General features: G+C 36.6%; 1 long non-coding RNA gene across 1 annotated transcript; it reads right to left on the bottom strand.

Annotated features, from left to right (window-relative positions):
• Positions 1-37,851: 37,851 nt before the first annotated feature.
• On the bottom strand, positions 37,852-39,135 carry LOC125803973 (uncharacterized). Its single transcript, XR_007440435.1, has 2 exons — positions 38,894-39,135; positions 37,852-38,704 (listed from the first exon to the last, which is right to left on the bottom strand). It is a non-coding gene; the product is annotated as an uncharacterized LOC125803973 (long non-coding RNA).
• Positions 39,136-72,089: the final 32,954 nt, after the last annotated feature.

Genomic DNA, 72,089 nt, shown 5'->3' with positions numbered 1-72,089 from the left:
ACCTTCTGCATGGTTACCTTTCATGGAAAATCAGGGAGACAGGCGTGCTATTTGAGATAGGAGTGATATCTCTCATTTCCACCATTCAGGATTTTCTGCGGCCGTTTAAAACGCCGGAGCAGATGTGTATTCAGGAGGGCATATCTTTTAAAAAATTCCTATTGAAGAAGCTCATCTAAAATGTCTGAGTCTACAAGGTGAAACCAAATTAGAACTCGGAGCAAGGAGAAAAAGTTAACTTTCCCATTTTTTCTTTTCTTTCTTTGTAAAAAAATAAGAAAAAAAGAAAAAAATATAGCAGGTCTTACACCAAGCATGATTATTCATGAGCTAATTATGATTATGAACCGTAAGCATTCCCCAGTCCTCTCCTGTCTGCCTGCACATGTTAACACCTGGTTTATTTGTTGGCAAACATCAAAAACAAATCGTGCTTCATGAGCGGCGTTCCTTTCTTTGTCTCAGCACAGCGAGACAAGCCCTCAAAACAAGCGCGGTAAGAACAAAAGAATGTACAGATGAAAGCTAATTTCCCTCTAGTTTTAATTACATTTCTAGTTTTTGACCATTTTATCCTGCTCGCTTTTTCCCCCTCTCCTAATGAAACGAGCCATTACCTTGAATTACTGTAATAGATTAGCTGTGTGTGTTATCATCTGTATCCCATGAGCCCCTGCACAGCCTTGAAGTGTGAGGTTCACAGGTATAGTGTGTATAGGGGGTATTGGGAGGTATAGAGGGTATTTTAGGGAAAGTTCACAAGGTCTACTCTCTGCTGTAACTCTTCTATATCTGCTGTCTTTAAACTCTGAAAAAAAAAACACCTAAGCTAAATATAAGATTCTATGAACTTTGCTTCCCATGATCCACTTGTTTTATTTGTTTTGTCCATATTTACATTTTACATTCCTTTTTTTTTTAAATGTGATTATTATTATTAGAGTTTATTTTTCATTATTTCATACAAACACAAGTTTTATGACAGACTCTGAATGATCACATTATTACACATAGAGAGGAATGTTAAAATTTGTAGTTGAAAGTAGTTTTGTACAATTTCTTTAATGTTATGGTGTTTGTTTCATAAAAATATCAAGCTATTAAAATGTGACGAAGAATTCCCTGTTGTCTTGGGAATGACATATTATTATATTATTATACTCTTTTCTTTAATTATTATATATTTTTTATCTATTTTTTCTGTTGTATTTTCATATTATTTGAATTAGATGTGAAACACTTTGAGCTGCAGTGCTAAACATGCAGACGAAGAAGAAGAAGAAGAAGAAAAAGAAGAATCAGAAGAAGAATGAGGAAGAGAAGAACCAGAAGAATAATCAGAAGAAGAAACAAAGAAGAAGAAAAAGAATCAGAAGAATAATCAGAAGAAGAAGAAGAAAAAGAATCAGAACAATAATCAGAAGAAGAAGAAGAGAACGAATCAGAAGAATAATCAGAAGAAGAAAAATAATCAGAAGAATAATCAGAAGAAGAAGAAGAGAACGAATCAGAAGAATAATCAGAAGAAGAAGAAGAAGCAGACAAAAAGAAGAAGAATGAGGAAGAGAAATAATCAGAAGAGAGAATCAGAAGAAGAAGAAGAGGAGAAAGAATCAGAAGAAGAAAAAGAATGAGGAAGAGAAAGAATCAGAAGAGGAAGAAGAATGAGGAAGAGAAAGAATCAGAAGAGGAAGAAGAATGAGGAAGAGAAAGAATCAGAACAAGAGAAGAAAGAATCAGAAGAAGAATGAGGAAGAGAAAGAATCAGAAGAGAAAGAATCAGAAGAAGAAGAAGAGGAGAAAGAATCAGAAGAAGAAGAATGAGGAAGAGAAAGAATCAGAAGAGAAAGAATCAGAAGAAGAAGAGGAGAAAGAATCAGAAGAAGAAGAAGAAGAAGAGGAGAAAGAATCAGAAGAAGAATGAGGAAGAGAAAGAATCAGAAGAAGAATGAGGAAGAGAAAGAATCAGAAGAAGAAGAAGAGGAGAAAGAATCAGAAGAAGAAGAATGAGGAAGAGAAAGAATCAGAAGAGAAAGAATCAGAAGAAGAAGAGGAGAAAGAATCAGAAGAAGAAGAAGAAGAAGAGGAGAAAGAATCAGAAGAAGAATGAGGAAGAGAAAGAATCAGAAGAAGAATGAGGAAGAGAAAGAATCAGAAGAAGAAGAAGAGGAGAAAGAATCAGAAGAGGAAGAAGAATGAGGAAGAGAAAGAATCAGAAGAGAAAGAATCAGAAGAAGAAGAAGAGGAGAAAGAATCAGAAGAGGAAGAAGAATGAGGAAGAGAAAGAATCAGAAGAGAAAGAATCAGAAGAAGAAGAGAAAGAATTATCAGAAAAAAAGAAGAAGAATAAGAAAAAGAAGAAGAGAAAGAATCAGAATAATAATAAGAAGAAGATGAAGAAGAGAAAGAATTAGAAGTAGAAGAAGAAGAAGGTTTACATCAATTTCTTCATACCTGTAAAATGTGCTAATATATTTATATATATTTTACAATGACTGTTTATTAAACTGTTTATTGTTGCTGAAAAAGCCTAGGAGTTGCAGTGCTAGTAAACTATTTTGTGACTCAAGACTAAGTACTTTACATGCTCTCTTGAGGAACCTAATGTTTAAGTTCATGTGTCGTCTGGATAAGTCTCAAAACTGTATTACAAAGGTTCTCACAAGCCCTAGATGCAGCTCTGTCAGATATCAATCATATATGTGGAAGCATTGGTATGGCTGCCTTTTAAGACTGTCATGACTGATAGTACGGTTGTACATGCTTATGCATCATTTTTTTTCCTCTTCTTTTCTTATGTATATGTTGTATGTCTCCCTATTGGGCCTAGAGCCTGTAATAAAGTTTAATAATAAAGTAAATAATAATAAATAATTTTTCTATGAAATATTTGTAGCACAAGTTTAGGACTGTAGCTCAGATTTTATAGATACTATTTCTTCCTTTTAAAAGATAAAAAAGGATTATTTTTGTTCTTCCGCCGAACGTGAGCGAGATTTGACAGCAGTGTTGATATTCTCTGATGGAAATACAGTAGAGTATACAGAACAGAAGCATGATAGTGGGGTAATCATCCGGTGATTGGGCCAGTGATTGAGCTGACTGGAACAGATGGTAGATTTCACACATTGGAGGAAGGTTTGTGTTGGGACTTTCACTCTCAGACTGGTGCTGCTGTCACACAATCAAGAGCTGCTTTCCCCCCAGTGATTTCCACAGTTTTAAAAACACGGAGAGATTATTAAGTGTCACTTTCTGCAAAAAATACAGCTCTTTCTGCTCAGCTTCACATTGTCTGAGGAGCAAATCAGCACACTAGAAAAAAAACATTCATATTTTCCATTTTCTCTACTTTTTAATTTTTTGTCTTTTTGTTTTTACAGTATAGTTTTTGTTTAATAGGGAATGCTGTAAAAGTTCACATTAGAAATCAGCCAAACAACTGCTCAAGAACTTTGCTAATCCATATAGATGGAAATAAAATGACAGGAAATAAAAACTATGTATTTATAACTAAGTCTAAAATGTGTCTATATATGGGAGAATGAAACAAAGAAAACTAACTCAACTAACTAGCTAACCTGATTGATAAAATATGTAAATAAAATAATTAAATAGAAAAAAAAGCAATTTAGGTTTTGAAACTGAAAATATTAGATTTGCTATGTAATTAACCGTGCAATTAATCATATGAATATCACATAAAATATGGAACATAATGGACTAGAAAAAACTGCACATTCTTTAGGTCTGAGTGGTAAATCAGCACCATGGACAGGTCCTTTCTTCAGTTTTTTTTTAAACACACTCTATATTACAGTCCTTTTGGACTTTTGATTGCATTGTTTGTACAGTCCATGTTCTGCCCAATAGGGAATGCTGTAAAAGTTTATGTTATAAATCAGCCAAACAACTTCTCAAGAAAGGTGATAATATAATACTAATATATCTGTAATTCTAGCAAATAAGAACTGTGTTAAAAGAGAAAATGTGATATTTATCTATACACTGTATTGGTAAAGGAAAGGAAAAAAACATTAGGGGAACAGGGAAAAACTAATGGATTAAGACTAATGGAATTTTTAATATTATGTTTAGCACGTAATTAGATGATTAAAAAAAAAAATGGTCGAACAATATGAAGGATACGATGTCACAGATTTCAAGTTTAAAGGGACAGGTTGAGAATAAAGTGAACAGGGAATCCTGGAACGCATTTGTTTTATAAAAGTATCCAAATATAGACAGAAGTTGCAAAAGTTGATTCCAGGGAGGTTAACCCCCGTCCCCACCCCAAGCCTCTCAATCCGAAAAAAAAGAACAAAAAAAAAATTGCAAACACATATCAAAGGATAACGAAACTTTACTTTTATTTTAATTAATTTAACTTTTTTAATAATTAAATTTAGAGTATTCAGAGGTGAAATGAGTTTTATATTTTTTTCTTTTTTCTGCTTTCCTTGCCTCCGCCGTGATCTGCTTTCTCTCACTCCCGTCTGGGAGGGGGGAAAAACACTGCCCGCCCACACTAAAAACTGATTGGCTGTCTCACAGACTCTTTGCAGAGAACAGGCCAATCAGAACCCTCTCTGTTTTCTCTCTCTCCTTCCCACACGCGATTAGAGAAGAAAAGTCTGTCGCCTGTGTGTGTTTGTGTGCAGTGCACTCTTGGGGCGCTCGTTCTGAATTCCGGGAGATTATATGTGACTCGCGGGCATCAGGGAGCCACTACCGAAATGCGGGAGACTCCCGCAGCTTCAGGGAGACTTGATCTGTCTGTATAGATAATGTGGATCAATTTTTTTTATAAATGATATAAATAGATGTTTAGTTCAACTTAACCAGGCACCACTGCAGACATGGCAAACCCCCCCCCCCCCCCCCCCCTACATTAAGTACACTGTATAAAAAGTACAAAAAGTGCTTTACAGTTTACAGTGCTTTAAGAGTTCTGTTGTATTTCTTGTTGGTGCCGCCCTCAATCTTCCCAAACAGACATTTAGCAGTTTTGCATCGTCAGTTACAGAAGAAAAGAGTCTATGAGACCCTAACAGTATCTAGGCCGAAGATCCCAGCTTCAGAGTTCCACTGAACACCACAAACTGGACTATGAGTATGATGAGTATGTCCTCTCCCTTCGACCTTTTGACCCGTGAATGGAAATAATATCTTTTCTTATGTTTACTTCTACTTATCAACTACCCCTGCACCAAGCTAGAAAGTCCCGACTATAAGCTATCTCTATTTAACCATCTAGCTTAAGAGAGTCTAGAAAACATGTGACGTCAGCATTTAAACAGAAATGCTTAAAATAAGACAATATTACAATATTAATTAGAAATGTACAGCTTTGGTAAGGTGATCAAGGGTAAACTAAGGGACGTGTTTATAGATAGATAGACAGATTTGATGGCAGTCAGGGTCCCTCCCCACCACACGTCTGATATTGTGACACCTCACCGATCTCCTAAAGCATTGTAATCTCACCACTTCCTGGTCTGCCCATTTCCTTGATGCCTGAAAAATTAAACCGCTAAAAACTCTGACTCCTCTCTGTGCCAGGAGTAAATAATACACCCCGGGGACATGAGAGGCTCGAGGCAGAATGGAAACCTGAAGCACACTGATCATTCCAAATTCCTCAGGGCACCGTGGAAGGGGCAATTATGGCCCCATGCCTGGAGCTGCATCACTATGGGGCCCATTAGCAGGCTGATAATGTGTGTTACTGTACTTCAGAGCTGCACTAAATGGCTTATCAGCGGTAATGAGATGCCCTCGGTTCATCAGAGACAGCTCAGTTTGTGCTGAAAGATCTCTGTGGTGTTAGTTTAAGTGATATGCATTGTGAGCCATCATGCTGATGAGGCGTGCGAGGACGGGGACGGTGAATTCAAATCGTAATAATCACCCTAAGAGAAGTTTCCTACGGGGCAGAAGGGTGATATCCTCCTCCTTGTTTTCTTACATCAAAAGCTTTTGCCACATGCCATCAGATCAAAGGTACGACTGCATCTTCTAGAAGAATGAGACACAAAAGAAACTTCTGCTTATTTAAAAAGTCTTGTGAAGTTTGCTACATGATCCACTGACAAATAGAAAACTAAGAAGAAGAAGAAGAAGACACCATAACTCATCTGTCTGATTCAGAAAATAAATAAATGTTTGTTCTTATGATTTCAAAAAATAAAGATGACAAAGTTTGGATTGATGTCGAAGAAGAAGAATCCGAAGATTCTTTTAATTAATGTTTTTTTTTTTTTATTATTTCTTCTTAAAGAGACAGTATTTTTTGATCGAAGCATGTGTTGAAACTTTTTACTGCTGAAAATAAACTAGTTTCAGATGTTTATATGACTGACTTTGCTTAAGACAAAAAATAAATTAGCTTTTTTCAGTATGTAATGGGATGTATTGAGTTGGTGTTAGTCAGGAAAGTGTGCTGAAACAACACTTTATATTTTGTAAGTCACCAGAACTTAATAAAACAGCACATGGAGATAAAAAAAATGTTTTATATTTATATAAAAAATGTTTTTTAGATTATAAATAGCTTATTTTATGATTTTATGAGGGCATATCAGAATCTTTTAATTAATGCTTTTTTTTATATTTCTTTGTTTTTAAAGAGACAGTATTTTTTGAATGAGGCATGTGTTGAAACTTTTTACAGTTGAAAGTCAAAAAAACTTATCATAGGTGGAAACTTAAGTCAGGAACTGGGATTTAGATGATTATATGATTGACTTTCCTTAATCCAGAAAATAAATTAGCTTTTCTTCAGTATGTAATGGGATGTATTGAGTTGGTGTTAGTCTTATTTTGTCTTATTTTGTAAGTTGGTGTTAGACTTATTTTGTAAGTCACCAGAACTTAATAAAACAGCACATGGAAATAAAAAAAAACTTATTTACATAACTTTTTTTATGATTATAAATAGCTTATTTTATGATTTTATGAGGGCATATCAGAATCTTTTAATTAATGCTTTTTTTTATATTTCTTTGTTTTTAAAGAGACAGTATTTTTTGAATGAGGCATGTGTTGAAACTTTTTACAGTTGAAAGTCAAAAAAACTTATCATAGGTGGAAACTCAAGTCAGGAACTTGGATTTAGATGATTATATGATTGACTTTCCTTAATCCAGAAAATAAATTAGCTTTTCTTCAGTATGTAATGGGATGTATTGAGTTTGTGTTAGTCAGGAAAGTGTGCTGAAACAACACTTTATATTTTGTAAGTCACCAGAATGTAATAAAACAGCACATGAAAAAAAAAAAAAAAAAAACGTAATTTATATAACTTATTTAAAGATTATATATATCGCTTATTTTATGATTTTATGAGGGCATATCAGAATTACTTTTTAGAATCAGTTTTACTTTGGTTTTGATTTGTTTTTACACAAGGAAAAATGTAAGCACGCAAAAATGCGTCAGCATTCTCTTTGCCTATTGGTCAGACTTGCCTGAGGTGAAAGCTAAAAAAAGGAGTAAATACAGTGTGCAGTTTTCTGTGTAATTTAAGATGGACAAACAGCAGACATAGCATTAGTTCATATAGTCTAGATTGGAACAGGGGTCTGACCTATTTTTTTATTAACACTTGATGTGTCTTTTTAAGATTCTGACAGATACCTGGATGAAATAATGTCATATGGGGTTTATTTTTAACCCTGTACCACATCTATTCCAAATCTTATCTAGAAAAATGAAAAAATAAATTGAAATTGACATAGCATTTGAAGGTAACCTTAAAGGACCTGCACAGTCAAATTAAATCATTTTTCTACACAACTTTGGGACAAGAAATTCACTAGAATGGCTAGGGTAGTAAAGGGTGGTTATTATATTCACACCTGCCCAAATGATTGATTGATTGATTGATAGATAGATAGATAAAATTAGAAACAAACAACAGTAATAGGAGTAGTAAGTAAGACAATAGGGGTACAGAAAGAGAGCACAGTAAGAAATATAAGACTCTAAACTATAAGATTCTAAACTGTGATTTGAAGAATACATACATAAATACAAAAGCTATACAAAGTGTGGAAGTAATCAGCAGTAGATATGAGGTAGTGCAGTAGTACACAATAAATTAAATATAGGAGATAGCAGGTATCAGCAGATACGACAAATACAAAACATAAACCTGTGCAAGTATTGTATTTAAGTTTAAATTTTAATTTAAGTGAGCAGTGTAGTGTTCAGGAGTGTGAATATAGGGGCTGTACCATAAAGTGGCCATAGTGTTCAGGAGTGCAAATGAATAGGATATACAGTAAAATGTCAATAGAGTCCCAGGATGTAGATGTACATGTTACAGAGTGTGATTACAGTATAAATAAAAATAGGCTGTGATTAAAAAAGCATATGAGACTCGTTCCTTATCTGTCCTCTCTCTCTCGTCCTGCTTCGTATCAAGAGTGAATAAAAATCCACAGATTGTGATTTGCACTGCTACACTGTTGCAATTTGGGAAGTTGAGTAAATTTGCTGCAATTGTTTTGGCTGCTCGCTTGTTTGCTTTCTTTGTTCCTATTGGACAAATACTTCCTTTGATTGGGCAATCAAGTGGGCCATCTGCAACAAATGCCATATGTTTCACCAAAAAAAAAACTTAATGTGAAAGTGCCAAAGATGTTGATATTACCCAAAAGTGGTGTGAAAGTCTAGTCTGGAGGTAAAAATCAGGAAAGGTAAACAGCCAGCTGTACTCTAATGCTCTTCTCCAACAGCTCACAGCAGTACCAGCATCAATATGGCTCCATACAGGTTTGGCACATAGATAAGGTTATATTTTTTTTCCGCAAGAACTGTACGTCTAAGCCAAGAACCATTTATGAACCTGCATTTTTAATATGACCTGTGTATAATATGACCGCTTTGAACCTTATGCGCTCTCGCCTGTGCTCTCTACTCCTGCCAAGGTATTGATAACCTCCTCAACTCACCGACTTCTCCAGTTTGACTTTGGGATGGTGGCCAAACCATCTAGGCAGTGTCACCTTGCTTCAAGCTGTCAAGTTGAAAGGGGAGCAGGTAGTTCAGCTGCTGCCAGTTATAAGACCCTGGACTGTACCAACCCAACTTTAGAGAGCCTTAGGGAGAGTCCAGGTCATTCAAAAGATCCCCATTGTCCTCACTGTTCCCTAAGGAACATTGTTCCATAGGCCATAGATGGGTTTCTGGGTCGTACTCTCCACAATGCAGAAGGAGAACTGTTGGGTTGAAGCCCACAAATGGACCAAAGACACTGTGTTGGTCTGGACAAATAAAGCTCAAACACCCACTGCCTGGTCTGGGCTCTTCATCTTCACCAAGTTTCCCATCGTGGCACCTTGGCAGCGGTGTTCTCCTCCTACATGACATCCCACAGACCTCTGACATCTCCCACCACTTTGCGAGGAGCCGTAGCTGATGGTGGTGGAAGGGTTAGTCAGTTTAATTAACCTCGTGTCCTGAGTATGCGGAGTCACACTGGGCTGGCAAGGTGTCCAGCCTAGGCAGAGGACTCATAAACCTGACACTGTGATGTTTTGCACCTTCCTGCTAGGTTTCATCACAGATTAATGACGGGAGTTGGCACACAGGGATAATTGCGAAAAAAAAAAAAAAAAAATAGTGAAATGGTTAGATTTCGTTTAGAGCTTTCTCAAAACCTCATTAAACATAGTTTGATAGTGGGAGTCTGTAACCTCATTGTAATTTAACACCCTAAAAAAAAAATTTATTAATATTAATAGAATTAATATTGGCGTTTTTACACCTTTTAGTGGCAAAATCCAACTGGCCTTTACATTGGTGTCATTTAGAGATAATGGGCCCTATTTTAGTCAATTGTGCATCATGTAGCTTGATTAAGGGCATGTCGATGTGTCTTTTGGCATCATGAGGGCACAAAAATACAAAAAAAAAAAAACATTGCCCTGCTTGAAACTTCATGCAAAAGGCATGAACTACCGTAATTTTCTTAATTAGCCATGATTGTGTTTTGGTCGTAGCAGAAAATAAACCAATCCGTGTGCCAGTTATCATTCCCTTTAAGAGCCAGGTGCACTCTGACTTTGGCGCATTGATATCTTAACAGATATTGATGTCTCAGCAGAGGATACTGACCAAAACAGATGTTCACACTGCAATATATATATTTATATATTATCTTAGCCAAATCAGACGACCCCAGGACATTACTCAAAGGTGTCTGACTTCAGGTCTTTTTATGAGGTATTTTTTTTTTTTTTTTGAGAAAATTGATAAATGTCAATTTCAGAAGCTACATAAACTATTAAGTTTATGTGACAAGTTTAATGCGACACACTCCAGCTTAGCCCAGTGGGACTGAGTAGCTCAGCAGAGCATATTTTAAGGTTGATTAAGGAAGATTCGACGGGAGTAGGAGGGCTGAGGCGACTGGGACTGTCTCACTTACTAGTCAAAAAAGACATAAAAACCCTAGAATGTGTTGTTAAGTTTGTTTTGGGGGTGCACGTTGTAATGCCGCTCGACACTACACTAAAGAACCCTGAGGGTTCTGGTAAGGCAGGGTGATATTAGATAGTGGATCCCACGTAACCTGTTTTAACATGGTATATATGCAGGCTACCGATAATACTCACCTCTGAATGGCAAAGGAGATAGCGCTTAGCGGGTAAAGCTTATGCTGCTCCAGCAGTGCTAGCCAGGGTTAGCAGCAGGCAACAGTCCGATAATACTCACCTCTGAACGGCAAAGGATATAGTGCTTAGCGGGTAATGCTTATGCTGCTTCAGCAGTGCTAGCCAGGGTTAGCAGCAGGCTACAGGCCAATAATACTCACCCTTTGAACCGCCAAAGAGCTAGTGCTTATCATAGTTAGCAGCTAATGCTAATACTGCTCTAGCCTTGGTGCTGGAGAACTAAGTTAAAATGTCTGTATAATACCGTACTTCAGCAGAGTGGCTTTACTGCTCCTTACAACCTGACTGGTAAAGTATTTTGGCGGAAATTAAATTATTTTAACTGTGCTTTATAGTGCGAAAAATACGGTATATGTTTGTCTTTTTCTCTACCGCTTCCTGACTACCAGGCCTCAGTGACCACACCCTATCTCCCCAGTGATGAGCCATTTTTTTTTAAGAAAGATTGCTGAATGAGGCCCATGGTTATTTAAGGAACCAACCACTTTGAATGCACATTTAAAACATTTTTTGGGGGGATTTTGTCTTGTCATTTTAGTGGTGGTCAAAAATGTTAAGTATATTTTACATATGTATATTTTCAGTCTAACAGAATTCGGCAATCGTAACTGTGGCCCACATGTAGAGGACATTAAAAATTGAGAAAAGATACCTGAAGAAGTGCCTACAGTGTAACACCCGCTGCTATATATAGGTTTTCTGTTTTGCTGTACTAAAGCAACATTGAAACACAGAAAAGTAAAGGGTAAATGCACACACAAACACACACACCTCTGTAGCACAGCTCTCAGCATCGCTGTCACAAATCACTGTAGAGTGAAATTGAAAACATGAAACTAGGTGAGTAGCATTATGTGTATAATGTGTGTGGGAGTGGAAAGTAGTGTTGTAACTGTTTGCCCAGCAGGGTACATGTGTTTTGACGTTCTATAAGGTCCTGAGACGGAGATAAAGGGTGGAGATGTTGTGCCCTGGAGCTGACAAGCATCCTTGATGGAGATTTGCTTGATCAGCTCAAAGACTTCTAATATACATTACAATGTGTGAACAAACACTGTTGGGGGTTTAGAGTTATATAAGCAGATTCAATATACACAAGTGTGGATAGCCACAAATTTCTCACAGGGGTTTGTTGCTTTCTTATTAAATATTCTTTATTTTAGAGATATTTAGAGACTTCTTCATAGTGTTTCCAAATATAAAGGTGTTTCAGATGTTGAATATATTGTAGGGAATATCCTCTGGATTCTGGATTAACTTAACTATTCATCTAACTAATTTAATACAGCTTTGATGAATGAGAGTAAATAGAAAGCACACAGGATAAATAAACTACAAATAGATGAGTCCGGGTCATTTCTAATGTGGATTAAACCTTTGGGATCTACTTTAATGGAAAACGAGAATTGGAGGATGTTGGGACACAGAATGGCTCTAAGGCTTTTGTTTTTGTGTTAACATGAATAGAATATGATAGAGTGTAGGTCGTTATGATTGAATTAGAATTTTCTCATTTATTTCCTCATGTATTCATTTCCCAATTTACTTATTTCTGTTTTTCCTTGTCCTCATATGATAATGAAGGGGCCTCCTAGCAATGATGTCACGGTGTCTTAGCATTCCTATTGGTTGATCAATGTCAGATATCCTGGATCTATTGTACGTGTTTTGCTCCTTTGGCAGTAACTTTGGTAGCGTGGAAGATTATTTAATAAAGATCACTTAGATTGTAATACAGACTCTGATCCAGTTCTTTAATCCACCCCTTTATTATCATATAAGGACAAGGAAATACAGAAATTAATAAATTGTGAAATAAATGGATGCAGAAATAAATACATTGGGAAATAAATAAATACAAAATAAATAAATTGGGAAATAAATAAATGCAGAAATAAATAGTTATGTAAATAAATAAACAACTAAATCAAAAGAAAACATAAACAATGCTAATAAAGAAACCAATAAATAACAAATTATTAAGATATAAATTTGTATGTATATGTATTTATTAATCTTTGCCATTTTAATCGGCATATTACTTTTATTGAGTGACTTACATACGTTTTTATTCATTTATTTATTTTTATTTTTGGCAGTTTTAGTCCTCCATACAAAACCATTCTGTGTTTCAATCAAGAAATGTACTCTTCAAGTTTTATTATTAGTATTATTATTATTATTATTATTATTGTTATAATATTATTGTCGACGACTGTTTCCCTGCGGCCTTTTTAGGGCCGGAGTCTAAAGTATGAGCAGTAGCATTATGCTGCCTCTCGAAGGGGGACCGGGAGGATTGAGGGAGAGGGACGGAGGGGTGGTGAGGGAGCGAGGGATGAAGTTAAACGATGCTGAAGTGGGCCATGGCAGCATGCAGGTCTCCGGCTTAACGAGCTCCATGAGCGGCCTCGCTCAGAGGTTAATTTGCTCTTCAGCACCATACGCCTGCTGGACCTCTCCTGAGAGAGAGAGAGAGAGAGAGAGAGAGAGAGAGAGAGAGAGAGAGAGAGAGAGAGAGAGAGAGAGAGAGAGAGAGAGAGAGAGAGAGACAGAGTGTTCACATTCTGTTTTGGGATCAACACTGAAGGCTGCTGGATAAAGTGTCGGATATAATAGGGACCTCTGAGTCCATCCTGACCCTTGCTCAGACTCTCTTCCTCACACTCTCACTCTTTTCCAGCCCTTCTTCATTGTTAAAACTCTGTAATGGTGTCTGTGAGCTACTCAAGACCAGTTTTACCCATGTCATAATTTCCACTCCAAACTCTGTCTAGTGGCAATGCAAAGAAAATGGGCCAATACATAGATTTAAATAAAAATAAATAAATAAAAATATATATAATAATGCCTTTCATATTTGAATGGCATTCATAGTTGACGAGTGAAAGAAGATACGCAAATGCCTGACAATTATTTATAAGATTGCTTTGGCAGATGAAAAACTGGCAACGGTCCACTAATGACATCTTAATTATATAGCTTATCCAAAAAAACGCATCATAAGCAAGCAAAAAAAAAATTCACTTGTTTTTTTAATCATCAGTGACATCATTTGTATCATCCTATTATTACCATACCCAATTATCACTGAAGAGATAATATATGCAACGCTGCATTACGTGAAGATCTGAAGATCTGCAGTGTCGTTTAACCCTTTCAGTGATGAATTCATTATGAATTATTTTCCAGTGAAAAAAAAAATATATATAAGAATGATGTTTTCTGTCTGGAATTCACACAAAAAAAAAACACTCCAACAGTCTAAAGAGAAACAAAAATGAAATCTAATTTATTAAAATATTTATTGTCTTTTTTTAAGGCCCATTGCTTTGGATGCCTGTGTATGACATTTTTATTTCAGATTTGATATTGATCTTTTTACTTCACAAATCATCCAAACAGTAACATTAACATGATATATGTGTTTTAAATCACAATATATATATATATATACAGTTTTGCTCCAAATATTGCAATGCACACAACATTATGGGTGACATACCAGAGTTCAAAAGAGGACAAATTGTTGGTGCACGCTAGGGCTGTCCCTAACGATTATTTTTTAAACGATTATTCTAACGATTATTTTTTTCGATTAGTCGACTAATCTATTCATTGAGAAACATATTTAAATAATTATTTTACGTTTTAAAGCAAACGATAAATTACTATATTTATATATAATAACAACAACAACAACAACAACAACAACAACAACAACACAAGCCTACTAAACCAAACCCCACACTTATAATCACTTACATGTACAGCACGTTGTTTAGATCTATAACGCTAAAAATGGATAAGCTCCCATACACCACAACCGTGTGTTGCACTGTTTTCTGTGACCGCTAGATTTTGTGACCACTGGCAAGTAGTTCTCAGCAGACCGGTGCACTGGCCGATTCGAAACGTGTTCGTTTCTAATGTTTACCCCGACTGGCCAAAACGGTTCAGTTTAGGGCTGAGGGTAAGGTGTAGGTATAGAAAGCTTCCGTTTTGCCAATGAACGCTCATAACCGTGAGCACTGGTCACAAAATTCCGACGGTGACAGAAAACGGTGTGACACCGCAGCGCCGACGGCGCTAGCTAAAATAACTTAAGGCAGCTAGCTTAGCTAAACACCTGAACTTATGAATAATGCTACTGTTTCTGGAAACTGTGAAATGCCATGCACAAATATAAACCAAAAATGTATAATTTCTGCCTGTGGCAGGTTTAAAACCTTTGGTAGACAGCCTTAAGTCTTTTTAAGGACACCCGCGGAGACCCTGATGTAAACGGTAACTTACTGTGTGACCCTGTTGACATAGTGCTCCTGGATGTTTGCGCTTCAAGTGCTCCTTTTGCACGTATGGCAGAGGACCACATTGTTGCCCTTTTGCGTGAAATGCTCCCAAACTTTAGATGCCCGCTGGCGTTTTTTTGTAGCTGGAGATTGCTCTCCGGAGTCCAAGCTCTCCAGAGCTTAGATTCTCTGCCCGAACCCGACATGACCCGAGGCCCGCCCGTAAATCCGACCCGGGCTCCAGAAAATAGTCCGAGATGTAGGCGTCTGTTTTTTAATGATATTTTTATTTAAAAAAAAAATAACGAAAACTGAAAGTGAAACTAAACTAATTTATTTATAAGCGCTGTTTTCACTACCGCAGTTCTACAGCGGGGGTGTTGTGCCGATTCTGTCCGCGAAGCGGGAGTCAGATTCAGCAGAGAGTCGGATTCGGCACAAACGCGGCGGCACCTCGCGGTCCGCGGTGTCAGTTGTAAGCGCTCGCGCTAGCCGCAAAATACGGCAGAAAACACTGAGGGAGCTGCAGAATTATGAATGGGACTAGAATATGAGCACGAGGAGATCAAAGAGAACCTTCACCTGTGAGTAGCTCTCTCTCTCTCTCTGTGTCTCTCTCTCTCTCTCTCTCTCTCTCTGTGTCTCTCGCACGTGAACTCCTCCGCGTTTGACTTGCAGAACTGTGTTTAGCTGTTCTTAAAAATCATTTTAATTAAATAATAGTTCTATGCTTCTATGTTACCGTGTTAATTAACATAATTCTGATCATATTTCGCTCATTAAAACAGCCCGAAAACAGCCAGTTGGAATTTTTGGGCCCGATCTAACCTCTAATGCTCTCCACAGGCGCCGCCATGTTTACGACGCGCCGACGCACGTTATGCAAATCGATGTATTTTTGTAATCGATGACGTCGATTATGTCGACGCGTCGCCCCAGCCCTAGTGCACGCCTTGCTGGAGCATCTGTGACCAAAACAGCAAGTCTTTGCGATGTATCAAGAGCCACGTTATCCAGGGTAATGTCAACATACAACCAAGAAGGACCAACCACATCCAACAGGATTAACTGTGGACGCAAGAGGAAGCTGTCTGAAAGGAATGTTCGGGTGCTAACCCGGATGGTATCCAAAAAACATAAAACCACGGCTGATCAAATCACAGCAGAACTCAATGTGCACCTCAACTCTCCTGTTTCCACCAGAACTGTCCGTCGGGACAATAAATTATTGTGGTCGAAAACAAGGTGTTTCAGTTTTATTGTCCAACCCCTATATATATATATATATATATATATATATATATATATATATATATATATATATATATATATATATATATAGTAAAAAAAATGCTTTGTGTTGCTCTGATGCAAAGGGAGGTGCCTAAGCTACTCTAATTTTTTATTTGCTTGTTTAAGGTTCTATTCTAATAGACAATAGACTTTAATTAGTGTTATTTGCAACAAAACATAAAAAAGTAAAAAAAAAAACACATGCTGTCCATTGTAAAGGACACAGGGTCTGAAAGGGTCAAAGATTTGTGTGTGTGTGTCTATGTGTGTGTGTGTTCATGGTTAGCGGCCTATGTCACTGCAGTGGTCAGCATTACTATAGCTAAAGCATTTTGTAGGTCTTCTGGCCTTCAGTTTCATTATAAACTCATCAGCGCCACTGCAATCTCAGCTCAGCTTCTTAGAAATGACCATCGTTACCGTAGTGATGAGAACACACTTAATACACCCCGCTGCAGCCCTCCTTTTCAATACCATTTTAACATGCCCTTATCTCGCTTTTGTTCCAAATGTACGGGTCATTCTGCTTCTGTATTTACTCAAGTGAAGCTTTACTTATTATTCAGATTTGTGCTTGTATTACTAGAGCTCTAGGCAAACCAACAACTCTTAGCTTGATTTAGGGCATGTCAAAGTGTTTTTGCTATCATAACGTCAGGAAAAGTACACCTTGTACAAGCTCGAAACTTACTAAAGGCATCTACTATTTCAATGAATGATGGGTTTGTTTTGGGTGTAAAGTGAAATAAACCAATCAGCGAGTCACTTGCCTTTCCCTTTAAGTGCCAGGTGAGCTCTGAATTTGGCATATTGGTATTTTCACAGCGCATCACTTCTGCATGTCCTGACAGAGGTTATTTTATGTTGTATTTTATTGTTTTTGGATTTTATATTCTGTTTATTGTTGATTTAAAAGTTGGGTTGTGTCACAAGCTAGGGGTGTATGCACGTTAGCCACATGTGGCGTGCCTCCATTGCCAAGATAGCAATGAACTGTTAATGTCTGTCTAGGTTCATTTCAATCAGTGGCCCATGTGTGTTTTCTATTGTCTAGATAGCAATACATCAGAAATTTACCTAAACACAGACACACCTCACTTCCAGGCAACCATGCTCTTTGGCATAGATATATTCACAAGTTTCATTGCTTTTTAAACAATGCAGGCATAAGGTGTAAAAATAGACTGTTTGTGGGGTGTAAGATAGCAATGAACATCAGCATTCCCTATGCACAGGGTCTAATATAAAGCCCTTTGTTTGATACCTCATTAAACTCTGCATTTGTATGATGGATTCAAAAACTTTCTGGCTAACCACATAGGCCCCACTTGGTCATGTTATTTGGGTTGGTGAGTCAATGGATTGAAATACCATGAATGTAGATTAAGATTGAGCATCCTGGAAATCAAACCATGATCAAATTACACCATTTAGGATAAAAGCTTGGTGAAAGTTATACAGTGTTCACCTTTATTTGGCAGTACTTCTAGTTCCACCATTATCTCCAGCTCTATAAAAGCTTCTCCTGAGATTTCTTAGGTTTCTTATGGCTCTGCCAGCACTCTTTGAAGCATTAGGCAATGATTAATACAGCATTATCTAGGAAATAAAATCTAATGTTGCTGCTTTTTATGTTTGGGTTAAAGAAAAAAGCAGCCAAAAGACAAAAGAATGATAAAAGGAACGTAGAGCAAATTTCTTCTGGTGCAAAACAAGTTAGACATGTTGACTTGATGTCAAATCTTTTCAAACAAGCTGAAAGTGTGCTGCACCAAAGCTCCCGATTTTTTTTTGGTACATGTTGCTTCATCTTGAGAGGGTAACATTTCCCCACTTGGATAAAAAAATCCCTGCAGTCTAAAAGGTCAGTTTCATCACTTTTCTTTACAGAAGTATTTCTTCACCACATTTCTTTTTCTGCTTAATGAATAACAAATGTTGCTATTCAAAAAAAAAGGCAAGCGGTACATTAGGGTGGAATCTTCTAAATGAAAAATGGCATTAGCCATTAGTGGTGTCCCTCACTATCTTTAATAAACTCCTGAAGACAGAGCTCTTCAAAAACACTTACTCTTTTAACACCTCTAACACACTAACTACTTCTAACCTCATTTCCTTCTTCCCCTCCTTCACTCCTCTATCCCATTATTTCCCTTTGACCTCCTTTAGGCCCTATCTAAAGATGTTTTTACCTTTAACTTCTATTACTTTTGTACTTCACTATTGTAAGTCGCTTTGGACAAAAAGAAACAAAAATCAGGTTATAATTCATATAAAAACCCAACTCAAGAACAGCTTTCGCTTATAACTCGTAACATTGGTAACAGTTTGATTAGGTTGGTAATGCTGGAACACCAGCTACAATACAATTAAACTGTTGATACCGTCAACGTTACAACACAACATATTATTTTAAGTACTGTTTTTACATATGAGGCAACTAGAAGGGTAGAATTAGAACTCTTTTCTTCTCAGCTGAGCATACAGACTTTTTTAAAAATGTATTTTTAATTTTCTCCAATTTTTCACTCTAATTTTGCTATAGGCCAATTGTTTCACACATTCAATCCTATACATCAGCTCACAGACGCCTGGTGCTGACCAATATCAACCTAGGAGTGATGTGGGAAAAGTGCACCATCTACCCTCCCAAAGACAGCAAGGCCAAGTTTGCTCTCTCAGGGCTCCAGCAGCTAATAGCAAGCAGCATGACCAGGATTCAAATAAGCGATCTCTTGATCATAGTGGCAGAACTTAGCCTGCTGGACCACTCGGCACCCCGCACCCTTTTCTGACAGTTAAACGAATAAGCCAATATCCACAGACTCATCAAAGGAAAACAAGCTAAGCATACCATTTAAGGAAATTAACATAGCTTGCACATCACATCAGTATGCATTTTCATGACAAAATATGTTTCATGATTTGTAGACCCAATGTTGTGTGGAGTGAAGGATACAATGATGTGTTGACATGTCTTTGCTTTTTGTGAGTTATTTATTGCTGCACTATGTATGCAGCTCTGGAAAAAAAATAAGAGACCACTTGAAAATGATGAGTTTCTTTGATTTTACCAAATTGAAATCCTCTGGAACACAATCATGAGGAAGCTGGATGATCACAAGCCATCAAACCAAGCTGAAATGCTTGAATTTTTGCACCAGGAAAAAAGCAGTGTGTAAGACTGGTGGAGGAGAACATGCCAAGATCAATGAAAACGTTTATTAAAAATCAGGTTTATTCCACCATACTCCATACTGATTTCTGAAATCTTAAAACTTTATGAACATGAACTCAGTTTCTTCACATTATTCGAGGTCTGAAAGCTCTGCATCTTTTTTTTTTGTCATTTAAACCATTTCATTCTCATTTTCTCCAAATAAATGTTCTAAATGACAAATATGTTTATTTGGAATTTGGGAGAAATGCTGTCTGTAGTTTATAGAATAAAACAACAATGTTCATTTTACTTCAACATTTATCTATAAAAAGCAAAATCAGAGAAACTGAAGTGGTCTTTTAATTGTATTTTCCATAGCTGTATATGCCAGTTCTTGGTCTTACTTATTATACTTATTAACTCTGATTTCTGTCTCTGCTCAATCCTGGATTTTATTTATGCTAGGTTTCCCTTGTTTTTGCATTAAAGGCTGTTTGTAAAGTTTTGTGGACGCATTTTAGCTTACAGAATTTGCACATTTTGTAAAGTTTATTCTTGCAATTACAGACACTTCAGCTATTTTCAAGTAACAAATCACTAGAAGCGTGGAAGGAAACACTTTCAGTTATCAGCCAGAAAACTTTCATTGAGGAAAACAACAACTTTGTGAAGCAACACATTGTAACTGTAACCACATGGTAGTAGGCTTTAGGGTGTGCTATTGTCGATGAGCTGTGAATGTTGGCTTGTTAGCTAAACTGTCAGAAAAACGTGTGAGCTAAACTGAGAAGTTAGGAGTTCTAATTATGGTCTGCTGGTTTGATTGCCTCACGTGAAAATTAACTGTATTTGTAGAGATACGATGTGTTATAAACGTACCAAATGTGACTGCTGATGATCACATGATCACATGATTTTTAAGTGACGTACAGGCAATGTTTATTGAGCTACACATGCAGGAGTAGTGTGTAATGCCGTGTTGTGTCTGTATGTGTAGCTTAATAAATATTGCCATTATGTGTCTACATTTCTTATTATTTATTGTTTCTGGTAATCTGTATCTTCCTTTCTTTCTTTCTTTTTTATTTTTATTTTTTTATGTGTGTGTGTGTTGATTTAAAATAAGTACTTCTTTTATTTGTTTTTTTTTTACTATTTTATTTCTTATTTTTTTCTAATTTAATCAAATTATTAAATGTTTAAAATCCCTTTGATGTTGTAAATGCTCAGCAACATTGTTAATAAGGGTCATGCTCAATGTTTTTTCCAAGTGAAAATAATGGTTGGTTGATTGATTGATTTTCAAACATTAGTATAGAAATTAGTATGGTTTTTGTTTCTAAATAAATATGAAGTTGTTTTTTTTTTTCAGTATTTGAGGTCTGAATGTACTGCATTCTTTCCTTACTTTGACAATTTCTACTTTTGTGATTTTCAAATAAATGCTACAAATTATAATATTTGAATTTCAAATTGGAAGAAATGTTTTCAGTAGTTTATTATATAAAAAACTGTATCTTTGAGCTACATGTGCTGGAGTACTGTGTGTATGTGTAGATTAATAGATATTGCCATTATGTGTCTACATTTTAAATTTTGTATTGTTTCTGGTAACCTGTATAAAATGTAAAACATTACTATAGTTTTTGTTTCTAAATTAATATGAACTTGTTTTTTTCAGTATTTGAGGTCTGAAAGCACTGCGTTCTTTCCTTATTTTGACAATTTCTCATTTTTGATTTTTAAATTAATGCTATGAATGACAATATTTTTTATTTGAATTTGGGAGAAATGTTTTCAGTAGTTTATTGTATAGAAAACAATATTTTTTGAGCTACACGTGCAGGAATATGTCTGTAGCTTAATAAATAGCTTAATAAATATTGCCATTATGAGTCTACATTTTAATTATTTATTGTTTCTGGCAACCTGTATCTTCCTTACTTTCTTCAGAATTGCATTACAAACTGACATGACTCAATATTTTTTGATGATGATGATGATGATGGTAATGAGTGTATAAATGTCTTCTTATTTTAACTTGCCATACTTTTCATTTTGTCAAATGTTCTTTTTCCAATTTTGTACTTTCTATTATTTATTTCCAGGTTAGAGTTTTGGAGCACACTGTGTAATGACACCGGCTGGCTCGGGGAGAATTGAAAATCACTGAAATAAGCATGCTCAGAATTATAATCAGGCTCTAATGGCTCAGTTCAAATGAGGATGAGGCACTGAGTGACTGATTTGTAAAGTTATCATCACATTGGAACATCCAAAGACAACTCTCTATTAAAGTATATAGCTTTCCCTGAATATTAAGCAGATTCTCGAATAGTTTCAACTAATTAGAGGCTCACATAATAAAAAATCTCATGTGTTCCATATGCTGGACAAGTGTTTATAAGATGTCTCTCAGGCATAACCACAAAGCTGTTGAAATATACATTACATATACAGCTCTCAAAAAAAACAGACCACCTCAAAATAATCAGTTTCTCTGAGTTTACTATTTATAGGTATATGTTTGAGTAAAAAAAACAATGTTAGCATTTATTAGAAAGCATTTCTTCCAAATTCCAATTTGTGCCAGTGTCATAAGGTCATCCAAAAGCAGTGTGAAAGACTGGTGGAGAGCAAGAAAATATGCATGAAAGCTGTGATTTTACACTAAATATTGATCTCTGAACTCCTAAAACATTAGTGTTGTTTTGTTTCTAAATAAATATGAAGTTGTTTTGTTTGCAGTATTTGAGATCTTAATGCACTGCATTTTTTCCCTTATTTTGACCATTTTTCACTTCTCATTTTTAGATAAATGCTATAAATTACAACATTTTTAAAATGGAATTTGGAAGAAATGTTTTAATAGTGTATAGAATAAAACAACATTGTTCCTTTTTACTTAAACAAATAACTGTAAACAGCAAAATCAGAGAAACTGGTCTTTTTGAAGTGGTCTCTTAATTATTTCCAGAGCTGTATAGTACAATGTGTGTAATATAAAGCTCTGGAAAAAAAATAAAAATAAGAGACCACTTTAAAAAACAATTAGTATCTTTGATTTTACCAAATTGAAAACCTCTGGAATATAATCAAGAGGAAAATGGATGATCACAAGCCATCAAACCAAGCTGAACTGCTTGAATTTTTGCATCAGGAGTGGCATAAAGTTATCCAAAAGCAGTGTGTAAGACTGGTGAAGGAGAACATGCCAAGGGGCATGAAAACTGTGAACAAAAACCAGAGTTATTCCACCAAATATTGATTTCTGAACTCTTAAAACTTAATGAATATTGTTTTCTTTGTATTATTTGAGGTCTGAAAGCTCTGCATCTTTTTTGTTATTTCAGACATTTCTCATTTTCTGCAATGAAATGCTCTTAATGACAATATTTTTATTTGGAATTTGGGGGAAACATTGTTCGTAGTTTATAGAATAAAACAACCATGTTTATTTTACTCAAACATATACCTATAAAAAGCAAAATCAGAAAAACTGATTCAGAAACTGAAGTGGTCTCTTCATTTTTCCAGAGCTGTATGACACACACACACACACACACACACACACACACACACACACACACACACACACACACACACACACACACACACAAACACATGGATTAAGAGCAAGGCCTGCTTCAGTAGAGGGCCTGCGAGGGCTTTTGATTCGACCCGTCCCCCTCCCCTTCCCCTCCTCACTCATTACAGATGCCCAGCTGAAATTACCTGCTGTTCTGAAAGAACATTAAAGTTAATTTTAAAGTGTAATGGATCCCATCAGCCAGTGAACCTGAAGTGTTAAGGGTTTTTTACACCTCACTGCCCACCCCTTAATACAATAATTCACATAACTTTCATACCACCTGTCTCCAACAGCTCCCAAAGCCTTCATCTTTAAATACAGTCTGTGCTTGCTATGAGTGGCTCAGTCTTTACAGCCGCATAAAGGGAATAGGTTGCTTGGTTATGGTGATTCTGTATGTTTCATGTCGATCATCAGAATTTAACTATAGATGAAAATGGATTTGGCGAAGGCTGAATGTCATGTGTTTTTATGTGCAGTACCAGTCAAACCTTTGCAACTTAGATGCTCCGAGTGGTCTAGCAGTCCAAAGCACTGCCACTATGATCGGGAGACCGCTGGTGCGAATCCAGGTCATGTAGCTTGCCATCAGCTGTCGGAGCCCTGAGAGAGCACAATCTGCCTTGCTCTCTCTGGGTGGGTAGATGGCACTCTCTCCACACATCACTCCAAAGGGTGATGTCGATTAGCACAAGGCATCTATGAGCTGATGTATCAGAACCGAGTCGCTGCGTTTTCCTCCGAACTCGCTGTGATGCTACTTGGTAATATTACATCAGCAGCAGTTTGACAAGACGTGGTGGCAGACTTCACATGTGTCGGAGGAGGCATGTGCTAGTCTCCAGCCTTCATGTGTTGTGGCATCACTCGTGATAGGATACATACAGCTGAGTAACAGCTGAATGTGTCGGACAATTGAACAAGCTAAATTGGGAGAAAATGGGAAATATTTTGGGAAATTAAAATTATGGGCATTAAAAAAACTTTTAATTTTATGCATTGTAGATAAATTAATTCATTTTACTAATATAATGAACAAAAAGTGTTAAATAAACAGAATTTTTCAGTCAGCTTTATGAGGTAGTCCTCTGCAATTTCTTCCAAACAAGCCCTTGGAACCACATCAGTATGTGGATGAGCTCCATAAATATTGAGTCTACATTTTCAGTTAACAGCTGTGCTGAATTTCTTGGCTCTTAATAAGTTTGAGAGCATCAGTTGTAAAGCTGTGAAGAGGTAGAGTTGGTATACAGTGAATAGCTCTATTTGAGTAATGTTCTAATTTATATTATGGCAAGAAAAACTCAACTAAGTAAAGTCAAATTATTACTTAAAGAAAAAAAATACAGTAAGAAATGAAGGTCAGTCAATCCAAAAGATTGTAAAATCTTTAAAAGCATTCTCAAGTACAATTACAAAGACCTTCAGAAACTTTAAGATGAAACTGGCTCTCATCAGGACCACCTCAGAAGAGGAAGACCAAGAGTTACCTCTGTTTCACAGGATAAGTTTATCAGACTTATCAGCCTCAGAAACTGCAAGTTAACAGTTTATACAACTGAATCATTGATATGTGGTCAGAGACTTCATAATAATAGAAAGCTTCTGTAATAGGATTCTGGGTCCCACTTTATAATATATGTATTAATAACTAGGCAGTTACAATTTAAACATCTATTTAATAACAGTGTAGTTACACAGTAGTTACACAGCTCTTGTGTAGTATGTATGTAGGGCTATAGGAAGATGGATAAAATATTCTGCTATGACTAACTGACCTTTATACACATTTGTAATTACATAACCTGTACATCTGTAATTAATATGTAACAATGTGTTTACCAGTATTCATCTTTACCAGTAATTACACTGTTATTCTTATTCTATTTAATTTTTATTTGTTTGATTATTTGTTTGTGTTTGTTTACTGTAGTATATTTGTAGTGTTTTAGTATGTCTATTTTCCTTTTTAGCTATAATATTGCATGTATGTATACTTAGTGTATAAACCTTTTACAACAGTACAATCTATTGTCTTTACTTATGTGTCTCATTGCTTATATTATCCTTATAAAAAAATGTTGCTGTAGTAAATTAAATCTTCTTCAGATTAAGAGAAAGAAAAATGAAAACCAGTAAAACCAATCCCTCTTTGGTCTTCACTAAATAATAAATAACAGTCAAAGTATGAAATATTGACAACGCAAATGGATATGCAGTAAATTAATAAAAATCTGGCCAAAAAAGAAAAAAAAAAAAAACTTAGCAGCAACACTTGTGAGGGAAAATGGAACATTGGGCATGTGGGAACGCTTCTAGTTAGGTGCAAGAAAAGAGTGTTTATTGCATCCTAGTGATCCAATTAAACTATAAAATATGCAAGCGTATCCAGGCAATACAAAATAGAAATGCAAATATAAACAATCACATGGGGTTGTGAGGTGTTGGGGCGTGAAGCACTATGCCACATAGCTAATTTTGGGCTTTTTTCCCTTATTTGTGATGAGAACAAGGGGCATCTTTGTTTACTTTGTGGTACAATCTCCAGTGTGACAGCAGATCTGTTGATAGTGATTATATCAGCAATAATAAACTTAGAAAATGAGTAGTAAAATATTGTGGTGTTGCAGCTCAGGCCACCCTGGACCAATCTCATTGCAAAAGTGGCACTGAGGTGTTGAAAAACTCCAGCAGCACTGCTGTTTTTGATCTACTCAAAACACACAAAAAAACAAAATCTGACAAACTGCGCTTACCGGCACTAAGCTCTAGCTCTTTTGCCATTCAGAGGTGAGTATTATTGGTTTGTAGTCTTCTGATGAATGCTGCTCAGCACTGCTTAGCACTGCTGGAGCAGCATTAGCCGCTAATTGTGCTAGCTCTTCTGCTATTTAGAGGGAAGTATATTAGATTGTAGCCTGCATGTTTACCATGTTAAAACAAACTACATGGAATGAACCACTAGCTAATATCGCCTTGGCTTACCGAAGCGCACAAACTGTGGCTATCTCTAGGAGTTAGCGGCTAATGCTAATGCTGCTGCACCCAGCCTTAGTAGAAATCTGGATATGTAAGCTTACTGTAAATGAACAGAAGCACTTTACTCACCCAAATAAACCCAGAGTTTTCAGAAGAGAAATTTGTGTAGTTTAACATCCAGCACTCATTTGACTTTTAAAGAAAATGTTTTTTTTAAGAATTACAGTTTTATTTACTCAACTTAGCTTTACTTAACTTATTTAGCTTACCCGCCCTTAACACCACCCACTGGGGAGACCTGCTAGATTAGAAGGATAACATGGCAACACCCCTGTTCCTTACTAGTGTCGCATAATGCGCCTTATAATCCGGTGCGCCTTATAGTGCAATAAATACGGTAAGGTAATACTGCAGTTCGACATACAACCAGAGCTCAAAAAGAACCTAAAGCCCATCGGATTAATAACGTATATAATCCAGTAGACATGGGAAGGGAATTACAAAGTAATAACACTACTACAGTGATTAAAGAAACACAAAATAATGAGGCTGAAAACATTGATTATTGTTGCAGAAACAAGGAGGTGGTCATTATGTTACACTTGATCTGTTTATAATGCCTTATAGAGCATTATAGTGCTTTTAAATGGCTAGTTGCCTTATTCAGGAAGTTTCCTCTCCTATTCATCTATTCTAAAATCAAACTGTACGGCTTCCTGCATATCAGAATCGACTGCATCTCACATTATACTGCTGTCTCTACAGAACAACAAAGAGCATCTGAAAAGTCTGACAGTATACAATACTCTTTTCAATGCAGCCAATCAGCTGTCGCCTTCTCCAGTAATCCCTGTCTGATTCCGTTGATCTCCTGCTTGTTTGATCAATGAGAATTGGCAGTTGTAATTGATTTCTGTGGGAAAGACCAGCATCTTTTTCCTTCTAGAAGCCTTAAATATCTCTCTCTCTCTCTCTGCATACTTTCTTACTGTAGCTACAGCAAATCGGCTTGGCCAACATCTTGATCCAGTGACCTTTTGAGGTTCTTCAACATATACTATAGTGAAAAAGGCCTTGTTTCTTAACACATATTGATAGAAGGTTTTCAGAAGTTTCCTCAATAAATGTTTGTTTCTTAATGATTATTTTAAGACGATATATTACAAAAGAAAAGCCACAGAAAAAGAAAAATCTTAATTTAATGAAGAACTATGATTTTTACTTTGCACAAGAAGGCATAATAAACACAGATAAAGAAGAAAAAAAACAGAGAACAATACAAAATAAATGTGAATAGAAAGTATAAAAAAAGCCCATAAAGGGCTCGAACAAAGTATTTTCCCTCAAAGTAAAAAAAAAGAAGGTTTGTGTTATTGTGAAGCAGATTCCATCTGTTTGTGAAGTAATTAACATACAAAAACACAAACACAGTCACCATTCTTTGCATGAGAATTGGTTAGAATGCGAGTAGATAAGATTTGAGCTGTGTTTTGAAGCTAATGAGGACAGAACATTTTTTTTAAAATAAGATTGTAGATTGTTCCAAATTGAACTGTCTAGTTAACATCATAACATACACTGCCTGACCAAAAAACAATAAAAAAAATGTCAATCAAAAAAAAAAGGTCACACACTCTAATATTTCATTGGAGCGTCTTTAGCTTGAATTACAGCATGCATTTGCTGTGGCATTGTTTCGATAAGCTTCTGCAATGTCACAAGATTTATTTTAATCCAGTGTTAATTAATTAATTTTTCACCAAGATCTTGCAGCAGCTTTGATGATGGAAGAGTCTGACCACTGCACAAAGTTCTTCTAAAGGAAAACCCAAAGATTGTCAATGAGGTTAAGATCTGGACTCTGTGGTGAACAATAATTCATGTGTGAAAATGATGAGCTCATGTTTCCTGAAACACTCTTTCACAATTCCAGCCCCATGAATCCTGAGAGTGTCATCTTGGAACATACCCGTCTCGTCAGGAGAGAAAAAAAAAACATTGATGGAATAACCTGGTCTATATTCAGTATATTCAGGTAGAGTCAGCTGACCTCATTCTTTCAGCACATACTGTTGCTGAACCTAAACCTGACCAACTCATTTACATAGTCAAATTCAGGTGGAGATTTTTTTTTTTCCGGACATGCAGTGTATCATATATATATATATATATATATATATATATATATATATATATATATATATATATATAGTATCAGATAAAAGTTTGGACATAACTTCTTATTTAATGTTTCTCTTTATTGTTTTATTTAATGTGTTTTCTAGATTAATAATAATAAAAATAATTCAATTAAGAGACACATATGGAATTTTTATGTTGTAAACTAAAAGTGTGTATCTAACTGAGACGGTGATTTGAGGTGATTTGGGATGAGCAGCAACTGTTGTTCAGCACCTCCTGGAACTCCTTCAAGATGCTGAGAAATCTATTCCAGGTGACTCTCCCTCATGAAGACACTGAGATTAAATTATCAAGAGTGTTCAGATCTGTTCTCAAAGCTTAATGTGGCTACTTAGAATCTACTTACTTAAAATCTAAAACATATTCTGTTTAACACATTTTGTTTACAGAATAACAACACATGTGTTCCTGTATAGCTTTAATATAGTCTTCAATGTTAAATTTTACAATGTAAACAATCATAAAAAGAAAGAAAACACATTGCATAAGAAGAGATGTGTCCAAATTTTTGACTGGTACTCTATCCATAATAAACATGGTTTTTCAAGAAACCGAAGGGTCAATATTAATATTGAAGCAACTGTAACCCTCAGATTTTAGCTGACTCCACCCTCAGCTCAAATTTAAAAAAGGCCAAAAAATGTAAAGGGTAGTTTGGGAGGGGCACTGGATGATGTATGGGTTTAGAGGCAAGGCAGGAGTGAGAGCTGATTGGCTGAGCTGGACACAATATCATCCTTGCCTATAGCACAGTTGAACCTGAGAGGGCACCGCAAAGATGGAAATTATCATAATAAAAGCATTTTTAAAGGTAAGGAAATATTTATAAAATAATAAAGAAGTAGTGGTATGCCGTACAACTTCAAAGGAACACATTTCAGCTATTAATGGAAAAAAATATGGTTTAGGTTTTAGTGGCTCTTTAAGAAACATCATGATCAATCATGAAGAACAGCGAGAAGAATTAAAGCCCTGCAATTCGCTTTTGTAGTTTAATACTTTATATCATTTCAACATTCAGTGACAAAGTTGCTGTTTAATTTCCTTTGTTCTCTCCTCTGTTTAAAAAATGTAAATATTACAAATGGTTTCATCAAATTGAATGTGAGTAGCTGAAGGAATAAAGGGAATACAAAGTTCACCATTAGTCTGCTATATATATATATATATATATATATATATATATATATATATAATTTTATCACAGCTTTAGAAGCCTGCTTTAAGAACATTTAATTTGCTCTGGTAATTGCATTACGTTTCTGCAGGTTTTTAGCTTGGGTGGCATAAACTGTTTTAAAAAGAATTAATCCAGCCTTCCAGATTGTGGCATAATCATGAATTATTTTCTATTATTTCACAATTCTCCAGATACGTTCTCTCACCTTAAATGAAGGGATTTTTATTATTCATTGAACTATGGGAGCGTTACTATTAAGCTTTTTTCTTCCGCTGCTCCAATCACATTAAAATGAAATAAGTGAAGGATTTGTGTTATGTTATTTATAAAATTATTATCTGCTAAGCTTTTAATACGCATGCCTGTCACCTTTGACAGTGTCACATTAGCATGTGTTGGCTTGGCGTTAAGGCTCAGAAAATATTAGCTTGAAGGAAAAGGAGGAGGGGGGGATCTCTGTGTTTTGAGGGGAATTATAGGGAATTGGCTCTCAATTTATATTTCATGGCGTACCTAGCAGGTTTAATTACAACTGGAACAGAAATATTCAGACATAAACTGCCTTAGCGCAAACGACTCTCGACAGCAAATAATAAGAGTTCACAAACACCGAGGGCAGCAATTTCATTTATCAGAATTCAATTCCATTGTCCCTGTATTGTGTCCTGCTTCACAAATAAGAAACGGTAATTACTGTTTTGTGGAAAGACACTTCGTTACCGTCTCTCAGATCTAGTTCAGACAGATTAATATATAATAAGACGAATGCTTAGAGAGTCCAACATGTTTCAGCTTTCACAAATAGGTGAGGCTGATTTGTTTGAGATATGACAGAAAAAATATGGATTTTTTTGTAACATTCTATTTGTTGTGGTTATATTGTGGATTGCAGTAGCCCTTTTTTAGTGATCTAAAGCCCATGGTTTCGGGAGTAACAGAAATAAATCAATCAGTGTACCAGCAATCATTCCCTTTAAGAGCCAGGTGCGCTCTGACTTTGGCACGTTGATATCTTAACAGCGCAGTGCTTTTATGCTGACCTGTGCATTCACACTGTTAACATGTGCCAGCAGGTAATTCAAGGGAACAGCAATGTTATTTTGTTCTTTATCCGGAGACAGTATGACACACAAGAACAACCAGGCTATCCTAGTTTTGCTGGACGGCCACTTGTTGCATAGAATTATAATTAGAATCAAAGATATTTCAACAGTGGAAATGCTCTTATTTTGAAGAAGTTGTTGTGGCATTAATTGCAAACATAACTCAACCCCGGCTCTCACAGCCTTATGGTGCAAAATATACTATATATTCTAGAATCATAGTAATAATTTGAGCAAGGCCAGAAGCCATTTGCAACATGGCAACGATGCTAATGGCGCAGAAATGATGCTAATGATGGTGAAGTAGCCATTCTCACACAGTGTTAGCACTGCTAATGGTGTACTAGCGATGTAAATAGCAATGCTAACAGCATGGTAGTAACACTAGGTGAGGTACACAGTAAATCCAGTGTTAAGTTAAACATTTTACACTCTCATTGTTAATTTAACACTAACAGTGTTGGGGAATTTAATGTGTAGCTAATGACACAGTAGCAGTGCTGGGTATCTTATATATCTGCTATAATCGGCTGCAGAAAATTTCTTGTTCTTTAAAAAAAATATATATATATATTAATTTAGATTCAATTTTAGATTAGCTGGTTAGCAGCAGTTCTGATTTGGGACAGTCCAGCCCATTAAAAGTTTTACTCTTGCAATCTGAGCGAGCCTGACAGTGTAAAAGTAGTAAAATACATCACGGCACAAAGAAATGCATTTTAGAAGACCTCAGCAAAAAGTTGGACAATGAGCCTCTGAAAAGGCTGAAGCTTAGCAGCTTTGAATAGGTTTAAAACTCATTTCTAAGGATCTGGAGCTCCACCAAACCACGATCAGAGCTTTACTGCCCAAGCAGCTGTTAATCTTCCCAATAGTGGCCCTTCAGCCAAAATCTCTACCTGAGCCATAAGTCATAAAGTCATCTGGGAAGTTACAACGTATTCAAGAGCAGCTAAAGATCTCCAGGCATCTGTAGTTCCTTGACTCTATCAGAAAGACAAAATGGAATTTGGGGATGAACGAAAACCTCTCTTTTTATTGAAAGTTAACATTCAAGAATATAATTCTGAATATACTGTGTAAAAAAACTGTTTCAAATAATAATATTTATTTATGAACATATACAACAGGAATTAAAGTCACCATTCATTAAAATTATTTAGTAAAACTTTACAATAAGGGTACATTAATTAACAGTACTAATTATTGACACTAGTAATCAAGCAACAGTATAATACACGAGAGGAAGTGCTATAACATAATATTGGCACTGATGTGCTGCGGTCGTAGGCCCAAGGCCGCAGGCCAAGCACGAGCTTATCATGTATTATTGTGATTATATCACAGTTCCAATATTGCTGTTTTTAAAAATATATTGAGTTAAAATGTGATCTCTTTGGTTATGAACAGTGTTGGGCACGTTACTTTGAAATGGTAATTAGTTATAGTTACTCGTTACTTCTCCAAGAAAGTAACTGAGTTACTAACGGAGTTACTCCACTGTAAAAGTAATTAGTTACCAGTAAAAGTAACTATCGCGTTACTTTTTATTATTCGCCCGTCAAAAAAAAAAAAGACAATCAATTATGCATTTACTATTATTATTAGAAAAATAACAAACGGAAATAAACCCAAAACCCAAAATTACTAAAACTTGTAATACTGAAAAAAACGGAAAAAAATGAAAAACGCGTCTGGGGATGAAATTAAACAAACCAAGCCACACTCAAAGGAAATATGTATATATAAACAAAACAAAATAATGGACAAAAACAACAATCTAATGACCGTTAAAATGGTATTAATATAACAGTTTCACCAAAAGAGAATAGAGGTTAGATCGGGCCCAAAAAATCCGACCCGACCCAGCCGGGGCCCGTGCACGTTCTGCCCGAGCCCGAACCATGAACGGTCATTATGAGCCCGAGCCCGATCCGCCCCATAAACTGTCTGTTTTCGGGCTGATTGAATGATTGGAATATAATCAGAATTATGTTAATTAACACTGTAACATAAAAAGATAGAACTATTATTTAATTTAAATGATTTTTAAGAACAGCTACACACAATGCTGCAAGTCAAACGCGGAGGAGTTCACGTGCGCCCAGAGCTACGTGATCTCCTGTTTCTCTTTCATCTGCCTGGCGCTCATATTGTAATCCCATACATAGTTCTGCAGTTTCTCAGTGTTTTCTGTCGTATTTTGCGGCTAGCGCGAGCGCTTTACACAAGAACTAACAGACCACGAGGTGCCGCGCGCTCGGCACAACACCGCCCGCTGTACAAATTTCGCTGTACAAATTTTGCTGTACAACAGCACTTATAAATAAATTAAACACGAAAACGAGGGTATTCTATCAGTAATACTCCCAACACTGGTTATGAACACTGCTCGTGTTAAAATAGTTCCATTGCTGCTCTATTTGTAGCTGCACTGTTTGGTTTGTAAGCGCTGCATCATTGCTAGGTTGCTAGGTTACCTGTATGTGGTGGAGAAACACATGGAGAGTTTTGGTTACAGTGCATTACAGGCTGATAATGTCACTCATAAAATCCCTCTTAGTCAATCACATTGCAGGGTTGGAACTAACTGTGGTATAATAATGTATTAATGGTTACAAATGTGTAAACTTTTGTCTTCACACTATAATTAAAATTTAATAATGTTTAATAATGTCTTAACTAGGGGTTAGAAAAATATATAGATATAAAGTTTCGACCGCATTATACAGTATCAATATTTGCCATGAAATATAATTTTTTAAAACATATTTTATTAAAACAAAGGTGCTTTAAACTCCCTAAGACTCATCCCCAATTTGTCTTACTAAAGTTACTGCTTTATTACTTCACATTGTGGCGCTAATCAAATGAATAGGGTGCACCTGCAGTGACGGAACTGTCAAAATAAATCCGTAATTCCTGGTATTTAGGAGTATTTTATCCTTTTTTAGTAACACAGATGTCATGAAGTATTATAGAGAAATGTTGCAAAATCACGGTATCCTGATATCATCGTTATCATGGGCAATGCATCTTGATATTATTGTATCGTGTATGGGTTAGCCATTTAGCATGTTTATTGCATTATCTTTTGTACTGTAATTTGAGACCCTTTTTGTAGGTAAGTTTTACCAATTTGTTTGTACATGCAGTTGAGTTAACAGAGAGTTCATGTCCGTTTCTTATATCTACTTAAATGCTGCTTAAATGTAAAACATTTAAGACATGTTCTCCAGTTTTTGGGACATTCCAGGATTTTGGTACATTTCAGGGGTGGTCACGTCTGAAAATTTGATCTTGAATTTGATCATTTTTAGTCATATTTTTATTAAAAACAGGTAATAGACTATCAAAAAGTTTCAAAGCAGTTTTTTAAATTAGATTCTGCAATATATTTGGTAACTTACAGTAACAGGGTTGCGAGTAACAGGGTTGCAAATCTAGGCTAAGTTGTGGTTTACCCCAGGAACAGATGCTAGCTGTAAAATGTAGCTATGTTTACAAGATCAAGGACAAACATGGTTATATAAGTATATAAAGTAAATTTTGACTCTACTCATTATTGTTCTTATAATATGAGTAACAGGGTTTCGAGTGACACACACAACTTGGACAAACATATTTGGACGAAACACTTGAAAATTGTTAGAGCACTTACACTTGGGCTGCGTCCAGAAACCCCAAAAGTGTCTCCTTTTTCCTACCGATCCTCCTCCTCTCCTCCGTGACCCGGAAACTGATTTCGTGACGCCATCTTGCCGCCTGTCCGAATACCGTAGGAGACGAAAGAAGCCGCTTAAAATTCTCCTGTAGTAAGCTTCCATTGAAGGATACATCAGTGTATCCTACTCCGGAAGACTTTTAAGGATTTTCCAATGACATCACTGCATCCACGCCCACAGAGCACGCGAAAAGCAGTGCGATGAGCAGGCAACGCCCTAATATACGTCATAAACATATTAATTAACTAGGTTCCTTATCTAATTATACAGCCAGTAAAGCACTAATATATGTTTTTGTTTAGATAAGCTGTATGCTCAGTAAAACATTATTAATGTTCCCATATTTGTAACATGATATATATATATATATATATACATACACGTATATACGTGTATGTATATATATATATATATATATATATATATATATATATATATATATATATATATATATATATCTCACTGGCCAGAGATGCGGCCAAAATGCCTGGGAGTAAGCAGGATTTTATCGGAATATCTGAATATTTAGCTGTGTGACAGTAATGTTCCATTGATGCTGTTTCATCTAATATTTTTTCACTTCAACATGTATGCAAAATATAATATGTATTATTATATTTATTATTTATTAAGATTTGTTATTTGTTTTATTACATTCAATGAAATCATATTTTACTATTAAAATAATTTAATATTTACATATGCAACCTTCATCAATGGCTAATCAGGCTGCACTTTGAAGCTTGATCTCTAGAATTTGGAATTGTGTTTATTGATCTCTCGTTTTTATTTTTGTATGTGGAGCTTTATTCAGAAGCTGTGATTGGCTGGGCAGGATCCGGCATGTGCTAAAAGTGAGCGTTGTGATTGGCTCAGTTCATCGGTAGTCAACATCCTATCTAAAAGGGATCAGCTGTCCCATTTCCCCAATTACAGCTCCTTCCCTCCGTTCCTCCTCCTCCTCTCCTCTCCTCGATTCCTCCACCTTCTTCCGGGGTAGGAGAGGAGGAGTAGGAAAGGAGGAGTAGGAGAGGAGGAGTAGCAAAAGTTTCTGGACGCAGCCACTGTCTTGCCATGTGGGCAGAAAATGTCCTTGTGATGTCACTTCCTTTGTGCTAGTAGACAAATATTTTTAACTCTTTCTCTGACAGGTAAAATTCCTTATGATAACAGGGTTGAGCGCATGTTGTGGGACACAACTTAATAGCATAAAAACTGTAACATGCAAAACAATGTAGACCGAAGTATTTGTTTTCATAAGTAAAGGAGATGCATATCAACAATATACAAGAGGAAGTCATTTATTTAGAGCTTATTTTAATTGTTAAATTTGCCAAAAGATTTGGTCATGCAATGTGTGGGACAAGAGAAAACGGCCATTTTTTGAGGTGGTCCAAAGGTATTCGGTCTTTTGAATAATATCTAAGGAGCTTATTTTTCCACCAGATTGTACAGTTTGTCTTATAACAAGTACATTTTTCACAAAAAAATAGTCATTTAGATATGTTGGATACGTACATTTGAAATTTAAGTGGTGGGACAGGATATGTACCAAAATCCTGAAATGTAACTTTTATTATATATCTCCATGTATTAGGCTTTTTTGTGGTCAAAGTAGCGCACTTATTCACCCAGGTCAACCGGGGCACAAGGACACTCATCTTAATGACTCACCTAAGTAAGTGGTGATCATTTTCCTTTAATTATTGTTGATTGCTATCATTAGATCTTAGCTTCCTATCTCACGCACACTCTAGCTGGCTCAGATTAATGACATTGTCGTGGAGACTGTTTCTTAAAGCTAACCGGCTTCTAGTTTTGAGTGGCACTAAAAGAGGGAAGGGGAAAAAAGGCCTAATCAGGCAAAGTGTCCCAAATTCAAATCTATATTTTATTAGACATGAAGCTCTTAGCAGCAGAGACAAGGCAAACGCCTTCACTTAGAATCAGTCTCACTCGATCCATTTTAATCAAATGATCTAATTTTGGGGAATTCCAACAAGCTTGATATCATGGCTTGAGCTAACTGAATCTGCAGAAGAATTAATATGTGATCATACAGTGGGTTTTATATGAAACTGACAGTGAAATTTAAAGACCACTTTAGTTTCTGAATCAGTTTCTCTGATTTTGCTATTTATAGGTAGATGTTTGAGTAAAATGAACATTGTCGTTTTATTCTATAAACTACAACCAACATTTCTCCCAAATTCTAGTTAAAAATATTGTTATTTAAAGCACTTATTGAGAAAATGAAAAATTGCTAAAATAACAAAAAAGACGCAGAGCTTTCAGACCTCAAATAATGCAAAGAAAACAAGTTTATATTCATAAAAAAACTAAATTCAGTTAAAAAAAATCAATATTTGGTTGAATAACCCTGTTTTTTTCCCCATTTTCTCCCCAGTTTACAAGGTCAAATACCCAACCCACTTATTAAAGCTCCCACTATCACTAGTGATGCTCCAACACCAGGAGGGTAAAGACTAGCACATGCCTCCTCCGATACGTGTGAAGTCAGCCACCGCCTCTTTTCGAATGCCTTGTGCTGGTTGACATCACCTTTTAGGAGTGATGTGGGAAGAGAGCGCCATCTACCCACCCAGAGAGAGCAAGGCCAATTGTGCTCTCTCGGGGCTCTGGTAGCTGATGGCAAGCTACATGAGCAGGATTCGAACTGTCAAACTCCTGATCAAAGTGGCATGTGGTATGTTCTCCTCCACCAGTCTTACACACTGCTTTTGGATAACTTTATGCCACTCCTGATGTAGAAATTCAAGCGTTTCAGTTTGGTCTGATGGCTTGTGATCATCCATCTTTCTCTTGATTATATTCCAGAAGTTTCGAATTTGGTAAAACCAAAGAAACTCATCATTTTTAAGTGGTTTCTTATGTTTTCCAGAGCTAAATGAGAGATAAACAAGAGATAAATGAAGAGGCAGGATGACAGCTCTAATTTTCCTTCACATTAGTACAAAAGTGTGACTAACACTACACAGGGTACTTGTTAGCTACTACTTAGTGAAGAAATAACAATTATTTTAGCAATCTATAGGCGGGACGTCAATTACGCTTGATTTAGGGCATCTCGGTGTGTCTTTGGTTTCGTGAGGCCTCAAAAAATACTCAAAAAAATACTAATATGTGTTTTGGGTGTAGCAAGAAATAAACCAATAAGCATGTCACCTGCCATTCTCTTTAAGAACCAGGTGCACTCTGACTTTGGCACGTTGCTATCTTAACAGCGCACCACTTTGCACGTCTCAGCAGAGGAAACTGACCTGCACGTTCACACTGTAAAGGTGCACCAGCAGCTCATATAAAGAAACAACAATACTATTTTATTCTTTATTCTGTTTATTGTTGATGTAAAAACTGGATTTGCATGCTGCAGCACATCCGTGTGAGTCTGTAGATCAAGGAATGTAAAATGGATGTGCCCCCATTTATCTAGTACCCACTTCATCAGCGCTTGCTCAAACTCAAACCGTGACCATGCTGGCATGTCTTTATCACAAGATAACACCTCATAGCTTCTACAGATAAGGGCAGTCTCAAGCCTTCCCCTGAGGTAACACTTCATAATCTATAGACCTCCAGTATTCCATGATTGCTGGTGTTTCAGTGTATCACTAAGAATCACATGTATGTGTAACACCCTGCCTAACCACTTATGTATTAAAGGCAGGGCCCTGGGTCCCAATGATTATTGGTACAGACTAATGCATTTCAAATTTTGTATAAACAAAATAAGTAGACTTAGTATACTCTATTTTTTAGAAATCTCTCCGTTTCACACACTCAGCCTATTTTAATAGAGATTATTCAAAAAGGAAAATAAAGAAATATAAATAAATAAATAACCAGTACTTAATGAAATGAACACTCTATTAACCAAAAAAATGAGTTTTAATGCTTAGCTACCTTTCTTTTACTCAGATTATTGTATGAATTTTGGCAGATCAGGTATCACAGGTTTTAGACATATGTGTTGCAGCTTATCCAGTATACTAATTAACAATAATTTAACCCAAAATATTATCCAAAAAATGTAACAGCTCTGAACAAATAAACAAAGAAATACCTAACTTGTGGGCCCACACACGCACACTCACACACACTCAGAAAAGTAATAGAAAAATAAAAGAAACAAAAAGTTGCAGGCCTGAGTCGTGGCTTGGGTACGGTGAGGCTCAAAACTTTAATAGCCGCTTCACTTACTTAAAGTAAGCAAAATAAAATATTTGTTTGTGCACACTCAGTACTCACGACCTCTCTAGAGAATGTTCTGGGTGTCTGGTGAAAGCAGGACGACGTAGAATCAGCGAAGTTGTAGTTTAGGCAGTCTGGCAGTAGTTTAGGCAGTCTAGTAGAAGTTTAGGCTGAGAGCGATGCTCATGGAATGGTGGAACAGCCAAGAAGTCATGAAACAGCTCCCTCGTCAGCTCTCAAGCTCTATGTAGCTCACTGGGCTCGTCAGAAACACTGTCCGTGTCCTGTATTCACATAATCAAGCTTAGCTAGGCAGGGTTTAACCATATTTCAAGCACAAAAGCAGCTACAGATCATATTCAGTGTTACTGAGTTAGCAAACACACACCATTTTGACTAGCTTACAAACAATAGAGTGTAAAGAGTTACTAATTGGACAAATCTTATATAAATGTGAACAAATCCCAATTTACCTCATCAAAGATGTCACAAAAAGTCACACAAGTGGTTTAAACTGGCCGTTAGCCACATTTTGGACTTATATTGAGCACAAACAGCTCCTGTGCTGCATGGCTGACTCTGCTTAGTTCTCGCTCCTTCTCTCTCTCTCTCCTGCTGCCCCCCTGCTGCTCACAACGCAGCTGCTAGCTCCACCCACTTCTCAAGAGTTCTGACTGACAGGAAAAATAACCAATTATCTTGCTCCAAAAATATATATATATATTTTTTTTTTTAACAGAAGTTTTTTTTAACAAGAGTAAACACAATTATTTATTAACTACCGTGAGTGAGCACAAAAACTTTTATACAAATAAAAATGAACTTGTTTTTAGAATTATCTTAATTTACATAACTTGAAAATTAAACAGGGCTACATATGCATCAATCTGCTCTGTATATAAATTAAATGGATTTTATATTTACAACAGTAAAAAACCAAATAGAACATAAACTAGAGAGAAAACCTGCATCTTGAATAGTAAAATAGTAAAAACATCATGAGTAAAACACCTGTTTACTAAGCTAGAGAACACATTGTTTTAATTTAGTCTAAAAGCTAAAACTGTAGCACTGAATTTAAGGTTATTTTGGGTATATTACTATTTTACAAACAGCATTAGCTTTGCATTTTCTGAAGAATGTGTGGAAATAAGTCTGTGGATAGTATTTCCGACTGGACTAAATCTTTTCTTTATATGTATTTTTCTTAAGCTGCTATACTGTATATGCAGGGCTTGTGGCTTGAACCGACAGATTTCTGCAACTGAGGTAAACTCTTATATATTTTTTTTTCTATTTCGGTCTTAGCTCACCAGCTTACTCTAGCAGAATTTCCCCTCTGTCTCACTAATTCTGTTTTTTGCTTGGCTCTGCACGCAAAACAGCTCATGTCTTAAAGTTGCTTCACTTGTTCGTGTGTATTTCAGTGTGTGTGTAATGTTTTCTCTACAGCCAAAAAAGTATATATATATATATATATATATATATATATATATATATATATATATATATATATATATATATATACGTATATATATATATATACGTATATATATATATATACGTATATATATATATACGTATATATATATATATATATATATATATATATATATATATATATATTCATTGGAGGCTGATATAGGATATGCTTAAAAATACTTTTTCCTTTTAGTAATATATTACAGACTGCAGTCCTGTATCTGTTTCTCTGAATACTTTATTATAAGCCTTTTTTTTACTCTGTTCTTCAGTGGTCAGAACCCCACAGGATAGATCAACACACAGCAGCTATGGTTTGATGATTTGAGTGGTGTGGATCATTCTCAGCACTGCAGTGATACTGAGCTGGTGGTGGTTAGTGTGTTAGTAGTGTGCGTTGTGCTGTTTGTGTGTTGAGTGGATCAGGCACAGCAGTGCTGCTGGAGTTTTTAAACACCACAATGTCTTCTCATGTGGGATATGCAAAAAAAACAAGCTCCTGGGAATGCATACTTAAGTTGTCCACTCTGAATAAAATGTCCATGGGTGTATTTAGCGCTGCAACTAATCACTATTTTAATAGTTGACTAATCTAACTAACTCGTATTTTTTTTTTAGTTGATTAGTCATGCCCTCCATTTGTGTTTCCTATTGGTGAGGCTCTTCATTTAATGCATGTTTTACTGCATCCTGACAACTAAACCTTTTGGGGCTCTAGATAGATTTTGCAGGGCATTTTGATAGTTGACAAATCTATATAAAATTACATTGTTGTTTTCAGGAAATTTTACTTAACCCTTTCCAGCATGATTTTCATATTTGTTGAGAAAAAACAAATATATATATATATACTTACTTACAGAAAGCTTTGGGATCTCTGTTGATATTTCCTTTAAAACAAACAAAAAAAAAAAAAGAACCACTGCTTGCCATGATTGCCTGGTTATATACCTGCAAATAAAAAAAAACAGTTTTAGTAAGAACATTAAAAAAAGCCAAAATAACAATAATAAACACAATGTAAGGACAATGCAATAATCAAAAACATGCTGTATTGCATGAAAGCAACACAATGCCATCCATTCAATGTAAATATTGTATTGAAAAAATGTAAATGTTAACAGAATGTATTTATTACTTTATAAGTCAATTTTTTTTATTTATATATTATGTGTTTAAATATTAGTATTTACTTCTTTTAACATTTTTCTAACATACATGGGCTTATTTACTGCTTGCAGGTGAAAATTCAATGTTTTTTTTTTTTGCTACTTTAAGTATTAGTAATGACTGCCTAAAAGTTTTCATTGCAAAGCATTCAACATGAAAAATGTACTGTGTACTGATCATCTGTGGCAATCTTAGATATTAGGCTAGAGTAATCTTCTGACAGTGGGTTTTTAGACAGGCTTTGGGAAGGAATTTTTGGTGGTCCTGGCAACCCTGGCTGCAGCTCATGGTAACTCTTTATATCTTTCCAAAGACAACAAAAGCACTATATGTGAAACATCAATGGTGAGAATATGTTTGAATGTATAATGAGCTGATGTACAATGAGAGCTATACAATTCAGCGTTAAAAAAAATATTAAATTCAATGTTGTCAATAAACTTGATTAACTGTTGCAGTACTTTAAGTATTCAGTAGACAGATGATAAGCTATTAATAGTGGAAGGCAAAATCCGTCTGTGTCCAACGCAAATAGGGAATGGGGTTGGATTTGTATGTTTTTTTTTTTTTTTAAGAAGATGCATTTTCTAGATGTTTAGTCAAATGTAAGTAGATCACCTAAAGTGTACTAATTAAATAACATGTCTTTAACTGATAAGAGTGGTCAGCTTTCAGGGTGAAGCCCTACTTTTCTAAGTCATCATAAGTAACATCTCATTTATCTTCTTAAATTGTTGAATTCAGAAGTTATAAATAACTGGATTGTAAAAAAAAAAAAAAAACTACAACTTTGAATTGAGTAAATGATTGAAGCAGCTATGCAGCTGCTGGATCCCACAACATGTGGAACGTACAGCTGCACAACAGAGCAAAAGTGCACAGGCGTGACCCAACAACACAGCAGCTGTTTGTATACAGCGCTGTACTTATATCGCTCCGACGTCTCTTTAGCTGTGCCCTGCTGCCCTGAGCGGAGTTTCTTAAGATCGGCTTGGCTGTTAGAGAGCTTGTTCAAAGTGGGCCTCACTCCACCATGTTGTGGTGATCTTTGTGCTACAACACTTTTAGGATGCTGGTCCCCAGCCTCTCTTTTATGCCGTATGTGGAGATGTGTTTTCAAGTGCCTTTTAAAATAAATCTGTGATGCACAAAGCATCATTACACACACACACACTCTCTCTCTCTCTCTCTCTCTCTGTAGCTGAAGGCTCTCTCTTGGCCCATATTCAAGCAGGGCGAGTTCAGAACACTTCTCATCAGCGAGCTCAGCTGGGCCGTCCGCCTCCTCCACTTATGCCAACTATCTTTAGAGTCAGTGCAAACTCAGCACTCTTTCTGCGAGTACCTTTTAAAACATCAAATGCAAGCCTGCAGGGTCCCTTTCAACTCTGCGAAAACAAAAAGTGCGCAAGAAGGGAGGAGGAGGAAGAGGAGGAGGAGGAGGGGAAGGAGGAAGGAAGGCAAAGTCAGAAATGGCGAGAAAAAGAGCAGAGCTTGGTTTCTGGTTCAGTAAGGCATGCTGTAATCTGTACTCTAATTTCACTTTTATTCTCTAATTCTCTGTTAGATATTTTTTTTTTCTAGTCATGGGTCAGAAATTTGTTCTGAATCAGTTTGAATAAAATGAACATTGTTGTTTTATTCTATAAACTATAGACTACATTTCTCTCAAATTCCAAATAAAAATATTGTAATTTAGAGCATTTATTTGCAGAAAATGAGAAATGGCTGAAATGACAAAACGATGCAGAGCTCTTAGGAGTTCAGAAATCAATATGGTGGAATAACCCTGTTTTTATATCACAGTTTGCATGCATCTTGGCATGTTCTCCAATTTCAGTCAGTGGCGCACCAATTTTTACCGTTGCCAAGATACCAATACACAAGAGAGTTACCCAAGAACACATCTCACTTCCAGACTAGCATGCCCATTGGCCTTAATATATTCAGATATAAGCATCTATGCTATTTAACGAAGCAAGGTGTGAAAATAAACTGTTTGCAGGGTGTAAGGTAGTAATGAGCCTCACAACACACCTTGCAAAGGGTGTAATATAAAGCCCAAAGTGTGTGTGTGAAGAAATCCGTAATCATTCTACAGCCCTATCTAATTACAGTGCGTGGCAGTGGACAAATAGCTATTTTATTAAACGTGAGGTGACGAAATTCAGAGATGTCAAACTGGATGGGACTAAAATTACCTTACGACCACAAAGTTCAGCGGAAAAAAGTAAGTAAATAAAATAATAAAATGACAGAGGACCGCCCATAAAAGAGGAAATTACCCCATGACCCATTGAGAAACTAATCCTGTCCAGAAAGGGCTTTTGAAATTGTATGGAATTTTGTCTAGAAAGCCTGGTGTCATGGTTTGGTTACACTTTTTAGCCCATAGTTACAGTAATAGGGTCCTGTAATCAGAGGAGGTTCCTACATTTTAAGAACTTTTAAGCCATCTCAAGAGTTTGCCTCAAAACCAAATGCTATGCCATGATAACCAGCCATTAAACATGCAAGCCTGCAGGGTCTCTTTCAACTCAGCGAAAACAAAAAGCGCATAAAGAAGGAGGAAGATGATGGACAATAATAAAGAAGGCAAAGTGGAAAAATGGTGAGAAAATGAGCAGAGCTTGGTTTTCGGTTCTGTATTCGGGTATTTTCCTAATGATGCATCAGAAATGTGATTGATATCTTGATTATGCCTGTTTACGAGCCTCTATTGGTTCAAAGCCTTTACTATTGGCCACACCAGTCAAGCCTGTCAACCAATAAGGTTTTGCTGGTTGAAAAGATTGGGCTTACTGGTCATGCTGGTCAACCAGCTTGGTCAGGTTGATCATATATGTTGGCCAGCTACACCATCAATCTCAAAGGAAAACATACTGTAAATCTAAGGTGATCAACCAGCATAACCAGCATAAAGGTAAGCGTTCTCTGGCACTTTTCTTCAACGCATGTCGCTGTGCTGGATCTCTCGGCTCGCCGCGTGTGGGTGTGTCCGTGACGTTTTTGAATTCAAATGAAGCAACCGATGTAGTTAATCATAAGTTTAATATTTTATATTTTTAGTAAACCTCACTGTGATCTATAGTGCTATAAATCCATATCCACCATTTTTTGCCTCTCTTCTGTGTTTGAAAGTCACCTGTTCTGTGTGTGTTTGAGGCCCGTCTGTGTGTGGCGTGGCAGCCTGCTGTTCTCTGATTGGCTGGACACAGCGCGGCGGTCGGATTCATTTAAATAAAGTTGAGATCTGCTCAACTTTCTTGCCGGAGGGCGGGGCTGCGCTCAGCGCAATGCAACCCAGCATGCAGCGCGGCATGCGGCGTCTCTCTCCTTATTGAAATGAATGGGACGCGTCAGGGCCCGCACCGTTACAACTAATGATGCAATGCTATGAGGCTATGCTATGTAACATGTCTGCTATTAGCCAGTTAGGTGATGTGAATAAGCTAATCAAATAATTAATGCGCCAAAAGAAGGTAGATAACAGGGTTGTATTGTAACACTACAGTCGTGTAAAACTATCTATTCCAACTATCTATTCTAACGATCTACTCCAAACAAAGTTGCCCTCAACATTTATACACCAACACAACTAACAACACACAATCCTCAGCAACATTATTACACGGTTTGACCTTTTTTTTTTTGACGGTTTGGCTGAGAGGCGTTCTGTGAGTGCCGTTATCAGCCAGTAATGCACTGTAACTGAAGCTCTCCATGTATTACTCCACCACATACAGGTAACCTAGCAACAATGCAACGGTGCAGCGCTTACAAGCCAAACAGCGCAGCTACAAACAGAGCAGCGATGGAATTATTTTAACTCGCAGAGTTTTTATAACCAAGCAGATCGTCTTTTCTCGTCGCTTTAACTCAAAATCTTTCACTAAACAGCGATACTACCGCAGCACAGCAGTGCCAATATTACACGTTATAGCACTCTCTCTTGTGTATGTAACCTCTCTCTATGCTATGTAACATGGCTGCTATTAGCTAGTTAGGTGATGAGAATAAGCTGATCAAATAATTAATGCGCCAAAAGAGGTAGATAACAGGGTTGTAATGTAAAACTACAGTCGTGTAAAACTATATCTACTCCAAACAAAGTTGCCCTCAACATTTATACACCAACATACTAACAACACACAATCCTCAGCAACATTACTACACGGTTTGACCTTTAGCTCGCTCTTTGGATGTTTTTACAAATTACAAAGTGTAGAGTTCTCTTATTTTAGTTACACATCATTATGTGTTGATAATTTAAAGAGAAACAGTGGAATATTTCTCTTTTTTTTGGTTTAGGTAGCATGTACGTTTATTGATAGTGCCCAATGATCTGGCTAATGAGTCAGTGTCTTGAGGAAACTAATGAGGCTCAGTTTATTAAGCTGAAAGTTTTTTTTTTTATTCCTCCCTGCTGAGCACTACTTTCTTTTATCAGTGTGATCCTCTGTAATAAGGAGCTTTGACGCTGCAACACAAGATGCCATGCGTGGGAGTGCTGCGACGGTTTGAGACAGATGAAGAATGCTTTTGAATCTTTTATTATTTTGTGTGCTTTTAAGGTAATGCAGGTAAAATAGGATTAATGTGGGTATCTTACTCTGGAAATCACTAGAGGCCACAAAACAATGATAAAATAACATCAAAATGTCGTTAAAGGACCTGTAAGGGCACGTTGACAGATCAATGTTATTATGTTAATAAGGTCCTGCCACTATTGGTCCTTCTTTTTAAGAACGCCCACATTCTGATGCCCATTTCCAACAGGAAAATGCTTATCCACATGTTGTTGGATGTGGTATCAGCATGCATATGCTGTATTATACCACAGTTAGTTCAAACTCTGCAATGTGATTGGCTGAAAGGCGTTCTGTGAGTGCCGTTATCAGCCAGTAATGCACTGTAACCGAAGCTCTCCATGTATTACTCCACCTCATACAGGTAACCTAGCAACAATGCAACGGTGCAGCGCTTACAAGCCAAACAGTGCAGCTACAAACAGAGCAGCAATGGAATTATTTTAACTCAAAGAGTTTTTATAACCAAGCAGATCGTCTTTTCTCGTCGCTTAAACTCAAAATCTTTCACTAAACAGTGATACTACCGCAGCACAGCAGTGCCAATATTACACGTTATAGCACTCTCTCTCTCTTGTGTATTATTGCTTAATTATCACAGGATACCGTTAGGAACCTCTACAGTTTCTAGTCTGGGATGTTGTGTTACACATTACTTTTGTATGTGTTCCTAAATACATACATTTTAAATTATTTATTGTTCCTATTGTTAATATTCTTAATATTCTATTCACAAATAGCATTGCATTCTGATTCTACCTTCTAGGTCAAACTATTTTTTAAAGAAAAGTTAGAAACATACAAAGCAACATTTCCATATTTAGCAGGCATGCTATTATTTAATATGCATATTGCACAGTTTTTTTTTACATATTGGTAGACAAATGCAATGCTGGGAGTGCAGTGAAAAATAAATAACTTAATCTTACTTTCATTACGCAAATATACATATAAACATATAGTATATACAGTTCTGTGAAAAAGTATTTACCCTCCCCAACAAATTTCTTTCATTTTTGTTTTTTTTTGCATACTTATTTTTCAGATTAACAAACACATTAATTAATATCAGACAAATATAACCTGAGTAAATATAAAAAGCATTTTTTAAGAGATTATTTCATTTATTAAGGGAAAAAAAAATCTATCCAAGCCAACCTGGCCCGGTGTGAAAAAAAGTGTTGGCAATAACTGGCAAAAGACTGGAGTCTTTCACATGTTTTTCAAGGAATTTTGGCCCACTCTTTTTTATATAGTTGTTTTATTTCAGCCACATTAAGAAGAGTTTTTGAGCACAAACAGCCTGTTTAAGCTCATGCCACAGCATCTCAATCAGACTTTTTTCTAAGCCACTCAATTTTATTTATTTTTTTTGCCATTTAGAGGTGGATCTGCTGGTGTACTTCGGGTCATTGTCCTGCTGCAGAACCCAAATACACCTGAGCTTGAGGTCACAAACAGATAGCCAGACATTCTTTATTAAGATTTTCTGGTAGAGAGCAGAATTCATAGTTTCATTAAAGGTCACCTTCCGTCGTTTTTTCTTTCATTTTAAAATGTCTGGTTGTGGTCTCTAGTATGAATGAATGACATGTGAGCCGTTTTTGTAAAAAAAAAGTGCTCAGGTGTCTCTGTATAGCTCTTTTTTAATGGACTGTTTTAGGGGTGTGTCCAAAATGACCGGATTCCAGCTTTGCTCATGAATATTCATACATGCAAACAGCATGCAAATATCTCTCCTCTGATTGGCTAGGAGCACTGCGACGCCCCTCCACCGCTCTGCCGCTCACTGCCTCCCACCTCCTAACTGATGAGCGGTGATGTTGCGTCGCTTCAGCTCCGCCTCTGGGAGTTTCTCGAGCCAAGGTGGGCTGGTCTGTGAGTTTCTGCCTACGTAGGCAGAAAGATAATTCAAAATTCACCCGTTTTTCGGAGGGGGGGAGGGGGGATTTCTTTGCTTAGCTCCTGCAGACAATGGGGGCTGCAAAACAGTTTAATGTGCAGGTGTACACATTCAACTCGGAGAGACCTACTGTATTCCACAAAAAACAAGAAAAATCGGATTTTCGCGGAAGGTGACCTTTAATTACAGCAAGTTATCCAGGTCTTTAAGCAGCAAAGCAGATCATTAAACTACCACCACCATGTTTCACTTTTTTACTTTATAATGTTAGTTTTAATATGATGTTCTTTTTTTTCTAATTATGTGACACACATTTCACAAAAAAGTTTAAATTTTGTCTCATTATTCCACAGAATATTTTTTCCTAAGTTCTGGGGGTTATCAAGATGTTTGTTGGCAAATGTAAAACAGACCTTTATGTTTTTTTTTTGGTCAGCTGTGTTTTTTGCTTTGGAACTCTCCAATGGATATCACTTTCATCCATTCTCTTTTTTATTATTGAATCATTAACACTGACATTTACTGAGGCAAGTGAAACCTGCAGTTTTTTAGATATTGTTCTTAATTCGTTTGTGACCTCCTGAGTGAGATGTCCATGCCCTTTTGGAGTAATTTCAGTAGTCCTTTCACTCCTGGGAAGATTCACTAGTGTTCCATGTTATCTCCATTTGTGAATATTAGCACTCATAGTGGTTTGCTGGAGTCACAAAGCCTTAGAAAAGCATTTGTAACCATTTGTTCTGAATGATGTCACTGAATTTGTTGTCTCATCTGTTCTTGGATTTCTAGTGCATTTCCAGGAAATGGGGCATTTTCCCTTAATAAATGGAATAATCATTTAAAAAGTGCGCTACCACTTTAAAATAAGACCGCTTTATAAAGGGTTTATAAATAGTTTTAAGATTAGTTTATTATTGGTTATTAATTAGGTTATAAACTGTGGTGGAAAAATAATGACAGGAAGAAAGAAATATTCAGAGTCTCTGAGTCTTGATCAGAATGAGTAACAAGATTTATTGAGAAGCCACACGTAATGAATACAGAGTGAACTCCTGCCTTGCAAGAGGTGCCAAGCTCTCTTTATACCTTTTAGATCCTCCCATCCCTTACTTCCCAATTATGGGCACAGTGCCACCATTGTGACACGTTAACTTCTTCTGACATGTGATATGACATAATCCCTTAGTGAGCATATCAGGCTGGTTCTCAAAACATTGCAAGCAGAAAGGAAGATGACCCTGGCGCCAGAATTTGTAGAACAACTGTGACGTGCATTCCTTAACACATACACATAGCCAGATAGAGAAAACTCTTACTCAGCATTTCAAAAAAGCTCACTGAGGGTAGAATGGTCACAGTACACATTATCATCGCATAGAACAAAAAGTAATATCATTAATAGTCGTCATTGTTTATGAATCATCACACGTCATTGATTATGAATCATTTCAATAAACACCTTCCATCACACTCCCCCCTTTGATTCTGAATCAATAATGAAATTTTCTTTTTACAGCTAATTTTCTTTACCTTCATTAAACAAACGGTCTAGCCCAAATGCAGTATCTAACTCTATTGTATCTACTGTAACTTGCAGGAAACTGGCCTTTCTTCTGCATATGGCGGAACAAAAATTAATAGATATATATATTAGAAAAGAGTAAAAGTACATCAACAAATAAAATCTCGATAGGTCAACACATTCGCGCGCGAGAGAGAGAGAGAGAGAGAGAGAGAGAGAGAGAGAGAAAGAAAGAAAGAAATAAACTAAAGCCAGTCGAGGGCCAGAGAGAATTCCTCATACTTCATCCAAGCAGTTATACATTTTGCAAATGACACGTGATTGTACAGAACTTATCAATATGATTACGTCAGCAGAGTCCAGTTAACAGCATGTTGTCCAGTTTTAATGACGTGATTAGCTCCAGCCTGTCTCAGCAACAGATTCTTATCATGATGTTGTTCAGCACTGTGTCCTTCATGAACACAGCAGACAGTCCTTAAGTGTCCTAAAGTCTGTGAGAAGATGAGACAGAGGAAAAGAGTGGATGTAAAGATCTTCTGGCTATCTGAGGAGAGGTTTCCAGCACTTCACTCAGATAACTTGTTGTCTCCTAGTTCATATGCACTGGTCCCAGAACAGCAGAACAGCAGTGAAGCTTCTCTGCCACTCAGGGTCACATTCTCCTCACAGCTCTCACTGTTGATGAAAACACTCTGACCTTCCTGATTCCTGAAAAAAGTAAAAAAAAAAAACAACCTCCAAAGCCTTGTCATAGTGACAGTTAAAAAGAGAGCAGAGATCATAAGGTTATTAAGTGAATTATAATGTGAACAGTAAAAATAATAACTGTATATATAAATGTATAAAACATTTAAGAATAAGAGTGTGAAGGTGTGGTTATCTCCAATCACACCCTTCACTCCCCCCTTCTAGACCAAATGGAATCATCCAAGATTCCATGATGGTCTACATAACGCCTAAGAAGCCCCGGGAGTAATGACAAGTGTCCGCATACAGAGTATGAGAACAAGTGTTTCTTCATCTCAGCTGTGGACATGCTGGGGCCTATTGCACACCAGTCCCCACGCCGGACTCTCCCTGCCTCGTCATGCCCACCATGGATCTGAGAAGATTCATAAACAAATTTTACTACATTAACTTTCTCTTTTTTTTTTTTTTCCAGAATTACAACATGAAGTTTAAAAGTGTTAAAATCAAGTCAATGTTTTTCAACATTGTCACTGTTTTCGCTCTAGACTATAGAATACATAGTCTCAACATTTATTTATCAAATGCCTTCATATTTTCTTTTAACCTTTCACATTGTCTAATTTAATCTTCAACCACAATAATGTATATATTTTTTATACATTAATTAGACATTTTCTTACACTAGATGCTGAGAAGCTGATCTACACCTTTGTTTTGATTAGAGTATTGTAATGCATTATTCTCTGGATTACAATTATTATTCTCTACAATTTACAAATTACATTGTGGTCAAAATGCTGCAGCTACAGTTCTAACTCACACACATAAAAAAGAGAGAAGATTATTTAGATTGGATTTTAATATTCATTTAGTGTAAAAAGTGTAAAAATCTCTTAACTGCTTAGCAGCTAAGTATATATCAGGACTCCTGACAGATCGACAATTCCAGCTCATTTGTTGAGAACATTTAGCGTTGCATTCTGTATTTATGCACCAAAGATTTGTAACTCTCTATCAGTTTATATCCATCAGGGATCACCTAGTTCTTCCTTTGAAGCACATCTAAAACTTATTTGTGCACTTCAGATTAATCTTAGTTTTATTTATTTTAAAATAGTTTGTTATGTGCCAAAATTCTTAATGCCAATCTGTAGACAAACAATCCTCAACTTTACACATACTCAGAAATCCTTAAAGCATTGTTCAGAATATTTAGTCTGATTAGTGCTGTTATTTGAGGGCGAACACACAAAGAGCATAAAACACCCCCTTTTTATTTTAGTTATTAAGTAGAGAGTTCAGTTCTTCCAAAACACTGATGAGTATGATGCAGTCAGTGCATTTCCTCTATATCCTTCGTAAACTTATTTTCCATCTGTTAACTTGAGTCTAAAAACATTTGGCTGATGTTAGAATTTAAATGTGTGTGGAGTTGTGTCCACAAGCTGTTGTAGGCATGGTCCACCTAAGTTTAGACTAACTAGTTCCTATGACAGTGATTTTGAAGCTATGAGCTGCAGTGGTCCTGTTTGAAGTTATTGGCCTAATATTTATTTTCCTTGTTCAGTTCCAATATATATTTTGCGAACTGTGCTACCTGTAAATTAATTGCAAAAAATAAAAACATATTTAAGTTTCACTTGTTTGGCATAGTTGCAAGACTGTTAGCTGGTGGTTTAGCAAGCTATTTATTATTATATATATTGAATTAATTTAGCATTAATATTAATGCACATATAAGAGAAAGATTTCTATCTTACCCTATATATATATTTTTAAAAAACCTTTGGAGCAAGCAAAGCTCTTTTTGTAGTTGATAGTCTACATTGATGTATTAATAAGATTTTAAATGGTTGATTTTTATTTAAGCCAGCATGCTTGGTTACTTTAGCTAGTTACAACTACATCTGAGTTTATATGTATTAATTTTGTCAAAAGCCAGTAAACAACTTCCCTTACATAAGCCTTAATGGAGATGATTGTTATTAAAAATGTTTTATACAAATCATAGTCATTAGGCAACATAAATTACATAATGTAAACCTAAAAAAAAAAAAAACTTTCCAGTGAAAATTGAGGGCCAATGTGTGATAGGCCTTAAATGTATTAATCTGCCCAGCAACCATGTTTGGCTACTGTTTACAATGAAATTAAAGATTTTTCCCTGAACTAGATATTATTTTTAATTCATCAAAGTTTTTGATGAGAAACACTATTTAAAAGAGAAACCAAAAAAGCTAAAACCTCCCTTTTTTTTTTTCTTAAAAAGAAAGGTAAAACAGTCATAATTTGAGTCACCACCAGATTTAAAGTTTAACCAAACATTTTCTACATGAGGCATAAACATCAAAAATTAAATAAAATCACTCCTTTTAATGGAAAAAAGTAAACAGGCATAAAAATAAAAAAATCTGGTCTCACGTCTCTGTTGCTGGCTCAGGCTGAGGGGTGAATCCACTGGGCTGATTGGCTGCTGGGGGTGGGTGGTGTTGATGGTTGAGCAGGTGCTGTCTGAAGCGGTCTCTGATCGCTCAGTTCTTCCAGATCTGAAACCAGTTTCCTGGACCAGTGCTGTAACATTTCAATCACAGCAGGTCCGGTGAAGACGCAGTCCAGCCATCGACCGACAGCTGGACCAAACACAGTCTCTCATCTGAGACTCTCCTAATGAAGTGCTCTGGTTCAGATGATGTTCACAGTACTGTTGCAGAGGACCCTGTCTCTGAGGGTCAAAACTCCTGTGATGAGCACCACCCCCGCCTTCTCAAACACCCAGAAAACAGCACTGAGCAACAATCAGTCAAAAGAGAAAAAATCCCTCCAAAAAAAAAAACTTTAAAAGAAAAAAATAATAATAAAAAAAAAGAAATCCTGAAAGGAATTCTAACATGGTTAAAAATTGTTTAGCCTCATGAAATAACTAAAACAAAAATTATTTCCAGCCAAACGATGCTTGATATTTCTAAACTGTATAAACATTAACATTATATTGTTGTGCTCTGATGGGGACTCAAAATATAGCCAAGAATATGCAAGCAAGTTCTTCATTGCGAGAAATAGAAAACATATGGAAAGCAAAACAAAAAGCTCCATTTTTTTTTTTTTTTTTTTTTTTTTTTTTTTTTTAAACATCTGATGTCTCCTTGTTTAAAAGTCAGAAAGAGAGACCCAATTCACTGCAGCTCGTAATAGATACAATATTAAGTTTGTCAAATTAAAGCTTTCCAAAGAAAGTAAGATCTTTCCTTACTGGTTTCTAAAATCTACCATCCTCATTAAGAGAATCAAAAGATCAGCATAGACTGAGATACATGAGAACCACTAGAGAAATTAGATATGTGTATTCTTTAAATCTCATTCAGCTGAGACTGAGCTGAAATCAGTCTCAATAAAAAAAGAATAATAATAGAAAAGGCCTCAACCACATGAAGACAGAAGCTGTGTTCAGAATGGCTCACTCATTAACTCTTTCACTATGTAGCATTTTCTATTTACTAAACGAATTATGGAACAACCAAACAATAAAGCATGTTTGTCCTGCTCTGAGGACGTCTAATACAACAGCACTGCATTGCATTATAGTATATTTTGGAATTTCTAAATTTTGTGATGCATTAGGTTTTTCATAGTGAACTATATAGGGAACAGAATGTACTGCTGCGGTTTTAAACAGTACTGCAAAAATGGTTTTACACTATATAGTGCACTATTTCTGGAATAGGGAGCGATTCTGACACAGCCACACACACATTATATTCATCATTAGATTCGCTTACAGAATATCAGAGTTAGACAAATGTTAGAAACATACACACTTACACACACGCACAGACACACACACACACACACACACACACACCAAATGTGATAGAAGATAGCAGAGAAGAGATGTTTTGTCTATCTCTCTCACTGCTTTATTCAACACACGCAGAAACACACACACACACATTGTATCAAAAGCCTGGAATCCTCATCTCTTTTCTGTTTCAATCAGGGATGACTTTCACAATGTGGACATTTGTACATAACTCATCACTACTATTTAAACATGAAGCAGTCTCACATATTCACTAAACTGCCATCCTCAGATTTCTACAGCATTTTCCATAAAGATAATGAAACATGTTACATTGAACAGTTCCAGCATGGCTCAATATTCTGCCCTACTTTAATATATGTATATTGGGTTAATATGCTAATGATTCCAAACCTTTGAACAACACTACATAAACACACACACACACAGACATACACATATAGTCTTGGCTCATTTGATTGAAAAGAGCTGCGTCATGAATTTTTGGATTAAATTTCAATTCTTTAGTTACTTGGGATCCCATTTTGTTCTCTCATTCGATTTTAATGACTCAGAGTAATTTAGCCCCAATAATCACGTCTCACCTTCCTTCTTCTATCCCTGCTTAATACACAATCAGTACCCTGTACTATTAGTATTATTTTATGCACTCCTCCCCACGGTCCCGGGACCTATACTCTAATGACACGTCTATCAATAGAGGCCTCACGACCAGGCTAGTCTTCTCTTTACTTTAAAGATATATTTACATACATCAATAAAGGCCTCACGACCAGGCTAGTCTTGTACACCGTCATGTAACTATTCACTGTCCAGGGCGGAGTGCTGAAGGAAGGATGGAGGGGAGTAAATTAATTTAAGAACAATTGTTTACATTTAAAATTTCCTTAATGAGTAAATTAGTTAACCTGTCACTCACCACCAATGTTTGTCGATGAGGCCTGGATTTGCGAATGGGGGGGGAGAGGCCGCACTTACCCCCGCGGTACTTGTCCTTTATTCTGTGGAATTTTCCCTTGCTTCTGGGGCCCAGCTGTTTTGCTGGAGAGCGTCCTCGGCAGGTGCTAGTCTCTCCCCCTCCGCCGCAAGACCATGCTCATCCTGTTCCGTGACGCCAAATTGTGGTGGAAAAATAATGACAGGAAGAAAGAAATATTCAGAGTCTCTGAGTCTTGATCAGAATGAGTAACAAGATTTATTGAGAAGCCACACGTAATGAATACAGAGTGAACTCCTGCCTTGCAAGAGGTGCCAAGCTCTCTTTATACCTTTTAGATCCTCCCATCCCTTACTTCCCAATTATGGGCACAGTGCCACCATTGTGACACGTTAACTTCTTCTGACATGTGATATGACATAATCCCTTAGTGAGCATATCAGGCTGGTTCTCAAAACATTGCAAGCAGAAAGGAAGATGACCCTGGCGCCAGAATTTGTAGAACAACTGTGACGTGCATTCCTTAACACATACACATAGCCAGATAGAGAAAACTCTTACTCAGCATTTCAAAAAAGCTCACTGAGGGTAGAATGGTCACAGTACACATTATCATCGCATAGAACAAAAAGTAATATCATTAATAGTCGTCATTGTTTATGAATCATCACACGTCATTGATTATGAATCATTTCAATAAACACCTTCCATCACAAAACATTAATATAAGCAGTTACAACACATAAATAGACGCTAAACCATAGATTTTTTTTAGATGCTTATCTTACTTATCTGTCTTTTTCATCAGTGATCATTAACAATTCATTTAACTATAATAAAATATTAAACTACTAAAAACTGACTTATTTTATTAAATGTGTTAAACAAAGATAAAGTCATTGTCTTGTTCTTTTTATTTATGTGATGTAAGTGCTTATTAATATTTATTAATGCAATGTTAGTATTTACAACTTCATTTATAACAATTAATTAACTCCTTTATAAACTATTTGTAAAGCCTTAATAAAAGAGTCTTATTTTAAAGTGGTACCAAAAGTGCTTTTATTTACTTAGGTTATCTTCGTCTGATGTTAAAGTTTGTTTGATAAATATATGAAAATGTATGAAAAAAAAACTGAAAAATGTATGAAAAAAAAAACTGAAAAATGTATGTATGTCAAAAAAAGTTAAAACAAAAAAAGATCTTTAAATCAGAAAATACATTTTAACACCACTGTATTTATACAGTTAAACTGATGTTAGTGCTTCTTTGTACTGTTTGTATTTGTGTATTTGTGTTTTGTTTATAACATTATTTTTTACACCCAGTTAACCATAGAACACTAAGGTTAAAATTAGTAACACCACACCATGACACGACACGCACTCCCGATCACATGACGCATCACATGACACCACCAGGAAGTCCCGAGTACTGATTCCCTCAGTATATAAGGACCATGCTCACGCTCACACCTCGCAGAGTGTCTGTTTGGTTATCCTACTATACAAAGCGTTTATCTTGCCCTTGTCTTATTCCGTGTATGATCTTGTTTTTGTTTTCTACCGACTTCGATTTTTGCCTCTTCCCTTGTGTTGGATTTCCGTGTATGACCTGGACTGTTTCTACCACTTTGGATTGTTGCCTGCCCTGTGATACTGCCTGCTTGTGTATGAACTCTGGACTGTCTTCCGTTTATGGTATGGTTTCTCTACGTTGTGTACTACTGGTATTGACCCTGGTTTCGTTGACTACCCCTGTCTGCTCTATAACTTTTAATAAAGTTATTTTACTGTATCTGCACCAGTCTCTTTCCTGTCTGGCCCTGACATTATGACAAGTTTTGGAACCCATCTTTAAGTTCTTACAACATACAACATCACATAAAATAAAAAAAGGTACCATGGATCACACAACACAATGGAAATCACATGAAAAATTGTGTGGGTGAAAATCATCCGGCGTTAGAATTCTAGGGTTAAGCACAATACATTTCACTCATCCCTAAAATTTGCTACTATGTTGATTGCTTAATGCAGGGGAGCATTTATGGGAGAACTGCAGTGAAATCTTGAATTAGTTGAATTTTAATTGGACATTATAAATGTACTGTATATATATATATATATATATATATATATATATATATATATATATATATATATATATATATATATATATATATGTGCATGTCGTTATGGCCAGTGCAGTGCAATGTAAATCGGCAGTTCACACAAGTCAAGGGTCCTGGATATTAAGGTACACGACAGCCCTTGATGGAAATCCGCTGAACTAAATTCAGTCGCCTGCGCGGATTAATAATTAATTTGTCACTTTCCTGACCCAGCATAGCAAATTACCCTGCACTGTATTATTGACCCTTGGACAGAAACTCCAGATTCTTCACCATCTGGTACTGGGCAAATATAATAAGCAGGCTGCTCACCGTCGTCCCCCTGGGGTCTGGCACCTATGACAGTGTCAGGAGCAGGCTCAAATTGCACATCATAATCATCATTAGTCACCTGCTCCTCCTTCTGAGGAACTCTAATATGTGGAATTTGCAGGACTGTGAACCCCCGTGCACTGTCTAAATGTCAATGCACCTGACTGTAGTCAATTAGGGCGTGTGAGGAGTTGCTAATAATTGAGTAGGTACCAACAGGTTAGGTGTGAGATTGGGGGATAATTACAGGGGCGGACTCACAGTGGAGAGGAAGTGTAATGAGATGCAGTGTGGTCTCAGAGATAAGATTGTAACGGGGTGCGGGGCGCTAGTAGGTCATCCTCCGAGATGATGAGCCCAACCATTTCATGAGTGGATCTTTTGATGCTAAGCTAAGATCGGATTGGCCGTTATCTTCAGAATATACTGGTTATCTTGAAAAAATATATATATATTGAAAACATTTGAATCAGAGCTTTACCGGTGCTTCTCAGAAGGACTTTTTAGAGCTTCATAGCTCGGACACTTAAATATTAATGGTGGCTTTTATTTTTGTGGCTAGAAGTACTTTATCAGTTGTAAATCGGTATTAGTTTTGTTGCTCAATCCTTGATCCTAATTTTTTAACAGTAATTAGTTACTTACTATTACACACTCACATAGAATAATACATGTTTCTTATATTAAAAAACATAATATAAATGAAATCTGTGAGTGTGAAAATACATTAAATAAGTAAAGAAGCTTTACTCTACAGCTCTAAAAAAAAATAGGAGAGCACTTAAAAATGATGAGTTTCTTTAATTTTACCAAATTGAAAACCTCTTTGATATAATCAAGAGGAAGATGGATGATCATAAGCCATCAAGCCAAACTGAACTGCTTGATTTTTTGCACCAGGAGTCTCATTAAGTTATCCAAAAGCAGTGTGTAAGACTGGTGGAGGAGAACATGCCAAGATTTCTAAAAACTGTAATTAAAAACCAAATATTGATTTCTGATCTCTTAAAACTATATAATATGAATTTGTTTCCTTGCATTATTAGAGGTCTGAAAGCTCTGCATCTTTTTTTTGTTATTTCAGCCGTTTCTCATTTTCTGTAAATAAATGCTCTAAATTACAATATTTTTATTTGGAATTTGGGAGAAATGTTGTCTGTAGTTTATAGAATAAAACAACAATGTTAATGTCACTCAAACATATACCTATAAATAGCAAAAAAGTCGACATTAGATTCATGGTGTGTTTTTTAAACTACATGTCACATTTCACAATTTATCTTGGTCTCTGTTGAGTCCGCCAACTACATTTCCCATAATCCATCTTACCATCAAGTCACAGTCACACAACATTCGCATGCCCAAGACCAACTAATTAAAAAAATGTTTCCTTGTCCCTGCTCACCAGAGTACTCATCACAATCACCTGTTTTGCCCGTACTGAGTTTTTTTTACAATGGTTTGTCCATGCACTGGTTCGTTCACCAAACATTAGACTTCAGAACTGTGTTACAGCTTTCCTGTTATATTTTTTAAGAACAGTTGGTGAATGTGGCCAAAGATTCTTTATGGAACCAAAAGTGCTTTGTGAAAATTGTATTTGAACAGATGCTTTTTTAGTCTGGATGCTTTGGCCACTGAACATGTTAAAAACGATGACCTCATCAAAGAAAAGCACCAAAGGTTAGTACCTGACACTGGCCTTAGATCAGTTGCAAATAAGTTATCTCAACAGATCTGATTTAAGAAACAATAAAAAAATGTAATACATTAAAACTTTTTTTAAAGTCTCATATTAATAATTAGTATTAAAGATATTTTTATAGTATCAATACAATGAAAAAAAAATCAATTAAATGGTGGTGATGTACAGAGGCAACATTAGATTGTTTAATACTTATAGACATGACTTTGTTCAAAATACTACATGTAGAAAAATGATATTTAAAAAACAAAATAAATAAAACAGCCTCTTCTGTTTTTTTTTTTTTTTTTTTTTTTACTGTGATTTAAAATCAGTGCAAGCCATTATGTACAGTAGTTATTCTGTTGTCATCTCATTGGTCTGTTGCAGCCCCATGTCTCTGTGTCTGGACTTCACTGTCGTCTGCCCCCGTGCTTGACTTTTCCTCCCTAAGGGACAATTTGTATTGCATTAAGAGCCATCAGTTACTTGCTGGGAAAATTGGCAGTTTCACTGGCCATTTAGATCCTGGCTTAATCTTCGCTCCTAAACCAGACTCCATGAGTTGCATTAACTCTACACCCACAGCTTAAGTAACTGTCCGCATGGGAGATGAGATGAGAATGATGCAAGGAGGAGGGTTCAGAAAACAAGGAAAAGGACATTAACTTGTTTTTTTTCTCTCTCTCTTTGTCCTTAAGGCTGCTGCGGTGTGATGAGCTTCGAATGCTATTATTTTATGTCCTGCTGTGTCTTTTAAAGGGCTGAGAGAAGTAGGATCACTCTTGTCCGTGATCAACATCCTTCTGATTCAATTTACCCATCAGAGCCGGACGTCATGGCGGCTTGAAGAGAAAGAACAGCCCACCTGGTCGGGAGCAGGAAGTGTGTGTCTGCGTGCATTTACTCCATTACTGCTGCTGTAGCACTGGAGCACAGTCCTGTTCTATGTAATGTCTTGTTCACGTGGCTTCTAGGAAAATATATAATAGACAAATAGCTTCTATCTATCTGTAATATTCAATTTGATAGGTTAATACTTCTTGTTTTGCCCTGATTTTAATTCACAACATTTCATGATGTGTTTTTGCTTTCTTGTGCAGTTCGCCAGTAGATAGAGTCACCTTTATAGGCTTTCAGTTAACAGCTGTGCTGCTGAACCTGTCAAGAGTTAAATACTTGAATTTCTTGCCTCTTAATGTGTTTGAGAGCATCAGCTAAGTATAGAAAAAAATACTTTAAAGTTAGTCAATCTGAGAAATTTCCAGAATTTTAAAAGTATCATCAAGTACAGTCGCAAAGACCATCAAAAACTTTATGATGAAACTGAAACTGGCACTAATCAGGACCGCATCAGGAAAGGAAGAGCAAGAGCTACCTCTGTTGCACAGGATAAGCTCATCAGCTTCAAGTTACCAGCAGCACCCCAGATAAGAACACCTAAATGCTTCACAGAGTAATTTGGTTTATTTTACTTTTACTTTTAAGTTACTACATGATTCCTTAAAGTATAATCATGTTTTATTTCAATAAGCTATAAGGCTTATAATATAGTTCAATTGCTGTCAAATCTCTGTATCTCTAATATTGGAGTGTTACAGAAGAAGAAAACCTAGAATAGATAGATAGATAGATAGATAGATAGATAGATAGATAGATAGATAGATAGATAGATAGATAGATAGATAGATAGATAGATAGATAGATAGATAGATAGATAGATAGATAGATCATCAATACATTCTAAAGTGCTGATTTTTTTCAAGCTATGACATAAATGAAATATGAAAAACTAACTGTAACTGACAAATATTTGAGAACTTCAGTGATTCCACAGCAGACAGTGATGTAAGTTTTAATGTTACATTGCCAGCAGTGTCAACACAGTTGAAGCCAATAAAGTTTCCTCTTGGCCTGAAGCAATAAAGTTTCTGTTTATCCTTTAAAATCTTGGTTTGCTCTGGACGGAGGCCTAGTGGCAAAAAAAAAGTGAGTCAGCATCCGGTAGCTTCAAATCCCAGGACTGACAGCATATTGCTTGTGTGCCTCTGGGGCGAGGCATAGGGCATTGCCCCAGGTGGTGCGGTTCAGCTGGTGGTGCCCTGCTGCCCCCAGACTGTGCAGAATTTTAGGTGAAAAAAGAAAATTTGGATCAATGTTAAACCAAAAAGTAAAATATTACTAAAAAGGACATTTTATTTATTTATTTGCATTATTTTTGCATTTTTTCCTGATTCTTTTATTCGAAATGCTTTTTAACATATGCTGGTGTAATTCTCAATATCCGCAAAACATTCTTATGTAAAACAAAAAAAGATGGTACAATAAATAAGAACTACAAAGCATGTCTTTTTTAAGTGCTATTATTATTATTATTATTATTATTATTATTATTATTATTATTATTATTATTATATTTGCTTTGAACTGTGACATGAAAGGTCCTTGGTTTGATACCTTGCACAAAAAAAAGTGAATGCACGTTTATGGTGCAGTGGTGGCTCAGAGGTTAGAGCACCAGGTTGATGATGGCAGCTAATTGTGATGATTGTGTGTTTAATTTCCAGATTCACCAAGCTGCCAATGTTCTTGAAGGCTCTTGATCAGGACCTTTAATTTCTCTGTAATAGCTGCTCACTAGGGGTGTGCATATTTAAATTCCATATTATATGCATTAATATTGTAAAGTAAGTTGTGAAACGATAAAAATAAAATTAGAGAAATAAGAACAAAACATATTCTGAAAATAGTTATACACTTTTTGTATTTATTTTGATATTTACTCACTTTAAATTTTATTTATATGCATGCACTAAATATATTGCTCCTTAGTTCTGTGGTAGATATATTGTTGTTACATTATTTCTTCCAAAAAAACAAAAACAATATTTAACCTTAAAACTGAATCAGGCAATCCTGTCTCTCCCACACTCAGCTCTACCTGCAATGTTCATCCTACAAACTACAATACCCAGAATGCACCTCACATTGACATCATGCACTCACACGATCACATGACACTGCATGCAACACTACTAAGAAGTCACTCACCAGAATATTGATCACACCTGTTCACCTCCCTATTTATATACCCATACTTCATTCACTCCCTATCGAGTATTGATGGTTCTCCACCTTACCACTTTTGAAGCATTATCTTATTGCCTGTGTTTGCCATTATTTCGTTATGACTTTTTTCTGTCTTTTTTGACATCTGACATCTGAGTTGTTGTTGGTGTATTGACACTGCTTGCTTTGACTGCCCCTTGTATCTTTGCTTTATTTAACAAATAAATATATGATTCTTATCTGTGCAAATCCTGTCCAGCCATGACACTATGGCATGATGCCATTATTACACAGTTTTATTCCATTCAATTCTATACTATACCTTATTTTTTATGTTTTATTATTTAGTTTTAATATGATGTTACAATGATATTGGTTTATCTACTGTTTACCCAATACAATGAGGCGTTCAAGTAGGTCATGAATACAAATATGTACAGTATGTGTAAGAATATGGAAAAAAAGTATATTTTACTGTTTATATTCTTACTAAATTCTTACATTCTTGTTGTAAGCTTAGTAAAAACAAGGTTTTTTGCATTTGTTTTCTTTGGGCAATGTTGTATATCACGTTTACCATGATATCATGATAAAGCAGTGGTGATTCAAATAGTTAGCTTGTTATCAAAATAAAAAGAAGGAAAGGTAAAAAAAAAGACAAACTCACCCAAATAGTGGTGTGATTTTATTTACTCCCTAGAAATCTAAAATATAATTAAATGTCATGGAGGATTAAGCCTTTTTTGTAGTGGAGATTTTGACCCTTACCTGTTTTTTGGTATTTTTTTTTAGTTTACCATAATTTTTATATATGTAAAGCCATGAACAACTTTTTTTTTTTTTTTACATCATGAAGCTTAAGAACAAATTAAACGCAATTCTGAGAAAGATATCAGTGAATCCACAGCATTAAAACATGGAACCCCCTGCTTTTCCCCTCAGATGCGTCTTACTGTGGAAAATAAAAAAAAGGTCTAGAGCCTTTATAGTCTGGAGGGAGACAAAGCCAGAGCTCTAGATTCTTTTTTTCTCGTTCTCTCTCTTTTTTTTTTTCGAACCATTGCTGTTGTTTGGTCTGTGCCTGAAACAATAGTTCATTTGGGGCTGCATTACACAGCGATGGTGTAACAGGCATATATACACACACACATATGAATAATTGAACATCACAAGCTTTCCCTGGTGGTTCTTGATTCATCTGCAGCTATACGCACCAGGAAGAGGTATTGCCAATTATTTCAAAGCCCTCCACCATTATTTCACGGTGAAAAGTGCCCCCCGCTCTATCTCTATCTGTTCCCGCTATCTCCTTCCCCGCGCTGCTCCTCTCAGTATGCCACGCTTGGTTTCTCCTGAAGTATTGGCTCACTGCAGTATTGATCACGCAGCACGGACCTTGCTAACGGGCCCGGTTTTGGGGCTAACAAGGTGAGAAATAATAATGGGGGAGAGAGAGCGGAGTCGAGGTGGGCGAGGGGGTCCGCTCTGACCTCGGCCAGCTATTAGTATTCCCTCATATGAGATCATCCAATTTATGGCACTTTTGGGGATTCATGTGAGAGATCATATTATGCTTTCTTTCTCCACCCTCTGTTTCTCCCTCTCCATTGCAAAATTGCCAGTCCCACTCCTAAAAAGGTCCTCAGATTTTAAACACATCATTAGTCCTTTAGTACCTCTGTGTTTTTTTCTCAGAGTGAGATATTGAAGAATAAAATGTTTAAAAAGCATTTGAGTGATCTATTTTCTGTAACATCTTTAAAATCATTAATATGCCAGGATCATATTGTATGCATTTATTATGCAAAGCGTTGTGCCATTATAAAAAGGAAAAAAAAAACATATTGTGATAATAGTGCTATTTTTTTGTACATATATATTTTTGTATATATATATATATATATTGTGGTAGGCCCCTGGGGTTAGGGGCGTGACCACTGTGACCCGGAAGGAGGAAGCACACAGAGATACACAGACACGGGGATTAAATTAACTCAAAACATACCTTTATTTTCTTTTAACGCCCTCCACCACACCCAGAAACAAACTTAAATAAACATAGCTCGGCCCAATGGGGCTCTAGAGTCTATAAATCACTTAGGGGTCGTTTTAAAGGTCCGTGCGGCATCAGCTCACTCCTCCCAAGTCCAAGTCTCTCTCGAGTGTGAGCTGAGGCAGAGTTTTTATGCCTGTCCCAGCTGGCGGCTTAATCAGTCCTGAATGCACACCGGCTGGGACAGACATGGCTGTGAGTTCCGGCGTGGGGCGGACCCACGGTTCCCCCGCCTCCTCACGCCACAATATATATATATATATATATATATATATATATATATATATATTGTATATTGTATATATGTCTCTCCCACACTCAGCTCTACCTGCAATCTCCAGCCTCCAAACTACGACACCCATAATGCACCTCACTGCACTGACATCATGCACTCATGTGATCACAGAACACCGCACGCGGCACTACCAACTTTTTAACTAATTAATTACTTTCCAATTACTGCTTGATGCATTATTAATTACATGCCAGGATCATATTGTATGCATTAATTATGCAAAATGTTGTGCCATGATTAAAATTAAGTTAAAACATATTGTGATAATAATAATATTATTTTTGCATTTATTTTGATATTTACTGCATTTACTTTTAATTTAATTTATATGCATGCATGAAATATACTGCACTTTAATTTATTAATTATTGAATAATGTGACGTGCGGAGGCAAGGGGAACCCTGGGTAACGCACTGCCCCGGTCTGCCCCAGCTGGCATGCATTGGACTGATTTCATGTAAATGGTTTATTTATTGTTTTTTTGTTTTTTAATTGAATCAACAAAATATTATAGTGGTGGCACATTTGCACCGTAGGTAGCTTCAGGGGCCTGGGGTTGTGGGTTCAATTCCTCCTCTAGGGAATCCCTGCACTGTCTTTGAGGAATTGTTGTGTTGTCCCCAGGTCATGCTGGTGTTTATGCAGGTTTCCTCCACTTTTATTCCGCCTTCCTAAAAGACATGTGTTAAGGGGGATCCATGTGGTCCAGTGGACTAACGGCTCTGGACCCCATGCAACGCAGATAAGAAGGTGAAAAATGAAAACAATGATGTTATATTAGGATCATCACTCCATCACTGGGTAGGGTCTGTTTAAAAAATTCTAAAATAAAAAAAATAAAAAAAACGAAGACAAATCACACTTTGTAATGAATGTAATGATCATGTTTGTGTATTCTTCCTCCAAACTCTCACACTGGTACTTAAAGCTCTTCACAGATGCTCTGATAATTGATGGCTGTGTCTAAGTCTGACCTGTGAATGCCTTTCTTTCACACTGTTAAACATGTGCACCCAGTTCTGAGCCAAAGTTGTCAGTCACTGCTGGTCAAGAGTTTTTGGCATTGTGGTGATATGGTTAAACCGCCCAAGCCTGCTATTATCCTTTTTGTGTCCGGAATGGATAAACAGACCGTTCACATGCTTTAATGATATACTGCTGATTTTTCATGCCTCCTAAATGGTGAGCGGGACAAAGACAGAGGGACTTGAAGATTACACAGTGAAGGAGAAGAAATTATAGAGGATAAATCGACTGTGTACAGCTGAATAATATTAAGCACGTTTCATTGATACAAAAAAATGAAAAAAAAAAAAAAATGTTCTTTTCGAGAGGAACCTCTGTAAAATTTCTATGAAAGTCCACTGTCTAGATAAGTGTCCTTGTTTTCACACTTCTAGTTCGTTTTTCTGGTTTGTTTTCACACAGGCGAAAACCAAAAAAAAAGGCAAACGCGTTTTCTTCTCTGATTGGTCAGTTCTTACGATAACGTTTTTATAGTGGATATTTAAGTGCAAAAAAAAGGATGAATGTAAGAAATGTCAAATGCAATTATATTTATAATAGTGGTATCAATTAAAATACTAATACATACTTGTATGTTTGAGGGGAGATAAAGCCAACTTGGGGCGCTGGAATAAAGAATGCATGACTAGTTGTATAGAGGGTTGCACTTTTTTTACTTTATTTTAACATTTCAGCTTGGTTGTAAGGATCTCTGAATTAAAACTTAATTTGCTGAGTATGAAAGGGTGTTTTCACACCTGTAGTTTGTTTCTCTGGTCCAGATCAGTTGATGAATTTGATTACTTGGAGCATTTTGCTCCCTCTGCTTGGTTTGGTTTTACACAGGCATAAACTTAAGCACATCAAAGTGCACACCAATAAATTGAACTAGCACACTGTCTTCTCTGATTGGTCAGAGCTGTCTGGCACGGGAGCGAGAAAGTAAATATAGCGAGAAGATTCTGTGTTCCAGCGTGTATATCTGTGCAGTGTTGTGGCTGCGAGCAGTGAACGCAGCACAGACTGCACGTGTAAACAACATGAAGCAGCAGAGCTTTTGATCATAGCTGTATATTATCTGGCTAATATGTCAGTTTAAACTGTGCCTTATAAGCAATTTAGCTCAGCTAAAAATAAATATATTTAATAGCTGGGTTGGATCGAGATCAGATCACACTCTCACTATAAGCAATCCACTACAGAATTCAGGAAGAAGTTGGGGTCAAACTTTGTGGAATACTCTAATTGTAAAAAAGATATAAATAACAAAAAATAATAACATGTTACTAATTCCACATTAATTGCGTACATTGATGCTTTAATATTGACAGCCCTAATATTAACAATTGATTCAAGATTGAGCATTTCAAATGCATTTAGATCAAGTAAAGCTTACTCAGCAGAGGAATACATTTTGAAACATCTGGAAACATTGTATACTACAATTGTTTTAATAGTTATGCTAAGGGTTCCATTGATGGTTGCTCTCTTTTGTTGGAGTTTATGTAGAAATGTACAAATGATCTGTTGGCACGTGGGTGGCTTCCCTTGTGAGAAATGGTCACATTCTCTGGATGTTGTAAAAGAAAAATCTGCATGGCCGGCTCAGACATCCAACATGATTTAAGAATGATAACTGGTCACCCATGACTACACCAAGATTTGAGCCTCTGCTGATGAAGAGATTAGCGAGGAGATGGGAAGATCACAATGAAGATACAGTATGTAGGTCCAGGGATGGACAGTAGGTCAGTCTTGCTGGAGTTTAGCTTCTGCTGGTGAGCTGCCGCCCATGAAAATGGCCTCTCTCTGCTAATTCAGCAGCACTAGGCTTCCAACCCACAGCTCACAAATGACATATAACCATCCAGAGAGAACAAGGCCATTTGTGCTCTCTCAGACTCTGGCTGCTGATGGCAAACAGCATGATCTGGGATTCAAATTCTGAGCAATCCTGAGATCAAGTTGCAAGCAGTCTGACCAATGATTTAATCAATCAATCAAGTCAATCAGTGAATCAATGTGAAATCCTGAACATTTTATTCACCTTACAAACCCTGCCTGATTCCCTTATGAGTTAACATCCATAAAAAATACATGTCCAGGAAAAAAAGACATCTGATCACCCTCCCCTTATTTTGAAATGTTCTGCATTGTTGATTAATCCTAAAGTCATCCAAACAATGAAGAAAAACATATGGAATGTCTTTCAGTTAACAGCTGTGACAGATAATTACTTGTATTTCTTGCATCTTAATGTGATTGAGAGCATCAGTTGTAAAGTTGTGAAGAGGTAGAGTTACAGGTACACAGGGAAGAGCCCTATTTGAGTAATGTTCTATAATCCATATTATGGCAAGAACTACTCGACCAAGTAAAGGAAAAAAATACTTTAAGAAATGAAGGTAGGTCAATCTAAACTTTGAAAGTATCCTCAAGTGCAGTCACAAGTAGGGGTGCAGGAAAAAATCGATTCGAGCTCAAAGCGCATTTCTAACATTGAACGATTCAAAATCGATTCTTATTTTCAAAAAAAGTTGTTGTTTTGCGGGTGCAGCTACTGTCGCGCGGAGCTTTTTAACTGTGCTGTGGAGCTCAGCTACTGAAGCGCGGAGCTCATACTGTCTCGCAGAGCTCACCTACTGAACACCGCAAGACAGTTAAAGAGCTCCGCCAGACAGTAGGTGAGTGTAGGTGAGAGACAGCAGCAACAGGACAGGGAAAGTTTTTGCTCTTACTGCCTCTCCCTATTAGGCTACAGAGAGGCATGTAGTGTCGTGTTACGGTGTTTGTTGTTGCGCCACTAAAGTATGGAGGATGAAGAAAAAGAAATCCAACCGATTTGAAAGAATCAGAAAAAAATTGAAACGTGACCCCAAGAATCGATTCTGAATCGAATTGTGGGATTCCCAAAGATTCACAGCTCTAGTCGCAAGACCATCAAAAAGGTTATGATGGAACTGGTTCTCATCAGGACCGCCCAGGAAAGAAAGAAAGAAGAGTTACCTTTGTTGCAAAGGATGAATTAAATACTTGATTCCTCCTTAATTTACAATACAGGAAAAAAAATGGATATGTTTCTTTATTTTTTTCTTTTGGCCACATTATCCCATGGTGAAGACATGTAGGTCCAGGGATGGACAGTAGGTCCAGGATAAGACATCAGCGAGACTGTACAAAAGTAAAAATGTACAAAGATGCTTCAGACTGTTCTAATGATTTGTTTAAGATCTATATGAAGAGAACTACTGAAGCCGGCTAGCACTTACAGTACATCCAGACAAGAAGGTGAAACACCACCTGGTCCTGGTGCGCTCCTATAGCTTTCTCTTCACAGAGCTTCAGGGCAGGCTGGATACGTGGCTGGGTGGAAGTCAGAGTTGGGGGAAAGGTGCGGATGTTTCTGTTGTGGTTTGAATGAGGTGTAAATTGGAGCTGTAGAGATGTGCAGTGCTGAGCTTTTCAAACCTGCAATAGTTGCAGTTCAACTTGTCAGCCGGATGACAATCCCCCACTGTCTTAAGGGTACGGCTTCTTGTAGCCGGCGATGTCCTGCAGGCTTTTGCGCACAGCTGATGGGCCGTTGACAGACGGCTTGCTGCTCGGCTTGCTGGAGCTGGCTAGCTTTTTTTTTTTAGATGCTTTGATTTCTTAGTTTAGAGTGTTCCTGGTCTTGTTGTAGAGTTTTCAGTCTTCATTTCTGTATGCCTTCAGTTTCTGTATTTAACTCCAGTCCTGGTTGGAACTCTGAAGTCCTCACAGAAGCTGATGTAGGATGTCACGGTGTCCAGGTCATTATCAGCATGCTCAACACATTCTCCAGTGTCTTCCAGACAGTCCTACAGTTTGTTCTTTGCCTCATTTGTTCAGTTCCTCACAGTTTTCACCACAGGTTTACCAGACTTTAGCTCATTCCTGTAGGTTTGGAGAAGTTGAACTAGGTAGTGATTGTAGGGGTTCAAGACTGTATAGGGATATTACACAGTAATATGTGTTTTATTTTCTACCCAACCCTTGTTCAAGTCATCGCTGTCCAATGAAAAACTTTACAGGAGAGAGAAAAAACCTTGAAAAACTTTTTTAAATGGAAGTCAATGTAAAAAGAGTTCATTTCAGGTCATTTTGAAGAGTTTCCATAGGTCCATTCATCAGGAAATTTTGGCACAGTATAAGGGACCCCTTGTCTGTTCAAATTATGTAGTAAAATAATAATCGACAAAACTGGAGATGTGTTTTTCATAGGACATTGACGATATGAACAAGGATTGGGTAGAAAATAAGGTTAAATTGGTTAAAATTGGTTTAATTTTTACTCTAAAATGCATATTACTGTGTAATATCCCTATTCAGTCTTGACCCTCAACCTAGTTCATCTTCTCCCAACCTACAGGCAGGAGCTAATTTCTGGTAAACCTGTGGTGAAAACTGTGAGGACTGTAAGACTGTAAGAACAAATGAGGACTGTAAGACTGTCTAGAAGACACTGGAGAATCACAGCTAGCACTGATACAATGAAAATGCTAGGCTAAAACTAGCACATGCCTCCATTGACACATGTAAAGTCAATCATCGCCTCTTTCTGCTAATTCAGCATTACTAGGCATTCAACCCACGGCTCACATTAATCAGCTAACAGACACAACACCAGTGTCTGTGGAGAAAATGACAAATACCCATCCAGAGAGAGAGCAAGGCCATTTGTGCTCTCTCAGACTCTGGCTGCTGATGGAAAACTGCGGGATCTGGGATTCAAACTCTGAGTAATCCTGATATCAAGGCGCAAGCAGTCTGACCAATGATTTCATTAATCAATCAATAAATCAATGTGAAATTCTGGACATTTTATCTAGTTTACAATTTCTGCCTGGATCCCTTATAAGAGTTAACATCCATATAGAAGACATAGCCAGGAAAAAAGCATCAGTTGTAAAGTTGTGAAGAGGTAGAGTCGGTATACAGTGAATAACTCTATCAGAAAAATGTTCTAATTCATATTATGGCAAGAACTACTCCACTACTAAAATAGCATATACTTTAAGAAATAAAGGTCAGAAAAAATTATACTTTGAAAGTATCCTCACAAAGTGCAGTCACAAAGACCATCAAAAAGGATATGATGGAACTGGCTCTCATCAGGACCACCCCAGGTAAGAAAGAAAGCCCTTTATAGTCTGGAACACTTCAGTATTAATTTACAATATAGGGGAAAAAAGATGGATTTTTGTTTTTGGGCCACATTATTTCATATCCGAACCACAAGCTTTCTTAATACCCCCCCTCAAAAATACAAAAAAAAAAAAAAAACAACCAGATTGCACTGCCTGTTGACAACACAGTGTTATCTGCGGAGTAGAGATGAAAGCCAGCGAGTTGAAGGGCTCTGTCCAGGACCAGATTTCATAAAAGCACAGTGCCATGGAGAGAGAAAAGTCCTTGTTTGTTCTGTTTAGGAATAAGTAGCTTGTCCATTATGTTTCAAAGTGAATCATGGTTTGCCATGCGGCTGCTGGGCAGCATAAGCTTGTTTACCAGCACACCAGTGCACTTATCCCAGTACAGAAACTGCTAAGAATGGAGAAATCTAGAAATCAGAAGTAATGCCTGCTAGTGCAGACTGCCTGATATTATCAAATGTTCTGCACTGTCTGTTGTAGGGTTTGGTTTACATGAGTAAAAAAAATGAATGAATGAATGCAGAATAAAATGGGCCCAATTCTGTTTTCCCCTCTGTCTTTACCACTTAGCCCTAGAGAAGGGGTCGGCAATTAAGTTTGGCCACGGGCCAGATATATTTTCCAAGCCATTATGTGGTGGGCCACAAAAAAACAAAAAATATCAGCTTTAGACTAGTAGCTCTCCAGCCCAGAGGGTTGTTGAACCCAATTGCAGAACAGTTGATCTCAAAGCAGGTAAACCCAAGAAGAAAGGAAAAAAAAAAAAAAAAAAAACACTCCACTCCTCAAGCAGGATCGAACCCATGTCGTCAGTCCAATACACTAACGCTGCACCAGCTAGTGAATTGGGACACGGCTGGGAAAAAACACCCTAATAAGTAGGTAGGAACTAAAGTCATGTCGACCGCAACAGAGAGACAGGGGAGTCATGTAAATAAAAGCTTGCTAGAGAAGCATAGTTTTTTATTTATTATCATTTATTATAGCTCAAACAACCTCATGGGCCAGATGTTTCATGCCTATTGCAGAGCCCTGCCCTAGATAGTGAATTGTTAGGTCTACATGCCTTTTTTTGTGGCCTCATGATACCAAAGACACAGGACACACCCCTAAATCAATCTGCGCAAAGCACAACTAACCAGTGCACTATAGAACGGTAAAATATGGCCCATTGTGATGCAAAACATTGTCAAATGTCGTCGGAAAGTTTCTGCAACATTATTCTGGACTAACCTTCTGGTAACTTTTCAAAATAACGCGAAACATTCTTATAACATTCTCTTGAAGCAAGCGTCCAATATATCAATATAATTGATATATCATCATGTAACACATATTCATATAGACAGACATATCATTCCTTTAAATGTGACTCTGCCATCCCAACAGACTGGCAGGGTCACCTACAGAGCGCTGTTAGTAGCCTGTATTTTAATTATTTGATTTGATGCCAATTATTCTCAATTATTCAAGACGTGCTATGATGCTCATCGCTATCTTACACCCTAAAATATCGTCAGAGTTTAGGAATATACCTTCACCAATGGGCATGGCGTACTGAAAATGAGGTGTGTTCAGGTAAATATCTGGCCTGCTTCTATTTTAGTGGGAAATACAGGTGCACAACTGACTTATTAAAACCCTGACAACAGTCAACAGTCAGCCGCCAAATCCTACCTTAGGCTTGCTGGAGCGTCTTGCGCATTGTTTACGTTCAGCATGTGTACCAAATCCAGCAAATCCAGCTATTACATCAATAATAAACAGAATAAAAAATAAAATAACATTGCAGTTCTTGTAAATTACCTGCTGGCACATCTTCACAGCA

The sequence above is a fragment of the Astyanax mexicanus genome, chromosome 8, assembly GCF_023375975.1.
Source record: "Astyanax mexicanus isolate ESR-SI-001 chromosome 8, AstMex3_surface, whole genome shotgun sequence".
NCBI lineage: Eukaryota > Metazoa > Chordata > Actinopteri > Characiformes > Acestrorhamphidae > Astyanax > Astyanax mexicanus.
Note: the sequence above shows the minus strand (reverse complement) of the source record. Positions and strands in the feature narration are given on the sequence as shown.